This window comes from Triticum aestivum, chromosome 5B (genome assembly GCF_018294505.1).
Source record: "Triticum aestivum cultivar Chinese Spring chromosome 5B, IWGSC CS RefSeq v2.1, whole genome shotgun sequence".
NCBI lineage: Eukaryota > Viridiplantae > Streptophyta > Magnoliopsida > Poales > Poaceae > Triticum > Triticum aestivum.
The window spans coordinates 387564357-387636445 of record NC_057807.1 but is presented as its reverse complement, the minus strand read 5'-3'; the positions used below and the strand labels follow the sequence as shown (position 1 = coordinate 387636445).

General features: G+C 45.2%; 1 protein-coding gene and 1 long non-coding RNA gene across 14 annotated transcripts; both read left to right on the top strand.

Moving 5' to 3' along the window:
• Positions 1 to 38290: 38290 nt before the first annotated feature.
• Positions 38291 to 51565, top strand: LOC123111997 (uncharacterized). 7 transcript variants are annotated; one of them, XR_006454986.1, is made up of 8 exons: positions 38291 to 38551; positions 38678 to 38746; positions 39766 to 39859; positions 40515 to 40924; positions 41109 to 41331; positions 41414 to 41505; positions 50703 to 50824; positions 50961 to 51565. XR_006454986.1 is itself a non-coding variant. In XM_044532892.1 (8 exons), exons 3-7 carry the CDS (start codon positions 39851 to 39853, stop codon positions 50822 to 50824), a joined length of 759 nt encoding a protein of 252 aa, XP_044388827.1. In that variant the 5' UTR covers positions 38292 to 38551; positions 38678 to 38746; positions 39766 to 39850; the 3' UTR covers positions 50961 to 51565. The 7 variants fall into 7 exon arrangements, 3 of the variants coding, with proteins under 3 accessions (XP_044388827.1, XP_044388826.1, XP_044388825.1); XR_006454985.1 differs by having other exon boundaries at positions 50703 to 50842; XR_006454987.1 differs by having other exon boundaries at positions 38292 to 38551; positions 50715 to 50824.
• Positions 51566 to 63911: 12346 nt separating this feature from the next.
• LOC123111996 (uncharacterized) lies at positions 63912 to 69862 on the top strand. Of its 7 annotated transcripts, none has more exons than XR_006454982.1 (7): positions 63912 to 64409; positions 64532 to 64698; positions 65608 to 65806; positions 65880 to 65922; positions 66575 to 67491; positions 68063 to 68412; positions 69020 to 69862. It is a non-coding gene; the product is annotated as an uncharacterized lncRNA (long non-coding RNA). The 7 variants fall into 7 exon arrangements; XR_006454981.1 differs by having other exon boundaries at positions 63912 to 64435; XR_006454983.1 differs by lacking the exon at positions 64532 to 64698.
• The last annotated feature ends 2227 nt before the right edge of the window (positions 69863 to 72089 follow it).

Sequence of the window (72089 nt, the reverse complement as noted above, 5' to 3'; positions counted from 1 at the left end):
TGTTCCACGGGCGGCGGGGAGACTCGCCTTTCTCTGCGAGGAGGGGAAGGCAGATAGTCGTCCCGCCATTCCACCGCCTTGGGGCGGCCGTCTTGGTCGCGCTCGATGGTGATGCGAGTCCGACTATGGCTGACAGCCGGCTCCTTGTCCTTCTTTCCGTGGGCCCCGCCAGTCGGCGTCCGAGACGTCGCGCCTTGGTCTCGGCGGGGTGGCGGGTCGTCGTTTTGTCGCTGCGGCGCCTCCGTGCGGCAGCCGGCTTCGTTCTGCGCGGCAGCCGCGTCAAGGAGCTGCTGAACTTGCTCCGTCATCACGCTGCGCTCTTCGCCCTCGAAGTTGTCGAGCTCGTCTGCCGCCACCTGGGCGGCGCGGATGTTCTCCGCGAGCGTGGCATACACAGGGCGATCAGCCCCGAAAAGATTGGCGATTGCCACGCCGCGTTGTCGGACCGCGCCTAGGCGGCTAGGCCCAGTCGGAGCCGGCGAGCCGCCCACGGTGTGATCCATCTCGCGCTGGTAGGCTTCTGACAAGCGCCTCATGCTTGCCAACTTCTTTGCACCCTCGATAAGCTGAAGGCGGCGTACCTCCAGCGTCTCGGCGTCAGCGTCTCCCGGAATCGGTGCGGTGAGGTCTCGCAGAGCCGCGTCGAGCGGGTCGTGTGCTCCCTCACCGGAGCGGTCGCCGTGATCGAGGACGAGAACCTCCATGACGGTGCTTCCGCCGCTCCCCGCACAAGGGAGCGGCTCGTCGTAGACCACCACGTTGGTGGGGAACGCGTCAAGCGACGCGGTGTCAAAAGTCGACCAGCATCGGGTCAGTGGACCCTATGGACTCCAGGTCCACGGCAGGCTCGCGGGCAACGTGGAGTTGGTCGAGAAGACCCGCGAGGAGGCTCTCGGGGCCGCTCATGCCTGCGTCGGACATAGGCTCGTCGGAGAGGCGGACCTCACCGATAAGCTCGGCGAGGCCGCTGGCCGCGCAGGCGATCTCAGCGCCGTGCAGCGCATCAGCGCAGGCTCCATTTGGCGTGCCGGGCTGGCTGCGCTCGCCAGGGAGGAAAAGGGTTCCCGTCCAGAGCAGGTCTCCGGACAACGGTGCACCACGCCCCACGGTGGGCGCCAAATGTCGGGGGTTGGGTACGACATATGCCACAGGATGGCTTATCATGGTGGGAGCGAGTAGAACGTCGCCGGTGCCCGGAAGCGGGATGAGGCGAAGACATGCACACCGGCGGAACTTACCCAGCTTCAGGGCTCTCCGAGGAGATAACACCCCTACTGCTGCTCTGCAGGGTCTCCGCATGGTCACTATGGCAAAGTGGTTACAATGGTGCTCCTGGAGCTGTTTCTGGAGGTAGGAGAGGGCAAGGCTAGCTCTCTCCTTCCTATGCTCTAAGGTCTATCTCTATCTGGGTCCGAACCCTTTGCATGGGCTTCCCGGGGGGTTTATATAGGACTACCCCCCAGGGGTACAATGGTAATCTGGTTGGGCGCGGGTCCCAGCCGTCTGTCTCTCAGGTCGTCGTCCTCTCTACCGACTACTGGGGCCCGCCGACTGGCGAGCCCCGCGAACAGGCCTGATACTGTAGCGGTACTCCTGATGACGCTGGCTTGGTCATGTGGTTATGGCAACAGCGCCGCCGTCCGGCGTGCGTTCACTGTCGCCATTCCCCATCTTGTCTGGTTAATGGCATGCGGGGCCCGTGGGTGGGGTCGGCTGACTCCACGGGGCCGACTCCCACGGGTCCGTCTTCAGGGCGCTCGTGCCGTCTTCTGTCTACCTACTGACAGGCGGCCCCGCCGTCCTTGGGTCGTACAGGCAGGCGTCGTGGGCACAGTGCGCCGCCCACTGTGGTTGAGGTCAGGGCAGGCATGGCAACAGTGCCGCGCCTCGCCGGAGATCTTCAGCGATATGGCTTACTGTAGCCATGCCGGCCCCTTGTAAACAGGGGGGACGGCCACGCCTTGGCCGTACCCCGCCTCGCCCTTCGAGACGAGGGTGGAGTCGCGGGCCGACTCTCCATAGCCGGCCTCTCCGGAAGTCGCTGGCCATGAGTCGGCTTATCTTGGAGTCGCCGTCTGGGACTCGGCTTATCTTGGAGTCGCCGTCTGGGACTCTGCGTATCTTGGAGTCGTCCATGGGACTCGGCATAACTTGGAGTCGTCACTGGGACTCGGCATAACTTGGAGTCGTCCCTGGGACTCGGCATAACTTGGAGTCGTCCCTGGGACTCGGCATAAGCGGCGCTACTTATCCCAATGTCTTGAAAGGTTCTGGGGCTCGAGTTAGCCTACCCGTGGCCCATTACTCTGACACTCATACACGTGTCCGGCTCGGTTTCTACCTTTCCCTAACTTACAACACAAGTTACACATCTCATGACGGTTTATGACTATGGGCCCTAATCTGCCCTTGGGCCCTAGGCCTCTAAGCTTCAATAGTACAGCGCCATATTCCTTGTCTTCATGGGCTTTAATACGGATGAGCATAACACGGCCCCTCCTGGGCAGTTTATACTCAATAGTTATATCCCCAACCAAAATTCATCTTGTCGGAACCAAGAACAAGAAAATCAGCATGATATTTAACTTTCCCACACAAGACTTCAACATCTCTAACAACCCCAACTAGTGAAATAGTATCTCTATTGGCAAGCTTAATTATAACATCTATTTCTTCTATCTCAGTCGGTGCAATATCATGCATAATTTCTTTGTATAAGGAATGAGGTATTGCACTAGCACTAGCACCCATATCACATAAGCCATGATAACAATGATCTCCTATTTTAACAGAAATAACAGGCATGCCTACAACAGGTCTATGTTTATTCTTAGTATCAGTTCTAGCAATTCTAGCAACTTCATCACATAAGTAAATAACATGCCCATCAATATTATCAGCCAAGAGATCTTTAACCATAGCAATACTAGGTTCAACTTTAATTTGCTTAGGTGGTGCAGGTGTTCTAGTATTACTCTTACGAACCACAGTTGAAGCTTTAGCATGATCCTTTATCCTAACAGGGAAAGGTGGTTTCTCAATATAGGTAGTAGGAACAACAGGATCATTATAAGTGATAGTCTTTTCTTCAACTTTAATAGGTGTGACTACTTTTACTTCAGTGGGAGGATTATATTTAAACCACTTCTCCTTAGGGAGGTCAACATGAGTAGCAAATGATTCATAGAAAGAAGCTACTATCTCAGAGTCAAGTCCATATTTAGTGCTAATTTCACGGAAAACATCGGTATCCATAAAAGATTTAACATAATCAAACTTAGGTGTCATACCTGACTCCTTACCTTCATCGAGATCCCAATCTTCAGATTTGCGTTTAATTCTTTCCAATAAATCCCATCTGAATTCAATAGTCTTCATCATAAAGGAACCAGTACAAGAAGTATCAAGCATGGAGCGATTGTTGAGAGAAAGCCGAGCATAAAAATTTTGAATAATCATTTCTCTTGAGAGCTCATGATTGGGGCATGAATATAACATTGACTTAAGCCTCCCCCAAGCTTGAGCGATGCTTTCTCCTTCGCGAGGCCAAAAATTATATATATAATTACGATCACGATGAACAAGATGCATAGGATAAAACTTCTGGTGAAATTCCAATTTCAATCAGTTGTAGTTCCATGATCCCATATCATCACATAGCCTATACCATGTAAATGCCTCTCCCTTCAAATATAAAGGGAAGACCTTCTTCTTTACAACATCATCGGGCATACCTGCAAGCTTAAATAATCCACAAACTTCATCCACATAGATTAGGTGTAAATCAGGATGCAATGTTCCATCTCCTGTAAAAGGATTAGCTAGTAGTTTCTCTATCATACCCGAAGGAATTTCAAAGTAAACATTTTCAGTAGGTAAGTAGGTTGAGGAGCAACTCTTTGCTCTACTGGTCGGGGTGAAGATACCCCGAACAAGCCCCTCAAAGGATTATGTTCCATAGTAACACGTGACAGTAAATTTCAGCACACTATATAAATTTTTCCTTACCAAGTTCCACTCACCAAAGGTGCTTCACTCCCCGACAACGGTGCCAAAAAAGAGTCTTGATGACCCACAAGTGTAGGGGATCTATCATAGTCCTTTTGATAAGTAAGAGTGTCGAACCCAACGAGGAGCAGAAGGAAATGACAAGCGGTTTTCAGTAAGGTATTCTCTGCAAGCACTGAAATTATCGGTAACAGATAATTTTGTGATAAAGTAATTTGTAACGGGTAACAAGCAATGAAAGTAAATAAGGTGCAGCAAGGTGGCCCAATCCTTTTTGTAGCAAAGGACAAGCCTGGAAAATTGCTTATATAGATAAAAGCGCTCCCGAGGACACATGGGAATTATCATCAAGCTAGTTTTCATCACGCTCATATGATTTGCGTTCGTTACTTTGATACTTTGATATGTGGGTGGACCGGTGCTTGGGTACTGCCTTTTCTTGGACAAGCATCCCACTTATGATTAACCCCTATTGCAAGCATCCGCAACTACAAAAGAAGTATTAAAGTAAACCTAACCATAGCATGAAACATATGGATCCAAATTAGCCCCTTACGAAGCAACGGATAAACTAGGGTTTAAGCTTCTGTCACTCTAGCAACCCATCATCTACTTATTACTTCCCAATGCCTTCCTCTAGGCCCAAACAATGGTGAAGTGTCATGTAGTCGACATTCACATAACATCACTAGAGGAGAGACAACATACATCTCATCAAAATATCGAACGAATACCAAATTCACATGACTACTTATAGCAAGACTTCTCCCATGTCCTCAGGAACAAACGTAACTACTCACAAATCATATTCATGTTCATAATCAGAGGGGTATTAATATGCATAAAGGATCTGAACATATGATCTTCCACCGAATAAACCAACTAGCATCAACTACAAGGAGTAATCAACACTACTAGGAACCCACAGGTACCAATCTGAGGTTTTGGGACAGAGATTGGATACAAGAGATGAAATAGGGTTTGAGAGGATATGGTGCTGGTGAAGATGTTGATGGAGATTGACCCCCTCCCAATGAGAGGATCGATGGTGATGACGATGGTGATGATTTCCCCCTCCCAGGGGGAAGTTTCCCCGGCAGAATAGCTCCGTCGGAGCCCTAGATTGGTTCCGCCAAGGTTCCGCCTCGTGGCGGCAGAGTTTCGTCCCGAAAGCTTGCTTATGATTTTTTTTTCAGGGTAAAAGACTTCATATAGCAGAAGATGGTCACCAGAGGGCTGTCAGGGGGCCCACGATGCAGGGGGGGCGCGCCCAGGGGGGTAGGGCGCGCCCCCCACCCTCGTGGACGGTGGGTGGCCCCCCTCTGGTATTTCTTCTGCTCAATATTTTTATTAATTCCAAAAATGACTTTTGTGGAGTTTCAGGACTTTTGGAGTTGTGCAGAATAGGTCTCTAATATTTTCTCCTTTTCCAGCCCAGAATCCCAGCTGCCGAAATTCTCCCTCTTCATGTAAACCTTGTAAAATAAGAGAGAATAGGCATAAGTATTGTGACATAACGTGTAATAACAGCCCATAATGCAATAAATATCGATATAACAGCATGATGCAAAATGGACATATCATGGACTTGATTGCTGTTACCACGCCCTAATTAATTGAGCATTAAACCAAACGCGTCTAAAGTCTCTCTGGTGGTGGAAATGCATTGAGAGAAATGCATCATAATGAAGCGCACCCTGTAAACTGTGACGGAGGGAGGAGTAGTATGAAGGTGCAAAACCAAGTACACGTATGGCTAGTCGGTCAATGCACCTCCTCTTGGCATATCACTGACATGTGGGACCGGAATGTGAGCAAACCAATCTCAATTGACGGCAAAATGTCCAACCCGCCGTTCCTTGAGAGAGACGAGGAGCGAGAACACATAGACGGGCTCACACGGAGGCCAAGATATATTCGAGCATGGTTGATCGATATCATCATTACATGTTGGGCTGCCGTTTTCCGCCCTTCTCCCGAATAAATGTGTACTTTATCAGAGATTAAAAAAATAAGAGTACAGACGCTCCACCATGTGGTTCTAGTAGTAGTACTACTCGTACTACTAAACCTTGCGCTTGGCTCTTTGCCTCTTCGTGAAGTTGAACAATGATGGTACTCCGCTTGTTCGATACTGCAGTGTATGCCTCTGGCAATCTGACACGGAATGAACTGATGCATGTCCACCGCTTGGGCGAGGGTAGGTTGCATTAGTCAAAAGGCGTAAGCGAGCTTCACCTTGTCCTGCAAGCTTCTCCTTGTTCTGCGAGTTGATGGACACACCAAAAATTAGTGCTAGTCCATACTCCCTCCTTCCCAGTTAATATGGCTTAATCTGTTTTGCGGGTAAATGAGAGAGCTTTATTCATATATAAGCATTCTTAGGACGATCAGCCAAGACACTGGTCACTAGGAAGCGAGGTACCCCGCAAAAAAAGAAGTAGGAAGCGAGGTGTTTCATCAAGCCAGCTCTCGACCACATTCAAAGTGCAGCAAGCACGGTTTGCACAAAGATGCGCTGCAAGGTTTGCTGACCTGTTTACATGTTAAATAACAAAAAAAGAGGAAATGTTACTGAGCGCTCCTATTTGTAACAGGATATGAGCCAGAATTAAGCGAGAATTGTGGCGAGTGTTCCATGCAATCAACTTCCATTATCACATGCGAGAACCCTCGAAGAGAACCAAATGTGTTGAAGATTGCTTTATCACATTTTAAAAATATAATAAGAGTGCAAATGCTCCTCCATCCGGTTCCTAGTAGTATAGTACATACCCCTATATACTATAGTAGTAGTACTAGTACTAGTAAACTTTGCGCTTGGCTGTTCGCCTCTTCGGGAAGTCGAACAATAATAGTACTAGTATAGTGTATGCTTCTAGCAATCTGACATCGAATTAACTGTTGCACGTCTACCGCCTGAGCGAGGGAGAGCTTGCATTAGTCAAAAGTTTCTCCTTGTCCTGTGAGCCACCGCGCGTAAGCTTCTCCCGTCCTGCAAGCTTCTCCTTGTTCGGCAAGTTGACGGGACACGGCAAAGTAATGCTAGTCCATACTGCCTCCACTCCGGTTAATATGGCTTAATTTCAAACGAGATAACTACAATGTCTGTCATTGTATATTTGTAAAAATATGGTCAGTGGACTTCATAATACGCTCATTGCACTCAATATATACATTTTCTGGTGTTTATACGGTCACTAGCTCACCCTGGTTGAGTATGTGTGTGCATGCACGTGTAGGTTGAGCACTTGAGCGTGACCGTGTGTGTTCCGTCGTGTGCTCGGACATGCATGCATTAGGGCACCGCGCGCGTTTTTGCGTCCATGTGTACGTGTGACTGTTGCATACACGTAGGGGGAGTACGTGTAGGGGCCACTAAGGAGCATTCAAATCACACAGTAAGTTAGTCGGAAGAAGCAACCATCATTTCTCTCTTCAATGACACGTACGCAATAGAAAATGGTTGATGTGGAGAGAAAAAGAAAACCACTATATATATACACTAGCAGGAGCCTAAGCTACAAGCCTGCTTGCTTGGGTTGCTCTCTTCACAAGCATAGAATGACGGTGGCCACACCACTGGTCACATATCCGCACCGATCCCGCGGCTGGGGGAAGGGAACGATGTTCTGCGTAGACGCAGTCGACATCGGCGAGGGAGAAAACCCACAGTCGGTGCGTCCCAATCGGGGGTCACCGCAGTATGGGCCGATGCCGCGTCCCAACTGCCCTTCTAGCTACAGCCCGACGTCCCAGGTAGTACATCTTCCTTTTGGAGCCGGCTTGCTCCACTGCCGCATCTCCCCACGTAGCTCCATCACCATGTCGATCTTTCTCTACTTCTACCGGCTTGTACTTGTGATGAGTTTATGTCTCATGAACTAGTGCCAGTACTATTATTCTAGTCACACTTCTTCAATATCTTTGACATCAGGGATGCTCAGCTCAATTTTAGTGGAACTGCACAAAAGCCGTCTTTCCTTCGACGGGTTCTACCTAGCCAGGAAATTAAATCATGTTTAGGGTTTAGGGTTTAAGTCGTAGTGACCCCATCAGTAGTTTTTGTTTCGTACATGCTCTCACAACTTTTGTCTTTAGTACTAAAGTCAATATTGGCTATTATCTGTGAATCATTGAGATGCTCAGCATGCGTGTTAGTTTTCCTTTGTATTTGATGGAATGTTGTAACGGGGCAACCTTGGAGTAGGAATGAAAATGGAGTGGAAAGTTTCCCTTTTTCAGGACAAAAAATGGAAATGAAGAGAAACCAATGTTTCATTTCGTTGGATCGCGCCATCGAGCAAAACCAACGTTTAAATCACGTCTGTCGCGTTCGTGTCTCACCCTCCTCCACGGCTCGACCCCACATGGTCGCCCGGCATGCCACTCACCGCAAACCAAGTATACGATAACTTTCCCGTCTACTTGTCGATGGATCGCGCCATGGAGTACTAGCACTACTGGAAGAGATTGACGAGCTGGGGGAGGACAGCTAGATGTAGCACGGACTCCCAAGAACTTTTTACATGCATGTTGTGGCCGGCTATTGCGACATTTGAACGCGGAGCAGTCGCGTGCACCAGGAAGCGGCGCGGGTGATGCTTTCTCGGCCTGCGCGCCGCTTCAATGCCGGCTCCAGTGAGAGGTCGCGTCCGCTCTGGCCGGGCATGAATTCAGCACTGACTGTTTTGGGCGGGAAGCATGCACGGGTGATGAAGAGGGTTCGGGTTGGTCAGGAGCGGTCGTGGCAGCGGTCCGGACGCCCACAAACAAGAGATGATGTATGTTAATATTGCTGCATATATAATTAACAACGTAAATAATGTGCCAGTTGGACAAATATGAATGGAGATGGAGATGGAAATGGAATTTTACGTAAACACGGATATGCATGTCTATGTCTATGTGTGTGTGCGTGACGACTCTCGCGACCTGGAAGCAGGGGCGTGTTTTTGATCGAGTTTTCTTTCTTGGTACGTTAAAAAATTGTCCGCCAGTTTTCGTTTCTTTTTTCCGAGAACGCGCATATTCTATTTAAAACCACTGCTATGAAGAGATTTTTTTACTCCATTGTAGCCTCTTGCTTGATAGAGTTTCTCGCGTCTCGCTCTCTTACCCTCTCCATATCAAAACAAGGTGACAGTGTCCACTCTATCTCTCTCCTCACCGGTGGTCACAGATCCGGTCGAATCCCGTCCGCTGCTGGAGGTGAGGAGGTGAAGCGTTGATGTTGTCGCCATCGGCGATGGAGTAAGCCGATGCACACCGTCCTCTCGGAGCCGGTGCTGGCGCGGACGAAGGTCCTCCGCACCCTTGTTGGCTGCCGTCGTGTGGGTAGATCTCGCCCGCCCACCTAAGCGACATCTCGCCCACCCGAGGTATAACTTCTTGTACTGGTCTAGCTCCCCAGGTCACTGCATGCAGGTTTTCTTCTATGCGACTACTCCCCAGCTCCCCATGTATAGTAGCTAGGGTTCGTCGGCTGGTCCAACATCACCTACTATTATAGAGGAAATGCCACTCAAAAATTTGTCCTGATTTATGCCTCGGTGGAGGTATACATGTTGTTTCGACAAAAAAATACATGGTGGTTGTGCGGCATTGTCCATATGCTCCTATTGCTGCTGCTAATCTAGTACTATCACTGGTTAAATGAAGAAATGCTTTTTTTCTCGGGTATCCTGGTTTAGTTCCCATCAAGATAATCATGATGCTTCTGTTTGTTGGTGTACTTTTCATTAATTCTTATTGACAATTGAGATGTCGTTGTTAATCTTGTAAAACAAAGTAACAACACTATTTACCTTTTTTATATTTTTGGAAACAACGACGCATATCTCCATACCCGGGTATGTCTTCCTCAATTTTAGTGGAACTGCACAAAATTGGATGGCCATTGTTGTTCTGCCACACTGTCCTCTGCCACGTGGTTCTTCCTTCCTCGAGCTTGATTACTGAGAAGACACAGACCACAGTGAGGATTTGTCGAACTTCATAGGTTCCTCACCCAAACTTGATGCCAAATGGATGATGCATCACCACGATGACCTATCGATGCTCATGGTTGCGCCTCATGGTTGCGTCGGCTGGTGAAGCTGATCGATTTTCAATGAAAAACAAGTTGTCTTCCATCAGTGCTCTTTGCTTGTTATCCACAAAGATGATATCCTTTGTCAGTTCACCTTGGTTGCGTTGAAGACGCAGTCGTCTTGGTGCACTTTTATCACACAACTAGCTATGAACCAAATGTTTCCTTGAAGAAGGATCAACGTTGGTACTAAGAGCATAAGTTTTTTATTGATTTCTAAGCCTTCTCACAACTTTGTCTCCAGCTCCCCTGTAATTTTATTTGTCCAGCTATTAACTTTGATTAAAAAAATGGTGTGGACAGCTACCTCTAGAGCATTGCGTTGGATTTCCCCGAAGAGGAGAGGATGATGCAGTAAAGTAGCGTAAGTATTTCCCCCAGTTTTTGAGAACCAAGGTATCAATCCAGTAGGAGACCACACACAAGTCCCTCGTACATACACAAAACAATAGCAACTTGCAACCAACGCTTAGGGGTTGTAAATCTGTTCATGATCACTTACGAGAGTGAGATCTGATAGAGATAATATTTTTGGTATTTTTGATAGATAGATGCAAAGTAAAAAAGTAAAGGCAAAGTAAAAACAAAGTAAGTAAATAAAGTGATATAGATTGATATGATGAGAATAGACCCGGGGGCCATAGGTTTCACTAGTGGCTTCTCTCGAGAGCATAAGTATTCTACGGTGGATGAACAAATTACTGTTGAGCAATTGACAGAATTGAGCATAGTTATGAGCATATCTAGGCAATGATCATGTATATAGGCATCACATCCGAGACAAGTAGATCGAAACGATTCTGCATCTACTACTATTACTCCACTCATCGATCGCTATCCATCATGCATCTAGAGTATTAAGTTAAAAACAGAGTAACGCTTTAAGCAAGATGACATGATGTAGAGGGATAAATTCATGCAATATGATAAAAAACCGATCTTGTTATCCTCGATGGCAACAATACAATACGTGCCTTGCAACCCTTTCTGCCACTGGGTAAGGACACCGCAAGATCGAACCCAAAGCTAAGCACTTCTCCCATTGCAAGAACTACCAATCTAGTTGGCCAAACTAAACGGATAATTCGAAGAGACTTGCAAAGATAACTCAGTCATACATAAAAGAATTCAGAGAAGAATCAAACATTTTCCATAGATAATCTGAATCATAAACCCACAATTCATCGTTCTCAACAAACACACCACAAAAAGAAGATTACATCGAATAGTTCTCCACAAGAGAGGGGGAGAACATTGTATTGAGATCCAAAAAGAGAGAAGAAGCCATCTAGCTACTAGCTATGGACCCGAAGGTCTGAAGTAAACTACTCACACTTCATCGGAGGGGCTATGGTGATGATGTAGAAGCCCTCCGTGGTAGATGCCCCCTCCGGCGGAGCTCCAGAACAGGCCCCAAGATGGGATCTCGTGGATACAGAAAGTTGCGGCGGTGGAATTAGGTTTTTGGCTCCTCTTCTGATCGTTCGGGGATACGTAGGTATATATAGGAGGAAGGAGTACGTCGGTGGAGCTCCGAGGGGCCCATGAGGTAGGGGGCGCGCCCAGGGGGGCGCACCCTCCACCCTCGTGACCTCCTCGGGCACTGCTTGGAGTAGGGTCCAAGTCTCGTGGATCACGTTTGGTTGGAAAATCACGATCCCGAAGGTTTCATTCCGTTTGGACTCTGTTTGATATTTTGTTTCTTCGAAATACTGAAAAAGGCAAAAAACAACAATTCTGGGTTGGGCCTCCGGTTAATAGGTTAGTCCCAAAAGTAATATAAAAGTGGAAAATAAAGCCCAATATAGTCCAAAACAGTAGATAAAGTAGCATGGAGCAATCAAAAATTATAGATACATTGGAGACGTATCAAGCATCCCCAAGCTTAATTCCTGCTCGTCCTCGAGTAGGCAAATGATAAAAAAGAATTTTTGATGCGGAGTGATACTTTGGCATAATCTCAATGTAAATTTTCTCAATTGTGATATGAATATTCAGATCCAAAAGATTCAAGACAAAAGTTCATATTGACACAAAAGTAATAATACTTCAAGCATACTAATCAAAGCAATCATGTCTTCTCAAAATAACATGGCAAAAGAAAGTTCATCCCTACAAAATCATATAGTTAGGCTATCCTTCATTTTCGTCACACAAAGATGTTCCCAACTTCTATACCCCCGATGACAAGCCAAGCAATTGTTTCATACTTAAATAATCTCAAACTTTTTCAACCTTCACGCAATACATGAGCGTGAGCCATGGATATAGCACTATGGGTGGAATAGAATATGATGATGGGGATTGTGTGGAGAAGACAAAAAAGGAGAAAGTCTCACATTGACGAGGCTAATCAACGGGCTATGGAGATGCCCATCAATTGATGTCAACATGAGGAGTAGGGATTGCCATGCAACGGATGCACTAGAGCTATGAATGCTCAACAAAAGAAAACTAGTGGGTGTGCATCCAACTTGCTTGCTCATGAAGACCTAGGGCATTTGAGGAAGCCCATCGTAGGAATATACAAGCCAAGTTCTATAATGAAAAATTCCCACTAGTATAAAAAGACAACTTATGAGACTCTCTACATGAAAAGCATCGTACTACTTTGAAGCACAATATATGAGACTCGCTACATGAAGAACAAGGTGCTACTTTGAAGCACAAGTGTGGAAAAAGAGATAGTAGCATTGCCCTTTTCTTTTCTTTTTTTGGGCCTTTTTTTGGCCTTTCTCTATTTTTTGGGCAATGCTCTAATAATGATGATCATCACACTTCTATTGATTACAACATAAGGATTACAACTCGAAACTTAGAACAAGATATGACTCTATATGAATGCCTCCGGCGGTATACCGGGATGGTGCAATGAATCAAGAGTGACATGTATGAAAAATAATGCATGGTGGCTTTTCCACAAATACGATGTCAACTACATGATCATGCAATGGCAATATGACAAAAGTAATGTATGTCATGATGATGATGATGGAAGTTCCATGGCAATATATCTCAGAATGGCTATGGAAATGCCATAATAAGTAGGTATGGTGGCTGTTTTGAGGAAGATATAAGGAGGTTTATGTCTGATAGAGTGTATCGTATCACGGGGTTTGGATGCACCGGTGAAGTTTGCACCAACTCTCAAGGTGAGAAAGGGCAATGCACGGTACCGAAGAGGCTAGCAATGACGGAAAGGTGAGAGTGCGTATAATCCATGGACTCAACATTAGTCAAAAAAACTCATATACTTATTGCAAAAATTTAGAAGTCATCAAAAATTCAAGTATTACGCGCATGCTCCTAGGGGGATAGATTGGTAGGAAAAGACCATCGCTCGTCCCCGACCGCCACTCATAAGGATGCACAAGCCAGGTACACTTCATGTTCCAAATTTGTTGCATAACTTTAACCATACGTGCATGCTACGGGATTTGCAAACTTCAACACAAGTATTTCTCAAATTCATAATCACCCAACAAGCATGACTTTGATATTATCACATCCATATCTCAAAACAATTATCAAGCATCAAACTTATCTTAGTATTCAATTCACTCAAAAGAAAGTTTCACATATCTTGAACACCAAGTATATTAACATTAAGCAAATTACCATGCTATTAAAGACTCTCAAATAATCTAAGTGAAGCATGAGAGATCAATAGTTTCTTTAAAACAAATCCACCACCGTGCTCTAAAAGATCTAAGTGAAGCACTAGAGCAAAAATTATCACGCTCAAAAGATATAAGTGAAGCACTACGAGCAAAACTATCAAACTCAAAAGATATAAGTGAAGCACATAGAGTATTCTAACAAATTCCAATTCATGTATGGCTCTCTCAAAAGATGTGTACAGCAAGGATGGTTGTGGTAGACTAACAAGCAAAGACACAAATAATACAAGACGATCCAAGCAAAACACATATCATGTTGGTGAATAAAAATATAGCTCCAAGTAAATTACCGATGGAAGTGGACTAAAGAGGGGATGCCTTCCAGGGCATCCCCAAGCTTTGACTTTTTGGTGTCCTTGTATTATCGTGGGGGTGCCATGGGCATCCCCAAGCTTAGGCTCTTGCCACTCCTTGTTCCATAATCCATCAAAAGAATTCACCCAAAACTTGAAAACTTCACAACATAAAACTCAACATAAATCTCGTGAGCTCCGTTAGAGAAAGAAAACAAAAGACTACTTCAAGGTACTATAATGAACTCATTCTTTATTTATAATGGTGTTAAACCTACTGTATTCCAACTTCTCTATGGTTTATAAACTATTTTACTAGTCATAGATTCATCAAAATAAGCAAACAACACACGAAAAACAGAATCTGTCAAAAACAGAACAGTCTGTAGCAATCTGTAACTAACGCAAACTTCTGGAACTCTAAAAATTCTACCAAAATAGGAAGTCCTGGACAATTTGTTTATTGATCAGCATCAAATAGAATCAACGCAAAATCACGTTCCTGTGATTTAACAAAATTATATTCGTGCGTGCAAAGTTTTTGTTTTTTTCAGCAAAATCAAATCAACTATCATCATAGGTTATCCTATAGGTCCTACTTGGCACAAACACTAATTAAAATACAAAACCACATCTAAACAGAGGCTAGATAGATTATTTATTCCTAAACAGAAGCAAAAACAAAAAACACAAAATAAAATTGGGTTGCCTCCCAACAAGCGCTATCGTTTAACGCCCCTAGCTAGGCATAAAAGCGAGGATAGATCTAATGAGTGCCATAATAATAAGATAGATCTTGAAAACTCATCTCATATTATCTATGTTCGGCGGCAAGTTTTCTTTGAGGAAAGCAAAAGTAATCAAAATGGCTAAATTTAGTGGGACAGATGTCCCCAAGATCAATCATAGGAGGAACGGGTTCCTCCCTTGGCCCTTCATAGTGCACAACTATTTCGTCACTAAAAGCATTCTTCTGGCAAAATTTTGTGAGCCTATACTCAAGAGAGTAGCCTAGCTCATTGTTTCGAAGAGCAAAATCATTATTAAGTTCATTGATGCAGTCAATCAAGACATTGATAGGAACCCTTTTTCTAAGGTTTTCATTAAAAGCAACATAGTCCGAAGATTGAAAACGCCTAAATTCCTCTTGATCATAGAGGATTGCCTCTATGGGAGGACGACTGCGTCCACCCTATAGTGTGCAAAGATTTCTTTGGCTTCTCTTATAAATCTAAACTCGTGGGCCAAGAAGATAGTAACAGCACGCTTAACGGAAGAATGCTCAATATTAGAGAATTCTAGAAAAATTCTTTGGATGCAGGGATGCATATGCATAAATTGTCTTTCAAGTTCAACCACAAGCATAGCGATAGCATCCGCAAGACTTGAAGAATAGAGCAACCCATGGAAGGTAAAGCACCGGCACAAGTAAAAAAATCTTAAATAACACCTTTGCCAATGATGTTACCACTACCAATTCGAAACTTTTTAGTATGCAAGATAGGGGGTTCATCGACCGGAGCCTCAAGATTTTCTGTGTTATCATTATTGTCCATATCGACGATAATCTCCCCAATTTCAGACATAGCGGCAACAGGAGCAAGGCGGAAGAAAGCAAACGAGAAAGAAAGGAGGAGATTGGGAAAGAGAGGGCAAATAAAACGGCAAGGGTGAAGTGGGGGAGAGGAAAACGAGAGGCAAATGGCAAATAATGTAATGCGAGAGATAGGGATTGCGATGGGTACTTGGTATTGTTGACTTGCTTGCGTGAGCCTCCCCGGCAACGGCGCCAGAAATTCTTCTTGCTACCTCTTGAGCATTGTATTGGATTTCCCCGAAGAGGAGAGGATGATGCAGTAAAGTAGCGTAAGTATTTCCCTCCGTTTTTGAGAACCAAGGTATCAATCTAGTAGGAGACCACGCACAAGTCCCTCGTACCTACACAAAACGATAGCAACTCGCAACCAACGCTTAGGGGTTGTCAATCCCTTCACGATCACTTACGAGAGTGAGATCTGATAGAGATAATATTTTTGGTATTTTTGATAGATAGATGCAAAGTAAAAAGTAAAGGCAAAGTAAAAAACAAAGTAAGTAAATAAAGTGATATAGATTGATATGATGAGAATAGACCCGGGGGCCATAGGTTTCACTAGTGGCTTCTCTCAAGAGCATAAGTATTCTACGATGGGTGAACAAATTACTGTTGAGCAATTGACATAATTGAGCATAGTTATGAGCATATCTAGGCAATGATCATGTATATAGGCATCACGTCCGAGACAAGTAGATCGAAACGATTCTGCATCTACTACTATTACTCCACTCATCGACCGCTATACAGCATGCATCTAGAGTATTAAGTTAAAAACAGAGTAACACTTTAAGCAAGATGACATGATGTAGAGGGATAAATTCATGCAATATGATAAAAAACCCATCTTGTTATCCTCGATGGCAACAATACAATACGTGCCTTGCAACCCTTTCTGTCACTGGGTAAGGACACCGCAAGATCGAACCCAAAGCTAAGCACTTCTCCCATTGCAAGAACTACCAATCTAGTTGGCCAAACCAAACGGATAATTCGAAGAGACTTGCAAAGATAACTCAATCATACATAAAAGAATTCAGAGAAGAATCAAATATTTTCCATAGATAATCTGAATCATAAACCCACAATTCATCGATCTCAACAAACACACCGCAAAAAGAAGATTACATCGAATAGTTCTCCACAAGAGAGGGGGAGAACATTGTATTGAGATCCAAAAAGAGAGAAGAAGCCATCTAGCTACTAGCTATGGACCCGAAGGTCTGAAGTAAACTACTCACACTTCATCAGAGGGGCTATGGTGATGATGTAGAAGCCCTTTGTGGTAGATGCCCCCTCCAGCGGAGCTCCAGAACAGGCCCCAAGATGGGATCTCGTGGATACAAAAAGTTGCGGTGGTGGAATTAGGTTTTTGGCTCCTGTTCTAATCGTTCGGGGATATGTAGGTATATATAGGAGGAAGGAGTACGTCGGTGGAGCTCCGAGGGGCCCACGAGGTAGGGGGGCGCGCCCAGGGGGTGCGCCCTCCACCCTCGTGACCTCCTCGGACATTGCTTGGAGTAGGGTCCAAGTCTCGTGGATCACGTTCGGTTGGAAAATCACGATCCCGAAGGTTTCATTCCGTTTGGACTCCGTTTCATATTCTGTTTCTTCGAAATACTGAAAAAGGCAAAAAACAGCAATTCTGGGCTAGGCCTCCGGTTAATAGGTTAGTCCCAAAAGTAATATAAAAGTGGAAAATAAAGCCCAATATAGTCCAAAACAATAGATAAAGTAGCATGGAGCAATCAAAAATTATAGATACGTTGGAGACGTATCATGGACTAAAAACCCGGATGGACGTAGTAGCCCTTCATTTTTATTTACTCTGCATATTAGATTTGACTGAAGTCAAACTTTGTAAAGTTTGACCAAGTTTAGGACAAACACAACAAACCATAATTATTAGAGAGGGAAAACTGTACATACTCTCAAACCTTTCCGATAATTGAAATTAAAATTCTTTATTTGTACACACTCTCACACGTTTCTGATAAGTTGGCGCATGTGTGGTTGTTCACTTAAGGGGGGTAGTGTCCCACACATGAAGGACAGGAAGTGCGACCAGGACGCGTGGATAGTTAGTTCATCGGAAGTACTCCCTCCATTCCTAAATATTTGTCTTTCAAGAGGTTTGAAATGGACTATCACATACAGATGTATATAGACATATTTTACAGTGTAGAGTCACTCATTTTGCTCCGTATGTAGTCATTTGTTGAAATCTCTAGAAAGACAAATATTTAGGAACAGAGGGAGTAGTAGTTTTCTTCACTGGTATGTTAAATAAAGAGTTTCGTTTCGTACTTACACAATTTAAAATGATTATTATGGAGAGAATAAGAAAACCACTCCAGTATATATTAGTCGTATACACGAGTACTATATGGACGCAACTTCATTGACTTAGTGCACCTGCCTTTGGGTTTATGACAGGTGGGGCCAAAATGTGGGTGGCCCACCTGTCATACAGCCAAAAGCAGGTGCAGTTAAGGCACCCGAGCTCAATCCCTACAGTATATATATAAGCTGGAGCCTAAGCGCTTGTTCGCTAGGGTTTGCACTCTCCACACTCTCACCGCACTATATATATATATACACGCTGGAGGCTCGGCGTTCCTTTGCTAGGGTTTGCTGTATTCACAGTCTCTCACCCTCTTCACCAGATCTAAACAAGACTGCATTGGCCTCTCGTCTCTCTCTCCCCCCTCATAGCTGGTGAAGGAGGTGTCCGGATCCCGTCGCACCGGGAAGGGGAGGAGGTGCAGCGTTCACTCTATCGCCTTCGGCGAGGGAGGCTGCTGGCTACGCTGTTCTCTTTCACCCAGCGCCGGTGCGGGAGGGCCAACGACCCCTTCTTCCTTGCTGTCGTACATAGTGTGGGAAGATCCGGCCTCCCACCACACGCCTTGCCACACCTGACGACCCTAAGGTATAAGTTTCTTTGAAACCGTCATTGCTCTAGCTGCATGCCGATCTTTTTCGATTCTATAGTCGAATCTAGGTCTTGGTTCAAAGAGGAAAGAAGGGTGCTGTGGGGTGGAGCATGAATCTAGGACGTGGTTCAATGAGGAAAGGAGGGAGGGAAAGTAGTATAGACTGGCTATCCAGCCGCTTTGTTGGTCGAAAAGGGAAAAAGGGGGTAACCCGAAACTGGGGGTCGGGTAGTTTGTCAAGGACTAGATTTGCTGCCCTCACATAGGAAAAAGGTTCAAAGAGAACAAATATGGGACCAACGCAGATATGCTGCTTGGCTACATATTCTGCATCACCCATTTATACGTGTGGATGCACATGGTGCTGGCATGTCCCATGTCCCATACAACTATTTTGCTATTGTTAATCTAAGAATGCCGCAGGAAAATTGAAGCAATGACACTGTTAAAAGTAAATTACATTTTTTAATGAATCACTACTGGAATCAGCTACTTTGCCATCTGCCAGCTCTTTGTCGTCAGCTAGCAGACGGCAAAGAAGCTCTTTGCCATCAGCTACCCGAAATCAAACAACAAAGAACTGGCTGATGGCAAAGAAAGCCTTTCCATCAGCTACCCGAAAGCAGACGACAAAGAACTGGCTGATGGCAAAGAAAGCCTTTGCCATCAGCCTGTTCTTTGCCATCCGCTAGCTGACGACAAATAATCTTTGTCGTTCGCTAGCAGACGGCAAAGAGGGAGGGGGCCCCACTGAGGAGCTGGTTAAAAAATACTTAACGTCCCCCCGCTTTGCCGTCTGCTGCAGACGGCAAATATGAACAAAAGCGGACGGCAAAGGAGGGCGGACGACAAAGGCTACCCTAACTAACCTAACTAACGGCCGAGTCCCCTCCCCCTCCCGTTACTCATCTCTCTCCCTCGACCTCCTCCGCCCCCGCCCCCGCCCCCGCCGCCCGGCGCCGCCCCCGCCCTCGCCGCCCCCGCCATTGCCCCCGCCGCCCGGCGCCGCCGCCGCCCCCACCCCTCCCCCACCCGTCACCGCCCCACCGTCCGCCGCCCGGCGCTGCCCCCGCCCCTCCCGCCCCCTCCCTCGCCCCGCCCCTCCCACCTGGCGCCGCCCCCGCCCCCGCTGCCCAGCCATCCCACTGCCTCGAAGCCCCGCCGCCCCCCCCCCACCCACCCACCACCCCGGCGCCAGCGTCGCCCCCTGCTCCGGTGAGTTTTTTTTTCTGTTTTTCTTTTTTTGCTGTTTAATTCTTGTTTAATTGTTAGTGTTAGATTTAGTGTTAGAAAAGAAGAAAATTTAGTGTTAGTGTTAGAAAAAAGAATATGTAGAAGAAAAGAAGAAGAAGTGGAAAAAAGATGAAAAAGAAGAAAAGAAAAGAAGTAGAAAAAAGATGAAAAAGAAGAAGAAGAAAAGAAGTAGAAGAAATAGAAGAAGAAGAATAGAAGAAAAGAAAAGAAGTAAAAGAAGTAGAAAAAAGATGAAAAAAGAAGAAGAAGAAGAAAGGAAAGAAGAAGAAGAAGAAGAAAGGAAAGAAGAAGAAGGATAGAAGAAGCAGAAGAAGAAAGGAAAGAAGAAGAAAAAAGAAGAAGAAGAAGAGAAGGAAAGAAGAAGAAGGATAGAAGGAAACACCCCAACCACTGACCCTGACACCCCGACCCCGACACCACACCGCGACACCTGACCCCGACACCCTGACCCCGACACCCCGACCCCGACACCACACCCCGACACACAGACCACGACACCACACCCCGACACCCCGACCCCGACATGACACCCTGACCCTGAAACAGAACCCCGACACCGACATGACACCCCGACCCCCTAAACCTCCCGAAAAGGTGCTCTTTGGCCTTCCAGAGGCCGACGAGGTTATATATTTGTGAATTATTAGTTAGGTCATATATTTTTCGATTTTTTTATGAAAAACATCATATATAATTGTGTTGATCGGGTAGATTTAAATGTGCAGTTGTTTCATCGCTGCGAGGTTTGGTGTTCGACGACCTCGCTGTGCGTTTGACGAGCTTTGCCCCTTTGTTCGTGGGTGAGCACAAATGACATGTCCTTCTCCCCCATTAATTATTTGCACAAATGACATGAAATTTGGTAGCTAGCTATATATGTGTCTTGAATCATTAGTATGCGTAACCAATATGTGTCGCCTGTTCGAAAGCGTCATAGTTATAAATATGCATGCATTTGCATATTTATAACCTTGATTCTTTCGAATTGTCCAACGCTATCCATGGACAGCCCGAGTATGTGTAGATTGGGTTCGTTTTCCCATATGCTTTGCTCCGAATCCGACGCATAAATTTCGTTAGTGCCTCCCTTGTTGTTCTCCGGGTACACATCCTCTCTGTTTATTGCAGAGACGTGTATGAGGAGAACAGCTTGGGAAAATGAACCCAATCTACACATACTCGGGTGGGATTAGGACCTATCATTACCTATTAGAGTGTAGGTTGCATGGACGTAATAAAATTGACAAAGTAGATCAACTGATGAATATATACATGGTGAATTATATATATAATTGTTGTGTGTCCAGTAGCTCTGAAAGTCAAGATGAGTGATCGTGCGTGGATGTATACCGGTCACACTGGTCAGAACAAATGGAGCACTGAATGGTTCACAAAAACCAAGGGGTTTGTGCAAGCCGCATTTGCAAATGGCCAGAGGAAAACTTGGTGCCCCTGTTTCTGATGCGGCAATTGGGAAAAGAGGACAGAGGCTGAAATGGGTAAACACCTGCAGAAGAATGGTTTTACGCCCGATTATACGGTGTGGACATTTCATGGTGAGTCTGCCCAACGTGACCGAGCTGAGGTGGATCATCGTTGCACCGACGAGCATGGTACCGGGATGGAAAACATGGTGCAAGACTATGATGATGCTCGGGATTCGGACGAGGAGATGGAGGATCTGTAAAGGCCTTCAATGAAATGTTGGAGTCTTCAAAACGTCCGCTCCACGAGCACACTGAGCTTTGTCAGTTGGATGCCATCTCACAAGTAATGGCTTTGAAGGCTCAGTTCAACTTGGGCAGAGAATGCTATGACGCAATTATGACAGTATTTGGACGCTTTCTACCCAAAGGCCATGTAATGCCTGCAAACCTGTACCAGTCGGACAAAATCCTCCGTGCATTGAAGATGCCCTATGAGAAGATACATGCCTGTGAGAAAGGATGTGCCTTATTTAGGCTTGACTATGCGAACTTGAACTATTGTCCCATTTGCAAGTGTTCCAGGTATATTGTGGTAGACAACGGTATGGGTGAGAAGACACAAACCAAAATCCCTGTTAGTGTTCTTCGGTATATGCCAATCGTACCAAGACTTCAACGTCTTTTCATGGTCGAAGAGACGGCCAGACAGATGACATGGCACAAAACAGGCAAAAGAAGCGAACTAGATGCAGATGGTAATCTGATGATGGTACACACATCGGATGGTGTTGCGTGGAAAAAGTTTGATGAATTACATGCTGACAAAGCGGCAGATCCGAGGCATCCTCGAGTCGGCATCAACACCGATGGGTTCAGTGTGTTTGGTATGACGGCAGCCCAATACAGTTGTTGGCCCGTATTTGTCTTTCCACTCAATCTCCCTCCGGACATATTATGCAAAGAAAGAACATTTTCCTGACGTTGATAATTCCAGGGCCCAACTATCTGGGGAAAAATATGAATGTGTACATGCAGCCGCTTAAGGACGAATTGCAAGAAGCCTGTGATAATGGGTTCAAGACATACGACGCCTATAGCAAACGAAACTTCATAACGCGTGTCTGGTACATGTACTCGATGCATGACTTGCCGACGTATGCGCTATTCGTTGGCTGGTGTGTGCATGGAAGGTTCCCGTGCCCCACATGCAAGGGAGCTCTTGAGTTTCGTTGGCTTCAGGCCGGTCGCAAGTTTTCTTGCTTCGACATGCATAGACAGTTCCTGGATCCTCGCCATAAGTTCAGGAAAGACAAGAAGAACTTCATTAGAGGTAGAGTTGTAAAAAACTCTGCACCACCTGCATTGATAGGCCAACAGACCCTGGATCAGTTAAACGCTCTCGAGCCAGATCCAGAGCGTCCAGGGTACTTCAAGGGGTATAATTCTGAGCACGCCTGGACTCACAAAACATGCTTATGGGATCTGCCTTACTTCAAAGACCTCCTTTGCCCACACAACATCGACGTGATGCACACTGAGAAGAATATCACTGAGGCACTTTTTGGTACATTGTTCGGCATAGATGGGAAGTCAAAGGATAATACTAAGGCTAGAGTCGATCTGGAGGCGCTATGTGATAGGCCGTTACAAAACATGAAAGAACCGAAAGGAAAGCAGAACTGGACGAAGCCAAAGGCATGGTTCAATCTTGGAAGGCCAGCTATGAGGGAAATTATCTTGTGGGTGAAAATGCAGTTGATGTTCCCCGATGGGTATGTAGCGAATCTAAAGAGGGGAGCGAGTCTTGATAAATTGAAGATATTTGGTCTCAAGAGTCATGATTGGCACATATGGATTGAGCGGGTAATGCCGGTGATGTTGCGTGGCTTCATCCCTGAGGATGAATGGCTAATACTGGCAGAACTCAGCTATTTCTTCCGTGTTCTTTGTGCGAAAGAACTATTGCCTGGTGTGCTAGAAGAAATGGAAGAGTTGGCGCCAGAGTTGATCTGCAAGTTAGAGAAGATCTTTCCACCGGGCTTCTTTAATCCAATGTAGCATTTGATTTTGCATCTCCCGATTGAGGCAAGATTGGGGGGGGCGTGCAAAATCGTTGGTGCTACCCAACTAAGAGGATGCAGAAGACGCTTCGAGAAAAATGTAAAAATAAACGTAGAATTGAAGCATCTATGGCTGAGGCATACATCACTGAGGAGGCGGCAAACTTCATGACAGCACACTACGAAACCAAAAATCGTCATTTGCATAATCCGAAGCCTCGGTACAATGCTGACGAACCTAAAAAGGGTGGATCCAACCTCAGCCTATTCAAAGGCAATCTCGCACCAGCCAGTGTTTCAAATCTAGTATCTTTGGATAGCGAAGAATGGCGGACCATTTCGTTGTATATCTTCAACAACCTGATAGAAGTGTGGCCGTACATCGAGTAAGTTCTCGATACATTGTTTCGCAACTTCCATTTCCTTTGAACTGCTCTTATTCCTGGATATTTCATACAGTCGATACGTCGCCCTATTCTCGTATGGAGCGGTGATCCAAAAGGATTCCGTCGAAGAGTATGAGCTTCTCGCAAAGCAAGGAGGCGGCTATCCCGGTTTCATCTGTTGGTTCAAACAAACGGTAAATTCTATTAGACGATTTCATTTAATTCGCTAATTTGTGCGTAATGCAACAATCATTTCATATTAAACTTGTAGGCTAATTCAGAGTCTATGGATGCCAAATTGAGACAAGTCGCTAATGGTTTTCACTATAAGGTCCGTTCATTTGACAAATACGACATCAACGGGTATCATTTTCGTGCCTATGGCAAAGAGCTATCTATGGCCGACCGAAATTCTACAAATTGTTGTGTATCTGCTATCGGCGAAGGAGGTACTGAGTATTATGGGAGAGTTGAAGCAATTTATGAACTTCTATTCTATGGTGAAAACCCACCGAATGTCGTAGTCTTCAAATGTTATTGGTTTCAGCCGAAGGAGACTAGAAGGACTCATGAACATATAGGGCTAGTTGAAATCAACCAAAGCACCCATTTTTATGTTCCTGATGTCTATATTATGGCTCAACAGGCGACCCAAGTATTCTATCTACCCTGGGCCTGCCAAACTAATCCAAATCTGAAAGGTTGGGATGTCGTTTATGAAGTGCCGCCACGTGCTAGACTATCTCCCCCAAAGGAAGAGGATTATGAACCTCACATTAACCCAGACACATATGAAGGAGAATTCTTCCAAGAGACACGTCTTTCCAAAAAGCGTTTCAAGAACCGGTATACTTCACCCCAAAACATTGAAGTAGACAGCGACAGTGAATCCCACATCACCCCAGAGGAGGAACAAGAAGAGCCGGAACAAGAAGAGGTTACTGCTGCGGACGACCTCTCAATGCTTGACCGATTACGTAAAGGTGGCCTTCCACATGTTGATGCCACTGAACCCTATGAGCCCGTCATTGATTATAGTGATGATGATGATTATGCATTTATTGATGATACTGATCGAGATTATTAGTAGTGTCAGGTATTCAATTTTTTTATGTTGTACTAATTTCGTTTACTCTTTGTCATGGCAGGTGTTGAAAGATGGAAGGGGAGCCAACTGAGGCCAAGGACAAACGTGCCCAAATTAAAGGTGTGCCACACCATCAAGGTAGCTCCAGCTTATATCAGTTCGAGCGGAATTGGGTAATGTGGTTTGCTTCATTATTAATGCAATTCATTCATCATGCTAGCCTGAGCCCTTTAATTACTAATTTACTTTGTTTCTCTCTTTCAGGAATGCTACAATAAGACGGATAAGGTGCCAGAGGGGTACGACCTGTATGCCATGGCCCACACTGCCTCTTACAAGCAAGTCAAGGGGAAGGCGAGGAAAGGGGAGGAGTTTAACCCGAGCCAGATCCCCTACAATCCAGAGCAGGTGATGATATCTAGTGGCGGGAGGTCCCATGGCTCCATAGCCATTGATCCAGAGATTGCTCCTGAGACCACGGTGAGTTTAATTTGAATGGACGTTACTTGCTAGTCTTAACATTTGAGTGTCATCATGCTAACGAAACATTGGAAATGATCTTTGGTGCAGCGTTACTCCACACAAGCATCACACGATCCTTCTCCAGCTACTGGCCTGAGCCAACCCGCTCCCACACCTCCATGATCAAGGTAAGTTTCTCTAGTTTTTTGCTTAACAAATGCATAAAGACCTAGACTTAGCTTTATTTCATCCAATATGCTTACCTTAATGACCTAGACGTAGCTTCTTTTCCTGCAAAATGACTTAATAAGCTTACTGACCTCCAAAACCAGCCATTTTACCTAAGTTAGCTCTAAAACGATCTATACTTAGCTTTGTTTCCTCCAAAATGACCTAAGTTAGTTATAATATGCTTAGTTAACTAGGTTTGCTCAATAATGACATATACTTACCTTACTTATGTAAAAAACGGCATAATTAGCTTAGTTAGCTCATAAACGATCCATTTTACCTACATTAGCTCTAAAATGATGCATTTTACCTAAGTTAGCTCATAAACGATCCATTTTTTTCACCTAAGTTACCTCACAAACGATGGCGTGCTTCTTCTTCTAGGCTTCTTCTTCTAGTCACCTTTTCCTAACTTTCTTATTTGCCATTTTGCAGATTTCATTCACTTCTCGGAAGCTAGCTTGCTATGATGGAGTGCTTGTTTTTAATTTCATTCTCTTCTAGTATTCTTCTAGCTTGCTATGATGGAACTTGCTATCTTGATGAAACTTTGCATTGTAATATGTATGTGCAACTTTGCTATCTTGATGGAACTTGCTATGTATGAGTGGATGGAACTATATATGTATGTACGATGAAACTTATGTGCTGTTAAATAGCTCTATGAAATATATCTATATATGTCATATATATTTGCTGTGAAAATTGTTGGATTAAAAAAACAGAAAAAGAGCCAATATGCAGGCTCTTTGCTGTCAGCCACCGACGGCAAAGGTCTCTTTGCCACCAGCAGCGGACGGCAAAGAGGCCACGTGGTAGGCAACTGTGCTTCTTGGGAGGCTGGCCTATTTGGTCAGTTTTCCAACAGTGGTTGACGGCAAAGAGAAAAAAAACTTTGCCTACAGCGGCGGACGGCAAAGGCCTTCCGATGTTTGCCGTCAGCGGCCGACGGCAAAGGCTTGTCGTTAACCACCTAACGGAGTAACAGCGCAATTATTGCCGTTAGTATTCTTTGCCGTTGGCAGCTGATGGCAAAGGACCCTTTGCCGTCAGCCGCCCGAAGCGGACGGCAATGTAGCTCTTTGCCGTCCCGTACGTTGCCGTCCACTTTTTCCGTCCGCGGCGGACGGCAAAGACCTTTGTCGTCCGCCATCCATGCCTTTGCCGTCCGCCGTGGCTGATGGCAAAGTAGCTGATTCCTGTAGTGAATGTTGTTTTAAGAGAATGTCTCTATTAATATGAATCAATGCAACCGTTTTAGAAATGCTACTATCCTACTTTGTTTTCCATCAAGATAAGTTAGATGCTTCTTTCTGTCACCGTTTGTTTCATCCTCCTTTATCGGCAAGTAGTTGTTTCCTTTTTTGCCTCTGTTAAAACATTGGTATCTATTCAACTTGTTGCTATTGCAACATTTTGCTTCGCTACGCGAAACTCTTTGCTTGATTTCAGTGCAACTGCACAAAACGAGATTGGATTTCCTATTTCGTGTTGGTAGATTCATATATTATCTTGGTCGTCCCATGAAAGGTCAGTACATGCCTTCATCCACATAATTGTGTAGTGTGCTTTGAGATGTTGTGCTACTTGTATTGGTACTAATTTAAATAAATGTTGAATTGAAGCTATTGTATTGCTGTCTTTTCCCATTGAGTAGTGAACAAAAATGGGACCAACCAAGACATGATGCTTGTTGCTTTGTTACAACAAACTCTGCGTCATCCCCTTTATAAGTAGATGGAAGCACATATTTCTTTTTGCGCCCACTCTCCCCTGGAACTGATTATGCTTTTCGCTAATATAATGTCGTTGGTAAAATTAAGCAATGCCACTCTCAGAATTAACTACTGAATCTTATTTCAAAACTGCAACACTTGTTGGGGATTGGCAGGATTACCATTTTTGTGGCTGCATGTTTCATCCTCCTTTATTTGCCAGTAATTGATTCCTTTTTTGCCTTTGTCAAAATAGGGATATCTATTCAACTTGTTGCTATTGTGACATTTTGCTTCGCTATGCGAAACACTTATGTTTTAAGAGTGTTTTGTGTAGTTCAACTTGAATGTCACACCGGTGACTTTGCTTAATTTTGGTGGAACTGCACAAAAGGAGATCGAGATTTGTTTCCAGTCTTTGTGGAGAGTTGTTTCAATTCTTGGTCGCATCCACATGATGCTGCAGTGTGCTTTGAGATGTTGTGCTACTTGTATTGGTACTGTGTTGGATAAATGTTGAATTGAAGCTATTGAACTGTTGTCTTTTACCATTAAGTGAGCAAAAATTGTTCCAACCCAGACATGATGCTTGTTTCTTTGTTACAACAAAACTCTGCATCACCCCCTTTATAAGTAGATGGAAGCACATGCTGTTGTTGCGCCCACTCTCCCCTAGAACTGTTTATGCTTTTTGTTAATCTAATGCCGCTGGTAAAATTAAGCAATGCCACTCTCAGAATTAATTAACTACTGAATCTTAGTTCAAACTGCAACACTTGTTAGGGATTGGCGGGATTACCATTTTTGTGTCCGCATGTTTCCTCCTCCTTTATTGGCCAGTAATTGATTCCTTTTTTGCCTCTGTTAAAACGAATCAGTCGCATTGTTTTAGGAATGGTACTATCCTGCTTTGTAGTTCTTTCTACATGTTTAACCAAGGTATTGTTAAGATAATGTCTCTGTTAAAATGAATCGGTCGCATTGTTTTAGGAATGGTACTTTTCCGCTTTGTCGTTCTTTATACATGTTGAAACAAGGCATTGTTAAGATAATGTCTCAGTCAATATGAATGAATCACACTGATGGAGAATTGCTACTCTCCTGCTTTGTTTCCCATTAAGATAAGGTAGATCAGTAGATGCTTTTCTTCTGGGAGTACAAGTCATCAACCATTATTTCTCAGTAATTTTTTCCCTTATACCTATTGTTGATTACATGGATATCAAAATTATAGCTCGGTTTTATTCCGACTTTGATTTTAGTTGAACTGCACAAAAGGAGCCAATGTCTCCAAGGCAAACTGCTGCATTACTTGGTCCAGTTGGTCGTTCCACTTTGCAGAAAGAAGCAGTAATTGTTTGCACTACATTACAGAAGGAATGACCGAGAAGATTTACAGAGTATTAGTAGACGCTGGTGACATGACTAGTTTGCAGAGAGCATAGGCAACTCTACAACATGTGGAGTGCACTGGGCACAAAGTGCCCATACAAGTACAAGAAGCCATGACATGACTCCACGATCATAAGCATTACATATTTTGAATGGGAAAAGCTTGTCAAAGTTTAATCATTAATGTTAGTAAGAAGACATTAGTTTAATATATTGGAATTGGAAAACCTTGTCAAAATTTGCACATTGATGTTAGCCAGAAGACATGCATTTGATATTTTTGAGTGGGATGCCCTTTGCTGTGAGCAGCGTCGATCATTTTTTCCTATTCCTGTGTTCAGTTTAGAAGTAAATATTTACTGTGCTGAGATATTCCTGTGTTAAGAGTTTGTTCTGAATATTGTCTATGTAATGCCAGGCCTTGTGTTTGATTGCAAAGTTGAGCTTGGGATGTTGTGGCATGCGGCATCACGAGCTGTTCACTGTGCCTCCTGAGAATAATGCTTTGTATTGTTTTGCATGTCGATCTAATGCCAGTGATTTGCTTGTTAAGAAGATCATCCTCTTCTGTTGTTTCCGTGCTTAAGAAGTTCATCGTCTTATGTTTCATTCATAGCCTATACGACAAGTCGGGTAGGTTAGACATGAAACCATATGATCTTCCGACCAACTCATCATCCTAGGCCGTGATTGGATCATCGTTTTCCAACCAAAACCACTTGTAAAACTGACGCTTGTAAATAAAAGCAGATGGTCTCGGGCGAAGCGCTTGGTTGGTCGATTTTGACTAGTAAAATATACACCGGTCTCTCAAATTACACGCGTAACCCGCCGGTTTTACTTACAGACCTTGGGCCCTCGGTTTCATTATGCCTGTATTTTACGTGTTGTTTTTATGACGAGTAAATTACACTTGTATCTTAATACAGGTGTGAAATAAACCAGAGTTCCCAAGCGCAGCCTTACCGTTTCATGCCGTCTCAGTCTCTCGAAGGTGCTCATAGGTGTCTGATGATCCTGGCTTCCTGAATGAGCAGCGGGCGCTGTAACAGACCATCTGTAGGGCCCGCGAGGCCTTCTTCATCGTCCATCGAGTTGTTGCTCTCGCCGTGGCGCCGAGCATTGTTAAAATGGTCAACAAACATGAGGATTGAGGAGATGACTTTATTTTGACTGGATGACAGTAGGGATCCACTAGGGCCATAGCCATACGTACGCAAGTGCCTCCTTATTATGTACAACTATATTTTTTTGCTTCCTCCTGGTTTCCTAACATCACGGTCGCACACCATTGTCAACCTATGTAGTCAATATAAACGAGAGAATTGCACAAGGTGCGGCCGACAGTTGGGACCGAGCAGCTCGAGCAGTATTTGTCTTTTTGAGGTGTGATCACTGCAAAGTTTTTCTTGAGCGATATTTTTGTAGTTGTTCAGAGGAGAGCAGGGTATTTACTGAGCAGGTTGTGGCCCGTCTAGCCCAGACCAGATATCCAGCCCAGATATTAATTTTTTTCAAGATGAAAATGGCTAGCCCAGCTATACGTTTTTTTGAGGAATACCCAGGCAAGGTCAACTTGTTATTCTCCGCCCCGCTAGGCTGCAAATCTTTTCTAGGAGGGATGCATTAGGCTTAACAAGAAAATGGGCTTTAGAAAATAAAAAAATAAGATGTAATTATAAAAACTGAGCAGTAACTATAAAAAATACACCAAACACGAAATTAGTTTATAAAATATTATTTATGGATTTTGAAAATCTTAATTTTTAATTGTTGCGCGCGCAATGTTTCGTTGAATTTTTACGTAATGCAAATTTATATTTAATCTGAGTAGAAATTTCGGGATAAAAATATTTCAGATCCCATCAAAATGTGGGAAATTTTATTGAATTCTGTCTTGAACGGTTGGTTGAAATTATTAATCGTTGTCCTAGCTAGAAAATGAGCTGTACTTTTAACAAACTGTAAATGGGCTGTAGTAAATTACATTAGAATTCAAAAATGGGTTGTATATTCTTACAGATCGTAAATGGGCTATAAGTTCTCTGTCACACACTTGTGGGCCTACTAAGTTGATGCGTACCCTAAAAAAAAGTTGACGCGCATGCAAGGCTTTGTTAACTTATAGTCAACACACGGTTCTAGCAGCAGTGGCCGTTGGATGTCTATCCAACGGATGTCGTGCTTCTTCCTTAATCTCAGATATTCTAGCTTCGGCCGCCCAAAAAATGATTCCTCCTCCTGACATCTGGGGTGCACCGTTTCGGAGGCTGACCTGTGGGCCTACTAAGTTGATGCGTACCAAGGGCTTTGTCAACTTAGTCAATGTAAACGATTCTAGCTGCAGTGACCGTACGATGTCCATCCAACAGCCGTCGTGCTTCTTCAACCTCTGGTCTTCTTGCTCCAGCCGCCCAAAGCAGCTTCGGTCGTGCCATCGTGCTTCTTCAACCTCTGGTCTTCTTGCTCCAGCCGCCTAAAGCAGCTTCGGTCGTGCCATCGTGCTTCTTCAACCTCTGGTCTTCTTGCTCCAGCCACCCAAAGCAGCTCCAGTCGTGCCGTCTGCTCCTGCCTCCCGTGGCCGGCTATGCTGCCGCGGAGGCCTCACCGCCCCTACTACTCCTACCACCGGTCAGGCCATCCCTCCACTCACCCACACCCCATGTTATTCTGCGGTGATGGCAGCCTCACACCAAAGCCGAACCAATGAACCCTCGTACTCCTCTCCGCGTGGGCATCCACTTTTGCGTCTTCCCCGGCTCCGCGTCCCCTTCCTAGGCCTCGCCGTCGTCCACCACCCTGGTGCTCTAGGCGCGGCGTGGTGAATGTGGTCAAGGAACGACTTCCATCGGACGTGGACTGTATGTGGAGAGGCTGACAGCTGGGTCCACGACCGCACACAAGGAAATGCCTCCTTATTACGCGCAATATAATGATTCCTCCAGCAGACATCTGGGACCCACTGGAAGGGCCTCTGTATTTTTCGCGAAAAAATGTCCCCCCCCCCCCGCTGACAGGTCGGACCCACCAGCTATATCTCCGCACGCAAGGAAGTGCCTCCTTATTACGCACAAAAAATGAATACTCCCCGTGCTAGCTGGGACCCAGCATAGTGGGAGGATGACCTGTGGGCCTACTAAGTTGACGCGTACCAAGGGCTTTGTCAACTTAGTCAATATAAACGATTCTAGCTGCAGTGACCGTACGATGTCCATCCAACGGCCGTAGTGCTTCTTCAACCTCTGGTCTTCTTGCACCAGCCGCCCAAAGCAGCGCCAGTCGTCCCGACTGCTCCTGCCTCCTATGGCCGGTTGTGCTGCCGCGGAGGCCTCACCACCCCCTACTGCTCCCACCGCTGGCCAGGCCATCCCTCCACTCACCCACACCCCCTGTTATTCTGCGATGACAACAGACTCACACCGCAGCCGAACCAGTGAACCCTCGTACTCCTCTCCGCGTGGGCATCCGCTGTCGCGTCTTCCCCGACTACGCGTCCTCCCCTTCCTAGGCCTCACCGTCGTCCGCCGCCGTGGTGCTCTCGGCGCGGCGTGGTCAATGTGGTCAATGACCGACTTCCATCGAAAGAGTACTGTACGTGGAGAGGCTGACAACTGGGTCCACGGCAGCCGCAAGGAAGTGCCTCCTTATTATGCGTAAAATAATGATTCCTCCACCTGACAACAGGGACCCACCAGACGGGCCATCGCATTTCGTGAAAAAAACGTTTGCCCCCTGACTGCTGGGACCCACCGGATGGGCCACCGTATTCCGTGAAAAAATGTTCCCCCCGTTGTCAGCTCGGACCCACCGGAAGTGCCTCCTTATTACGCACAAAAAAATGAATACCCCCTGCTAGCTAGGACCCTCCTTGGTGGGAGGCTGACTTGTGGGCCTACTAAGTTGACGGGGACGGAGGACTTTGTCAACTTAGTCAATATGAACCATTATAGCTCCAGTGACCGTACAATGTCCATCCAACGACCGTAGTGCTTCTTCAACCTCTGGTCTTCTTGCTCCAGCCGCCCAAAGCAGCGCCGGTTGTGCCGCATGCTCCTGCCTCCCGTGGCCGGCTGTGCTGCCGCGGAGGCTTCATCGCCCCCTACTATTCCCACCGCTGGCCAGGCCCTGCGGCGACAGCAGACTCACACCGCAGCTGAACCAGTGAACCCTCATACTCCTCTCCGCGCGGGCTTCCGCTGCCGCATCTTCTCCGGCTCCGTGTCGTCCCCTTCCTAGGCCTCGCCGTCGTCCACCGCCCTGGTGATCTCGGCACGGCGTGGTCAACGTGGTCAAGGAACAACTTCCATCGGAAGAGTACTTTACGTGGAGAGGCTGACAGCTGGGTCCATGGCGGCCGCAAGGAAGTGCCTCCTTATTACGCGCAAAATAATTATTCCTCCACCTGATAGCAAGGACCCACCGGACGGGCCACCGTATTTCGCGAAAAAAACGTTTTCCCCCTGACTGCTGGGACCCACCAGCTACATCTTCGCACGCAAGGAAGTGCATTCGAGCATAAAAAATAATTCACCCCTCTGACTGCTGGGACCCACCAGCTACATCTTCGCACGCAAGGAAGTGCCTGACAGTCGGAACCCACCTGGTCGAAGCATACATAGTGTTGTCATTCTGGTCGCGAACGTGTACGTACATACTGGTCGATGTAAACGCGCACGTGTCGTAGTACAGACGCGCACGTAGCATGTACACGTACGTACAGCAGCCAGGGTGCAAGAAAGAAAATACGACCACGTACATACATACGGGCGGGGTCTCGAATGCCTACTCGCACATACGTACAGCCAGGGCTCATGTACACAGCTGGGTCGGAATGGAGAAACTGCGTCGTTGTCGTGTTCATGGGGAGCCAACCGGCTGGGTCGGAACGGAATGCGTCGTATTGTTCATCGGGAGGGACTGGACGGAACAGCCGATGGAAACGAGGCCTGGCGTAACGCAAAACAGAGGAAATGACCTTGTGTTCGACCGGCCACAGTCGAAACGGGGTCATGTTCATCGGGAGGGGTCTGGCGTACCGCAAAACGGAGGAAACAGACTTCTGTTGGACCTCCTACGGTCGAAACGGGGTCCTGTTGATCGGGAGGGGTGTGGCGTACTGCAAAACAGAGGAAACAGACTTGTGTTGGAGCGCTACGGTTGAAACGGGGGTCCTGTTCATCGGGAGGAGTGTGGCGTACCGCAAAACGGGACTCCACGGGATACAGTTCATCTCCACCGTCGACCTCCTCCAGCCTCCACGGGCTACTGTTCATCCACCGTCGACCTCCTCCAGCCTCCACCCGTGACTGTTCATCCACGGGCTCCTGTTCATCTAGCCTCCACCGCGCGCTACTCCACCGGCTATTGTTCAACCAACCCTCTCCACGGGCTCCTGTTCAACCACCCCTCCACAGGCTACTGTTCATCCAGCCCTCCACCGACTACTGTTCAACCAGCCCTCCACGGGGTTGTCCTGTTCATCCAGCCCTCCATGGGGTCCTGTTCATCCAGCCCCAACCGGCTCGATCGATTGGGGTCCTATTCATCCAGAGGCAACCACGGGGTCCTGTTCATCCACCCCCACCGGGAACTGTTCATCCCCCCCCCCCCCCCCCAGCAATGCTCACTGTTCATCCAAACCCCCTAGCAACACTCACTGTTCATCCAGAGGCAGCAACGATCGGCTTCAGTTAGTAGCAGTAGCGAAGGAATCGCTTGATCGCTCGGGTTCAGTAATGCGTAGCCTGCAGTGCAATCGCTCAGGTTCAGTTAGGAGACGCTTCGCTCGGGTTCAGTTAGAGCCCAACACCTCGCACCCACGCGCGTACGGTACGAGAGAAATGTGCATCGCTCGGCCCCCGACCACCCACCATAATCGGGAACTCCCCGGTATTTTCCTCGCCCTCGCTTCTACCATGGTTTTTTCCGTCATGGACGGCCCAAAGAATGTCATGCAGCTGCGTCTCCGGCCCGCCCAGGACGAAAAGCCCATTTTTTGTCATAGAAGTAGGAGCCCACCACATCTATGATGATACCAGGTTTTGTCACAATTATCGTCATAGAAGTGACATAAGTATGACATAATTTTTTTCGTTCGGCCCAAAATGTCACGGATGTGTCTTTTTTTTTGTAGTGAATCGCACCTACGCGATGGATGTTATAGGTCAATCGAGAGGATACGAGATCGGCAACCGTGTGTGTGGGGGGAGGGGTTTTTTTGGCTCTGATTACCAACTGTAATGCCCAGGCGACACTAGGGTTCAAGAGGGCAATTGGGGGCGAGATCAGAGAAGAGAGTAGGTGAGGGAAGAGACCTCAGAGAGAGGGGATTGATCTAATTCACATTCATCGTGCCGGGATAGAGAGTACAACACCCACTTAAGTAAACCTGGCCCTCGAACCACACTTGCTCACACACACACACTTGCTTACATGGGCCATGGCCCAAAACCATGGGAATATAGGTTGGAGCACGCGCGTGGGGGGGGGGACTCTAATTTAGCATCAGAGAAGAAATCATGGTCGCTGCTATGGAAGGTCAAAGTTCCTTCGAAAGTACGAGTTTTTGTTTGGAGACTGTCCCATATGTCTCTACCAACAAGCGCAACGAGGCATGAACAGAAGATGGCAACTAATCCGACATGCTCCATATGTAATGTGGAAAACGACTCTTGGCGACACTCCCTTTTCGATTGTCGGATGGCGCGTTGTGTTTGGGCCTTGGGTGTGAGGAGATCGTCGAAGTTTTACTCTCTAACAAAACGGAAGATGCGAGGTTGTGGCTGTTCTGGCTCTTTGAAACGATGAACCAGCAGGATCTAGCAAGGGTACTCATCTCAGTGTGGGCAATTTGGTGGGCAAGGAGAAGAGCCATACATGATGATGAATTCCAAAGTCCTCTGTCTACTGCGTGCTTCATAAATCGTTACTTGGAGGACCTCGACATAGCTACTGTTCGGAAACCACTCACCAATCCAATACCACCCCAGCAGCGAGTTCATAGGTGGATTGCGCCCGGGTGAAGATGCAGTAAAGATAAATGTTGATGAGGCTATATCCCGCAATGGCAAGGTGGGGGTGGCTGCAGCGATATGCAGGGCCAAGGACGACAATTATTTGGGATCTGCAACAGTAACCTTCGAGGGCCTGGTGGATGTTGCAAGCCTTGAAGCGCACACATGTAATAAGGCTCTTGCTTTGGCGAGGGACCTCAACGTCACACATGCGATCATAGCCTCAGACTGCATGCAAGTAGTGGCGGACATCAATGGGAGAACATTATCTTCATACGCTTTGGTTATAGACGAGATAAAGTAGTCCATGAATGACTTTGTAAAAAATAGTTTTCTTATGAGGGTAGGGAAGCAAATTTGGAAGCACACGCCATTGCAAAGGGGCGGCTTCAGCGTTTTCCTCTGGTCGCCGTATGTGATTAGGGATTTTGCCAGACATTGCTTGTATTGCTCCGACTTTGAACTTTGAATAAATTCCCTAGTTCACCTAAAAAAAGTGCACTCCCTGTTTGTCTAAAAAAAGATGCAGGAGTCACGGAGTCTTGCTGATTTCCCAGCAAGGGAGCCGCCGCGCACGCCACGCATGGACGGGTTCGGGGATCCCCATTGGAGAGCTCCTGTTCAGCGCCTTAGGCACCCGAACAGGTGGCTGACGCCCACTGCAGCTCCTTTTTGGGCCAGCCCGCGATGCACAGCGAACAAATAACTACAGAAAACGCAAAAAAATGGGGCTGCAACCATGATTCGAACTCACAGTGCCACACACTTGGTCATGCTACGCTAACCACTAGAACCATTGCACAACTGTAATTGAAAATAGCACTAAAAATATAGGAACAAACCGTGGCCGCACTATTTAGATTTCTGATCTATTTTAAAAAGAATCGTGAATTAGAAAAAGTTCACCATTTTTGAAGAAAACTACACAAACTTCAAATGAAGAAAAAGTTCATTGATTTTTTCAAAAAACTAATCAATATTGTAAAAAGTTCATCAATTTTGACAAAAAGTTCATCAAGTTTGAAAATTAGTTCATCGATTTTATAAAAAGTTCACAAGTTTGAAGAAATAATTCATCCATTTTAAAAAAAGTTCATCGGGTTAGAGAAATAGTTCATCGATTTTGAAAAAAAGTTCACAAATTTGAAGAAATAATTCATCAATTTTGAAAACATTCATCGAGTTGGGGAAATAGTTCCTAGATTTTTAAAAAGTCCACTCAAAGAAAAAGTTCATCAATTTTGAATAAGTTCATTGAATTTGGAAAGATAATTCATCGATTTTAAAATAAGTTCATACATTTTGAAAAAAAGTTCATCCATTTGGAAAAAGTTCACATATTTATAAAAAAGGAAACGGTAAAAAAAGAAAAAATTGAAGAAACCATTCCAAAAAGAAAAAAAGAGAAAAAGGACAGAAGAAAGAATAATAAAAGAGCGTAAAAGATATAACTAATCACATCAGCTTTGGTTTGGTCGAGTGGTTAGTGCGTCCTACAATGATTCAGAAATCGGCAGTTGAAATCGTAGCGCGGTGGCGTGGGTGCAAGAATCAACAAAATCACTAATTGAGGAATACTCCTTGCAGAGATCACTCCAACTTTCCCAGGTTGCGACAAGTGGCGCGCTGCATGTGCGCCATTTGTCGCAACCTGGGTGTTTTTCCCTTTTTTTCGTAGATCCGTTTATTCAAAACATTTTATCTCTTAAACCATGCGTCCAAATCTCGAACCGCTTTCGTTGTTGGATTCCCCGCGTCGAGATCTTCAAAACTAGATCCCATGTTGATAGGTTTTGTCGAACTTTTTTTTCATGAAAAAAAACCAAACGAAAAAAACCGAACTGGGAACACGAGTTTTTTTCCTTTCCGAAAGAGGCACACCCATGCCTTTGACGAAATCACAACCGTGCCTCTCGCGAAAGAAAAAAAACAGAAAACGTGTTTTTTTTCTTTTTTGAAAGATGCACGCCCGTGCCTCTCGCGGAAGCAAAACCGTACCTCTCGCGAAAGAAAAAAAAGCAGAAAACGCGTTTTTTTCCCTTTCCGAAAGAGGCACGCTGTGCCTCTCGCGGAAGCAAAACCGTGCCTCTCACGAAAGAATTTCGTTTCCGAGGAGGCACAGCCGTGACTCTCGCGAAAAGCACAACTGTGCCTCACGCGGAAGCAAAACCGTGCCTCTGGCGAAAGAAAAAAAAATAGAAAACACGTTTTTTTTCGTTTCCAAAAGGCACGGCCGTGCCTATCGCGAAAACAAAACCGTGACTCTCGCGAAAAATGCGTTTTTTTGCGCAAAAAATTATTTTTTTCGAAAATTATTTTTTGGTCGAAAAGTTAGGGAAGACCGGTGGAAAACCAAAACATAAAAAAAAACCGTTTAAAAAACCAAAAACGCGTGCGGAAAAATAAAAAAAATAAAATCCGGAAGAAGCGCCCAAAGCACGACACGTGACGAATAGCTGAGAGCGAACTAAGTGACGCTGATCGTTGCGAGGCTCCCAAAAGAACGCTCGTTAATTAGTTGCTACCGAGAATCGAAGGAAGGAGCGCCGAATAGCACACCAACAAATTCTCGCAATTGACCTATTAGCGGGCCGCGTAAAATGTAGCCCAACAAAAAGTGCTTCCGGCGTTCTTCTTATATTAAACCTAACAGGCAAAGCCCACGCGGTCCATTCCTTAAGCAAGAGCCTCCAAGCCCCCCGTCGAACCCTAGCTAAGCCGCCGTCGGGACTCCCGACGACGTCGGGCGGCGCTTACCGCAACTCCGCAAGCCAGATCGGGAGCCGCTCGTTGGTCGTGAACGGCCGAGAGAGGCGACCACCTGGCAGGCTCCAGCGAGTAAGGCTGCACGTGAGGAGGCGCTCCGAACCGACGACGAAGAGAAGGCGGCAGGCGGGGAGTGCGTACCCGCATCTTTTACTCGTGAGTTTTCTACTGGCTCCGCCCTCTCGTCCCCATCGTTCGCAATGCTCGTCTCAGTTACTTCTCCTGCCTCTGCGTGCTACCCTGTCTCATATAATGCGGGTTTTTGCTTGGTATTTATGCCAGAGGCTGCTACTCCTCTGGGTCTCCTATAGTTCGGTCTGCAAGATTTCTCTTTGTTTGACTGCGTTCCAGGTACCCTTTATTTGTTCCTATCAATTGTGAGATTATTGTATTTTTCTTGTAATTCTTTGATTGTTTATCATGTGCTTTTATTATTAATGTTTATGTGCTTAATTTGTCCCATTAAGCTACACAAGACTAGTTTCAGGCATATGCTCACTTTAATCAACACTGACTTTAATGCTTTTAATAATGATACAGCTAGCATGGCATTTCTCAAAAATGGTAAGGAATGCTATCTACTTCCTCTGTAAACAAATGTAGGACGTTTTTGTAGTTGAAATTAAACTGCAAAAACGTCTTATATTTGTGTTCAGAGGTAGTACTCCCTCCGTCCGAAAAAGCTTGTCCTCACAAGTTTGGGACAAGATTTTTACTTTTTAATGATACAGAGGGAGTACTTTCTAATGATACAGTTAGCATGCCATTTCTCATGGACAATAAGGAAAGTTCTGGCTGAACCCAGGCACATTGCACCCCCTTATCTAGGCACCATGTTCTAAATCATTATCCATGCATGAACTTTTACTTTTTTTTTGTTTCTCTCAAATAAAACAACCTATGAACTTCAAACTTTACAGGACAATAAAACATGATAATTAAAATATGTTTATTTTTTCGGAATTATTTGTGCATCATAAATATTTAGAATAAATATCTTTTGCTCAAAAAAAATTCTCAGTTTGTATATATATTTTATGCTAGACCAAAAAATCTGAAAGTATCTTCACACATTGTAGTTCTAAATTTCTATTGAACGGGAAAGTTTAAAGTCCATATGTTGTTTTATCTGGGAGAAACAAAAAAGAGAAACTTTCATGTAGTAAATTAGTTGACTAGCACACATCTCAAAGCAATGTTGAAGGGTAAGGATAAGGGGTACAGTGCACTTGGGCTTAGAAAAACTACATACCAATAGCTTGACTTCCACTGCACAACAATCAATAGTTCACTCACTATATTCATCTTTTGAGAAACTATTGTGTTTTCATATATCTAAAGTAAATTATACTTTCTTATTTTGTTTCTAGGGGCTGCTCCACACAACTCATTCACCGAGCTTTGAGTATTATTATTGGAGAGTGCCATTTGAGTTGTAGTTTTGTATTCTGAAATATGCCAGCGGTAAGTTGCATTTTATTATTGTATGTCGACAACTATTTGAGTGAATGCTGTAAGCTCATTAAGAAAGTGTTTCGTCTTCTATATTGTTTATGTAATTAGTACCCCCCCAGTGTCGAAAATGCTCTTATATTATGGGACGGAGGGAGTAGCACTTAATGAATTCAATAGGTTGCACTAATCTTAACTTACTTTTGCCATTCGAATCATATAATTGTGTTTCATTTTGTATGTTAACCAATTGCTTGATGTTTTGATAAGTTAATCTCTTTTCATGTCAAGAGAATAGCATGGTTGAATATGTGATTGGTTCCATAAATTCTTGACATATTCTTATGTTATATTGTTGTTTTGTTAGAATTTATTCGTGGACAACTATAGGAAGTTGTTTATGTAGTCAGTAGTAGTTAATGAAATCAGCAGATCGAACTAATCTTAACTTACTCTTGGCATTCAAATCATTTTTTCTATGTTGACCAATTGCTTGATCTTTTGGTAAGATAATCTCCTTTTATGTGAAGAGAATAGTTTGGTTGAATATGCGATTGGTTCCATAAGTTCTTAAGATATTCTTAGTTATATTGTTTGTTCTGTTAGAATTTATTCGTGGACAACAATATAAAGAAGTTTAAAAGTTCAATATATTTTAAATTTGCAGGTTAGAAGTTTCAGTGCTGAGGTTTTTAAAGGCGTACACGATATTATATCACCCTCGCTTGTTCAGTTAGCAGTTTTTGGCAAGGAAGATGATGAACCAGTGCAACTTGGTACAGGTCTTGTCTTAGCTTGCACACGCGAGTATATTGGAGTAATTACAACTATTGGCTGTGATCCGGCGGAAGGATATACTGTCGCTGCAAGATTTGGTGACCAAAATGATTTGGACGCCAAAGTTGTAATGAGAAGTGGACCACTGTATGGTTTGATCATATTGGGTTCTGATCTTAAGGCTAAACCATGCCTCGCTCCACGTTTCTATGATGGAGAAACTTTGAGTTCTGGGCCGGTGTTTGCTGTTGGGTGTCAGGGTTTCTACAAGGATATTATTATAGTTTCTGGATTGATTGGGTATTACTTCTATTTGTGTTCTCTTGTTGATTAGAGTGCTGTTGGAACTTTTATTAATTTGGGTTAAAGTCATAAAGACTGTTCAAATATGAATCCATCAACAAAAATTTCATCAAAAGATTCTAATGAACGACAATTTTATCTATATTTGATTTTATTCTTCTAAAATCCATCAACATTGCAGTGTTAATGTCTGTAAAAAGTGGGTGGAAGGAAGAAAACTATCGACACTTGTCCACACATGTCAGATTGGAGATGGGTTAATTGGAGCCCCAGTTCTTAATCGAGGTGGCGAGGTTGTTGGGATCAATGTTGCTCGCACACGTCAGACATCGCAAATTAATTATGCAGTGAAGATGGAAGAGTTCAGAAACATGCTGGCAGAGTTAGTTGGCACCGAATACAAGGTACTAATAGGTGTTTCTTCTCTTTTTTGGACAATATACTTTTATGGCCATTTTTTAATCAATTTATTGTATATTTTGGCAGCCGGAGACTGGACTTGCAAGACTTCTGACATTATTCAATGAGAAAATATCTGAATTTGGATCAACAACGGGAAAGCATGGTGTGAAAAGAAAGTATGTCCTTTATCTCCTATATTGCATTGTTGGCTTTTTATTGGGTGTCACTCGGATATTCTCTAATTTAATAGCACAAAGAGTTTCTAGTCTGTATAGTCATAAAATTAGCGCCGACAAAAGCGTGGTGGCACACGCCGCGCCTGAAGTAGAAATACCTCTGCAATACATGATGAGGAAACAATATCCTATCAATATTCTATGTGTGAAAGTGAAACGAAATCTTATATATAGATGCATAGACATAGATTTATCTTCCATCGTACACCGTCGTGTGCTTGATTCTCTCACTAAGATTTTTGAACAGTGGCAAGCCACCCAGAAGACCAAGTTGAAGATTGTAAGGGATGGTCCATATGGCATAAAACAACATTCCAAGCTTTGCATGTGGCGCCACTTAGCAATTGTAAAAAACTCGCCTGCTGGTTAGAAAAAATGCTCCTCCACACAAAACAGTCCAAGTCCACAGAAGATCATATCAGAGGGAAAAAATTATCAGTTTTCCTAATATTTTGCTTGAGTTCAAGTCTGAACGATTGTGTATAGATGTAGCTCCCCACAGTAGCTTATCAGATTGATCTATCAACCTAATTTAGGAATAAGTTCCTGCATATAGAACTGCAGAAATAAAGAACATAATAATACAAACAAAGAAATCATGATTCCTGTTCGTCTAGTTCATTTCCAATTTCCCTGACATAAGTTGAGCTTAAATACCTATGGCCTAAGCATGTTCAACAGAACTGCTCTCTTTTCCTTCACTTGACCTAGATCAGGTTGATCGGCATGGTGAGGCCATCAACAGCAGTCTGGTATAGGTCTCGTGCTAGTGTTGTCCCAGGAGGTTGTGCTGCAACCATCAATGGATATATCATCATTAATAAATCAACCTATCACAATGTAATATCGGTGATTAGAAGTCAAACAATCCGACATTCAGATGGCAGACGTTAGTGTTAGATAATTGCATCTTGTACTTTAATGACCGTATGCTTCTTAGTTGACATCATGGTGGGATTGTGTCGCTGTCATATTTATGGCCTCGGCGAACTCATTAGCACCAGAAGAGTCGGCTGAAGCATATTTGTTCAGTCAGCACTTCAAAATTGCTGAAGCTATTAATTACTCTAATTAGCATCTCGACTTAGGCATTTAATATGATCAGCCAGGGAGAGATGCAAATACCGATTATCTTCATGGGTCCCATGATCTTGAAATCAGATCAAGTAAGTATTTTGATGTAAGATTAGCATCCTTTCAATGAATATTTTCTAACTTCATCAACCTGGAAGTGTAGATGTATATTCATGTCAGCACGAGTGCACGACAATCATTAACCATTGAATGGAGCAGCACTTGCATACTATTTATTTCTTCAGCGGACAATATAGTTTTATACTGAATTTGGTAACTTGTTGAAGGTTCAGAGAAATAGTTCACAACTACTAACATTGATAACTCTTTTGTGCTTTGATGGAAAGCTGGGTTAGAGCTTTAGAGGATATATCAAGTCTGAAAAAACTTACGTTAATTTTAATGAGCATAGTAATAATTCATACATGCACCACACCTTAAATCATAGTGTCACCAGCTCACGAAACTACATAGAGAGTCGTCTGCTGAATGGCATCATACTTCCAGCTAGTAAACATGAGAATGCCAGCTACCAGCTCAGGGCAATCTGTTTCCATCCTACCTATCAGCATGTACAATTCTCCGCACAGGCGACCAACCTTGAAAAATAAACAAACCCATCAGACAGAGAACAAATCACAACTTGGCGCCCTGTCCCTTGCCTACAGCAGCCATGACCCATGAGGCAATATGGGTGCTTTGCTGTCTGACTGCAACAGTGCAAGATTGATATTGCTTGTCTGGCCAAAAAAGTCAATTTCTTGGAAAATTAAAGGAATCTGGAAGAGAGGATAGGATGGAAGCTTGTTCATCAGTTGCTGGATGGAATAGAACATATAGATGCTTAATCATTAGTAATTACTGCCTCTGTAAACTAATATAAGACATTTTAGATCACTAAACTAGTGCCCTAAAACGCCATATTTATTTACAGAGGAAGTACCTTGCTCTTCTGAGCGGCGATGTAGGCGCTAACACCCGGCACTACACATGGAAGTACTACACAACCTTAAGAAGTACACTAGTAGAGCCACTGAATTCATCAATCATATCTTCGAGACTGCCAAAGTTCTTCGAGCCTAAACATGGAAGTACTACACAACCTTAAGAAGCACACTAATAGGTTCGTGTTCCTGGAACTCCATTCTTTTCATATAACTTGAATGCAACTGGGACATAGATACTGCTCAAACTTTTGGCTATGAGCTTGTCCAAACCTGATTTTAGAATTAGGACGGTTCAGTTTAGCTCTGACCTATATAACCTAGATCAGAGGAACATCCAAGCATTGCAGTTACAGAAAGGGGTATCAGCACAGCAGTTGTAATTAATCCCAGGAATTAGTCTCAGTTGTGTTTTCAGAGATATGCATGCAAAATTTCAGTTATCAATTGAATATAGAATGTCAACAGCCAATGTTCTTAGGTAAAATGATTCCTTAGAGACATGTGCTTGTGAGGCTAATCTTGCATATGTGATAAAATCTTTATACACCGCATGATGGTTGTGTGTGTGGAGATTTATCATTATAAAAAGAAGGTCATGGTTGTTGCCTTAGAATGTTTTCCTAGAAATGTATTACACGTAGCTTCTCGGATGGAGGTGCCTATCTGAATGCAACCATCTACCTTCCATCTGTATCTTCTGACAAACACAATTCATATTGTACCTTTGAATAATCAAAGTAGTCCTAATTAAATGTTTTCAAGGCGGTAAGGCGAGGAGGCAAGGCCCTGGGGGGCGCCTAAGCGCTAAGGCATAAGGCAAGGGGGCGCCTTACAGAGTTCTAAGCAGCAGAATATAGTAGAATTTGGTAGGCAGAGTGGGCTCTTTGCTGTTGCAGGTTACTGGTTGCTGCTGTACTGGAGACGAGGAGAATGAGGAGTTGCTGGAGAGGATTTGCTGCAGAGGAGGGAGCAGATCTGCTGGAGAGATGGAGGTGTGTGTGTGGATTGGGGTGGGGTCTCTCTCTCTCTCTCTCTCTCTCTCTCTCTCTCTCTCCTCTTACCTGTTGGTACCAACAGCATCTCTGTTTTCTCGCCTAAAACTGCTCCCCTGCCTGCCTGGTAAGCTCAAGGCATCCAATATGGACCAGGGCGTCAACCTGGACGCCTAAGCAGACGCTTCAGATGCCTTAAAGCTTAAGTGGTTGTTTGGATACCAAGAATTAGATTTGAGCTTTTAGAAAACCAGGTTTAGTTAGTTTTTCTCTTAAAGTAAGTCTATGGAATTCCATATTTGGATGGGGAAAATAACCAAGGATAGATACGTCATTCAATGACAAAGCGGCTTCGTCAAGTTCCCTCCAATCAATCTGGATGTGTAGGGTTCATGCCCCGACCATGAGGGTTGAGCCAATGCAACATGCACTGGTTGCTCCTTCCTCCATGTGGCCATGCCACCAATGTTTTCGAGTCGATGAGTCGACGAGTCGCTCAGGGGGGGGGGGGGGGGGCGACTCTAGACTAGTCTAGACTCATGGTCGATGAGTCGACATGGCGACGAGTCGACCTGAGTTAAGCAGCAGCCAGGGGAGGAGCACAAGTGCTCAACAGCAGCAGCAGCAACAAGGGGAGGGGCACACCAGCAGCCACATCAACCAGGGGAGGAGGGGAGGAGCACAACAGCAAGAACAACAACCAGGGGAGGGGAGGAGCACAGTAGCAGGGGAGGAGGAGAGGAGCACACCATAGGAGGGGAGGAGCAGAACAGCAGCAGGGGCAACCAGGGGTGGCGGCTGGAGAGGGTTCGATCGGGGGAGGGGGTGGGGGATGATCGATCTAGGTTTCCAGGGGAGATGGGCCGGCCCATATAACAGTTGGGCTCAATTTAAGTGAGTCGCTCGACCCAGAAAGAGCGACTAGTCGTGACTAGTCGAGACTAGTCGCTCGAGTCGCTCGACTCATGCCAGGAGTCGAGTCGAGAGTTTGAGTCGAACCTGGAGCAGCGACTCATCGACTAGTCGTCGACTAGTCGCGATTAGTCGAACGACTCGAAAACAGAGCATGCCACACGGCGACCGTCATGTCCAAGCGGCTGCGGAGTTACAACATCGCCTCTTCTCATGCATGCAGATGATGCGTCTCTGTGCCAGACGACGACAGGCACGTTCGGGCGCCGAGCAGCGAGGTCGCCCAACCATGCCGACTTCTGGGGTCGCCTTGCTCGTGCCTAGAGAGGACGCCGTGGTGCTCGTGACGGGTCTTCATGCCACACGTGATGGCCACTTTCAGAGCGGCGAGCTCGCCCAACCGTGCGGACTTCTGATGTCACCTCGCTCGTGCCTACGGAGGATGCGCTGCTCGTGATGTGATGCGTCGCCATGCCACACGACGACGACCACATCCTGTCCCCTAGTGGCGAGCTCGTCTCCGACTTCCGCCGCGTCGTCATGCTCGTGCGTGGACGTCCCGGTGCTCGTGATGTGTCGTCGTGCCACATGACGATGGCCACGTTCAGGTCATCTCTCCTGTTCAATGAATGTCGCCGTCGTGTTCTTAGAAAACTGGTTTATACAAAAATGTCAATTAGTCGTTTTTCTATAAGCTGGGTTTTTGGGCTTTTGGAGAACTCGGTTTTCTATATCTATGATTCGGTTAGACAATCCAAACAGGATTTTAGTTTACACCAGAAATCAAGTTTATCGAAAACCAGTTCTCTATAAACTTTGCTATCCAAACAACCCCTAAGGCGGACGCCTTACGCAGGTACCTAAGGCAAGCTGGATGCCTTGAGCTTGCAGGGCGCCTTGACGCCTAAGCGTCGCCTGCCTTACGGACGCCTTAAAAACAATGCTAATTATAAGAAATTTGTTAACCAGTAACCATAAAAAGAGAGCGGAAGATCTATCTATATATTAAGGGACTAACAAACTGCAACGCTTGCAAGATAAATGTATCATGCAAATGAAAACAAAAGCGTAAAAAATTGCATAGCAAATTCAGAAATATGTTTGCTTACACATTGGTTAACCGTCCAGCCTAATAAATACTTAGTGGAAAATTTGTCATGAAAATAGAGAATATTATCTTCATCAATTCATGTATTACCCCACAGTATGCCACAAAAGATGCAAAAAGAATGGCTCACCTCCATCAAAGTATAAATTAACACCTATAATTCTAGTATAAACCTCAGGATATACCAATTTTCTGTCATCTTTTTAGTAACAATATAAAAACCGAAATAAGATGGAAGGACCTCTACCAACGGTTAGGCATGAAGGAAGGTGAAAGGGACATCTATAAGATGGCTAAGGTCCGGGAGAGGAAGACGAGGGATATTGGCCAAGTCAAATGCATCAAGGACGGAGCAGGCCAACTCTTGGTGAAGGACGAGGAGATTAAGCATAGATGGCGGGAGTACTTCGGCCAGCTGTTCAATGGGGAGAATGACAGTTCTACCATTGAACTGGGCGACTCCTTTGATGAGACCAGCATGCGTTTTGTGCGGCGCATCCAGGAGTCTGAGGTGAAGGAGGCTTTAAAAAGGATGAAAGGAGGCAAGGCGATGGGCCCTGATTGTATCCCCATTGAGGTGTGGAAAGGTCTCGGGGACATAGCGATAGTATGGCTAACCAAGCTTTTCAACCTCATTTTTCGGGCAAACAAGATGCCAGAAGAATGGAGACGGAGTATGTTAGTACCAATCTTCAAGAACAAGGGGGATGTTCAGAGTTGTACTAATTACCGTGGAATTAAGCTGATGAGCCATACAATGAAGCTATGGGAGAGAGTCATTGAGCACCGCTTAAGAAGAATGACAAGCGTGACCAAAAATCAGTTTGGTTTCATGCCTGGGAGGTCGACCATGGAAGCCATTTTCTTGGTACGATAACTTATGGAGAGATATAGGGAGCAAAAGAAGGACTTGCATATGGTGTTCATTGACTTGGAGAAGGCCTATGATAAGATACCGCAGAATGTCATGTGGTGGGCCTTGGAGAAACACAAAGTTCTAGCAAAGTACATTACCCTCATCAAGGACATGTACGATAATGTTGTGACAAGTGTTCGAACAAGTGATGTCGACACCGATGACTTCCCGATTAAGATAGGACTGCATCAGGGGTTAGCTTTGAGCCCTTATCTTTTTGCATTGGTGATGGATGAGGTCACAAGGGATATACAAGGAGATATCCCATGGTGTATGCTCTTTGCGGATGATGTGGTGCTAGTTGATGATAGTCGGACGGGGGTAAATAGGAAGTTAGAGTTATGGAGACAAACCTTGGAATCGAAAGGGTTTAGGCTTAGTAGAACTAAAACCGAGTACATGATGTGCGGTTTCAGTACTACTAGGTGTGAGGAGGAGGAGGAGGTTAGCCTTGATGGCCAGGTGGTACCTCGGAAGGACACCTTTCGGTATTTGGGGTCAATGTTGCAGGAGGATGGGGGTATTGATGAAGATGTGAACCATCGAATCAAAGCCGGATGGATGAAGTGGCGCCAAGCTTCTGGCATTCTCTGTGACAAGAGAGTGCCACAAAAGCTAAAAGGCAAGTTCTACAGGACGGCGGTTCGACCCGCAATGTTGTATGGCGCGGAGTGTTGGCCGACTAAAAGGCGACATGTTCAACAGTTAGGTGTGGCGGAGATGCGTATGTTGAGATGGATGTGTGGCCACACGAGGAAGGATCGAGTCCGGAATGATGATATACGAGATAGAGTTGGGGTAGCACCAATTGAGGAGAAGCTTGTCCAACATCGTCTGAGATGGTTTGGGCATATTCAGCGCAGGCCTCCAGAAGCTCCAGTGCATACCGGACGGCTAAAGCGTGCGGAGAATGTCAAGAGAGGGCGGGGTCGACCGAATTTGACATGGGAGGAGTCCGTTAAGAGAGACCTGAAGGATTGGAGTATCGCCAAAGAGCTAGCTATGGACAGGGGTGCGTGGAAGCTTGCTATCCATGTGCCAGAGCCATGAGTTGGTTGCGAGATCTTATGGGTTTCACCTCTAGCCTACCCCAACTTGTTTGGGACTAAAGGCTTTGTTGTTGTATAAAAACCGAAATAAAATAGTGTATGTGTTCGGTAGTATTTTGAGCCAAGTACATAATTTCAGCATAAGGTCTCTTTCTTCTAGAACTTACACGGATTGCCAGTACCATCCACTTAACTGATTTCATCTTCCATATCTCATAAATTTTTAGGCACTTGGTTCAGTTATGTAGACATGGCATTTTCATTGCCAGTTTCTAGCAGAGACAGGGGACGCTTGAGTCATTGTAATAATCAGGCTGAAAACATCTGGGAATCCACATAGCAACTACTATTCAGTTTATGCAAGCAAGTACATATTTGGATTGGCACATGGCCTAACCTTATAGCATGGTATTTTTGTCGATGTGATTGCTTTCTTAGAGAATTTTTAACAGATGATTCTCCAAGCAGTTTGATTATCCTACAACCTGCACATATGAGCATCATCTCATATATAACACAATAGAGATTTGAACAGTAATCAACATGAAAGTGTCTGATAGTTAACCACACGATAAAATGTAGAAACATACCTGATTTGTTAGTTAGCATAGTCTTTGCTTCAGTTACCTATCTCACAACAGCGGACAGTTGAAAAACTGCAAGAACAGAACACACAAGTGATTGTGGTACAGATAATTCAGAGAAAGAAGCAGCACAAATAGGAATTTCCCTCTGCTAGCTATACATGTTTACTGCTAAAAAAAAACCTTTGCAAGCTTAGATGACTGAATTCTGTCAGGCTAGTCCGATCTATCCCTCAGCTATGTCCACATAGGAGTTCACTTTGGTATCAAGTTTGGCGGTGTGGAGGTGTCCTGCCCTCATAATCTGGCACGTAGAGGCCCGCCGACTGCAGCATGGGCGAAAGTACGGGTGGAGGGAGCTATGGCACGTACATAACATGCGCACCAGGTGACCTCCGTTGGCTTCATTCTCCGCTCTATGCCCCCCGACATCGTCCTGTAGGCAAGAGATGAAGTCGAAGAGATCGTCCTATGGGCAAGGGATGGACTCCCAAGAAACCAGAGATGAGACAGTGAGACACAAGAGAAAAATTACCTGCAGTTCATCTCTCGCCGGCAAGCATCACCACCGTCGTAGTGCATAGCTAACATGACATATCACCATTCATCGATGCATCCTCCCAAATTGCATCTTACTTCCTTGAAAGGGAGGAAGAGAGGGGTCAGGGAGGTGAGGAGACCTATGGATCCAATGCGATGCGAGATCAGGACGACATTGGCGAATACCGCGTTGGTGGTGTTTATCACTGCTACACCGAGATCGTCGAGCAGCGGTTGAGAGGCAAAAAACTGCGGTGATTTGGTTGAGATAGAGGCGGGAGAGGCAGCACTGATTGACGACGGCAGAGCTTAACGGTGGAGGTGACGTCGCGGTCTGCGCCCAGGACTGGATCGGGGCAAATGGAGTTGTGGATTGTTTTTTTTTCTTTGATGTGGAAGATGGGGATTGCTTGTTATAGGTACAGAAAAAAGCGGTGGGGCGGTCGCACCTCTAGATATTTTCATTTGATTCCAGAACATGCCACACATAGGAACAGGAAGCAGTAAAATGATTAGAGTCCAAAAGACGTTGCAATGATGAAAACACACTCCACCCTCCCTCCCCCCCTCCCCCCTCTCTCTCATTGGAACCTTTGTTATGAACCTTCCTTAGCAGCTTAGCACTTCAATTACTATAGGTGGGTTAGGAAGGGGTTACCATCTCATCTATGTCAAACTGTCAATTATATCAGTATCACCCTGTAACCTGTATCATATCTGCTTGTTGATGGAAGACATTCTGCCAAAATAATCACCACCATATTTTGTACTCCCTCCATTCCTAAATACAAGTCTTTTTAGAGATTCCACTATAGACTACATACGGAGCAAAATGAGTGAACCTATACTCTAAAAGGCGTCTATATACATCCGAATGTAGTCTATAGTAGAATCTCTAAAAGGACTTGTATTTAGGAACGGAGGGAGTAGATGACAGGGATCTTGCTTCCCTTGCCTTCTCCTTGAGTAGGGGCAGCTGCTTATGTACATTGCCTGACCGCTTATTTACTGGAAGTTTTTTATGCAGCCAAAACTCTACGCTTCTCCCTGAGTATGGGCATCTGCTTATGTACATTGCCTGACCGCTTATTTACTGGAAGTTTTTTATGCAGCCAAAACTCTACCGCTTCTCCCTGAGTATGGGCATCTGCTTATGTACATCGCCTGACCGCTTATTTACTGGAAGTTTTTTAAGATGCATCCAGAACTCTACCGCTTCTGATAGATCATTAAACTCATCGTACTTCTAACCCAGATATCTTTTTGGTTCCAGGTTGGAACACACTTCGAGACAATAATCTGAAGACAGTGAAATGTGGTACTTTTGGTTCCTATAAAGCTTCTTATAATCATCTGGAATAATCTGAAGACAGTGATACCTATTATTGCGGAAGTGATGGTAGGAACATATATGCTCTTGCAATGTCACAATCAAATGGCCTCAGTGAACTACAAACATAAGCTGGCTCACCTAATTTCCTTCTCATGCCAATTGTTAACGTCTATTATAATATCAACCCAGAAAATTTGGCGATTGGCACATTCTCTGGAGTGATATCAGGATATGCATTAAAAATAGGGGCTGTGATTGTCCTGAATACTGATATCAAGGCGGTGAATAGGTTGCTGTAGTGAGCTCCTATTTTGTAAGCAACGCTGTGATAGATGGATATGCATTAAAAACGCAAGCTGTTGCCGTGGCGGTATTGGGTAGTCTTTTGGTTTTTGCCTTTGTTCTTCTGGCTTCTGCAAAAAAAAAAGAACTTTGTTCTTCTGGCAGCGTGTATGCCTTGTTGCTTAGTGTTGAACCAGCCTACTGTGTACCTTGCCTGTAAAACACGATTGTTTGCCTTGTATAAGCAGACATACCTTCCAGCTTGCATTTTCTCAAAAAAAAGAAAACGTTTCTGGAGGTGTCTCAGACCGGCCGAAATCACTATTCTGACCTTTTCAGCAACCTTTGCCACAAAGTGAACTCGACATGAAAGTATTTCACAATTTGATCCTTTTAGCAACGTCACAGCCCGTGGCGTTTCTTTTCCATATAAAAACGCCGAAGTAGCTCGCGTTTCAGACCCACATACGAACGCCAAGCTAGCTAGCGCTTCCGACCCACATAGAAACGCCAAGCACGTTGGCGTTGCCTCCCAGGCCGAAACGCCATGATTCTTGCGTTTGTAGAATGTCTTGGCGCTGCTCGCGCCAGGCCCAGGAGGAGCGAGGCACAGCCGCGCAGCTCTCGCTCTGCGACGGCCACGACCGTATCGCCTTTTGAATCACGAAGAGATGGTTAGATGACAATACTCCTTAGTACGTAGGTTCCATGGAACAGATTAAGCTGAAAGAGAATAAGGGCCGATGCACGAGCCTGCCGAGGTTGATCCGGCCGACCTCTTACCACGAGGAGAAAATGCATGCGCGAATCTGTATGTGTTGGCCACATCAGCCTTCAGCTTTCGGCCCCGGCCGCGAGCATTTGCATCTGGGATATCTCTCTCGCTCCTGAGTGCACGTTCGCCCGCCAGCTCGCGTGGCATCGGCCGCCGCCACACGTACATCAGGAGGAATGAATAACCGTTCGATCCACCGGAATGCGGAAGCAGTGCCTACAAACGCCAATGGTCATGGCGTTTCGGCCTGAGCGGCAACGCCAATGTGCTTGGCGTTTTCATGTGGGTCGGAACCGCTAGCTAGCTTGGCGTTCGTATGTGGGTCTAAAACGCGAGTTACTTCGGCGTTTTTATATGGAGAAGAAACGTCACGGGTTGTGTCGTTGCTAAAAGGGTCAGATTGTGAAATACTTTCATGTCAAGTTCATTTTGTGATAAAAATTGTTGAAAAGGTCAAAATAGTGATTTCGTCCTTTCAGACGTCTCTCGCGTGTCATATAATCAATCTTCAGTGGGGACGGGACCTGCTGCCCCCCTACTCTTTGTTATTGACATTGACCCGCTCTAGAGAGGAAAGGCCTCTTCCACAAGATTCAGGGTTGTGGTGCTGTTTTGCCCACCTCCTTTTATGTGGATGACGTGGGTGTCTTCATGGCGCCCATGAAAAATGAAATTTGCAACCCCTTCAACATTTTGCGTCCTTTTGGTTATGTCATGGGCCTCTCGACCAATTTCAACAGAACCTTGGTTGCCCCATCTCGTGGTCATCGATGAGGTTGCACCACCGTCAGGAGAGGACGGTTGTCTGCACGCAAGATTTGATGGGGTGGAGGAAGATGATGACAACTAACATCTTGTCGCAAGATTTGATGGGGAGGAGGGAGATGATGACTACTAACATCTTGTCGGGAAGGCTGCTGATAAAGTCCAGACTCGTCGGGTGCTCTTGTGGTTTTGGCTCGACATGCCTCTGCTTATTGGCCGCCTCGTCCTCCATCGCAGCAGGCAGCGACATAGCCAACTCCATAGTCTCCTCGGCGGTGGTGCTTTCTGGGGAGTGGGGGAGTAGGAGGAGCATCGGAAACTGTTATTCGTACCTTTCCGAGGCGCCCGAAGCTTATGTGATAAGCCAGAGGAGAAGGCAGGCGAATTAGGAGCCGTCCATCCTCCATCCGGCGGTTCCTAGTGCTTCAAAGAAGGCAGGTAGACAACGACACAGAGGCCATACATCGTGCATCCAATGGCTTTGAATCTTACAACGTTGTTTATTTAGTGTACATTTTGAAAGACAAAATGTTTCGTGTATATTCTTTGCGAGACTTTTTCACCTCACTAATACGGCCACGGTATGGCGCGTCGGTTACAATAATAACTTCATATCAGTTAACCTAAAACTTGATGAAAATTAATTAAACATTGAAATTTAACATGTATCAGGTGACTGAGATCGCTGAGATGGCGAAGGAACGACCTGTACATTCCGGAAAATTTGTAGATCACAAAATAATGCTGCTCATGCTATGGCAGCTCTAGGTCGTAGTCACCAACGCACTGCTTGTTGGTTAGCAAACTCCCCAAAGGAGGTTAGTATCATTATTTCAAACGATTGTAAGGCCCTGGTTGATTAAATGATATGCTTTCCCCCGCAAAAAAAAACATTGAAATTTAACTTTTTTTTAGGGGTGAAAAACAATTTATTTATCACCAAAAACCACATGGTGTGGTATACATAAAAGGTCATGGGGGTTTCCAAGCCACAAGTGGCGTCCCGGACCCTGCGAAAGAGCAAATTTAGCTAATCTATGTGCCTCATAGTTTACGGCACGACCCTCCCAAACAAAATTACAATTAAACGTAGACGCACTTAGTTTTATTTCGCTAATAATAGTACCATATCGTCCTCTGGTCCCCTTTTGAATGTCCGAGACAACTCCTTTGCAATCTGAGGAAATGATGAACTGTTGCAAGTTGAGGTCCTCTGCCAAAGCTAATGCCTCCCGGCAAGCAATTGCCTCCAAAGCGGTTGGATCGTGTACACCATAAATGACGAGTGCTGAGCTTCCAAGATAAAAACCTTGGTCATCCCTACAGATAGCAGCTGCAGATCCTCCCTGCTCAAACCTTACTCCTGCGTCCACATGAATTTTTGCATATCCCATAGGAGGAGCCTTGAGTCTAGCAGCAGGCGCCACATGCGATACTGTACCCAGGCCGACGCGCGAATTGCCCGTACCAACAATTTCCAACTCTGATATCTACCTGTTTACAAACACATGTGTGGATTGAGGGCTCTGGAAAATACCTTCATGTATCGCTTTTCGCCGTGCCGACCAGATAGCCCACATAGTTACCGCAAGCAACGTGAATTTCTGCTGCGACAGAGTTTCTATAAGGGTAAACAACCATTGCTTGGCAGAGGGTTCAGTGATTTCCATCATTTGTTGCACAAGATCACTGTCGCTGAGAGCCCAAATGCACCTGGATGCGGTGCATTCGATGAGGGAGTGTCGCCATGAGTCAAGCGCGCCACAAAGCCCACAGTTGGCTGAATCTGTCATGTGGCGATGCAGTCGTACATCATTCATTGGCAGCGAGTGTCTGGACAGGCGCCATGAGAACATCCTCACCTTACCCGGAACACTCGTCCTCCACAGACTTTTCCAACTACTCTTCTCTACATTTGAACTCGAGGGGACCGCAGTTCCCTCCAACCATGCCTCTCTTCGCTATTTCGTTGCTACGAGCATGTTATAAGCGGATTTCACAGTGAACAGGCCATGCTTATCGTAGTGCCAACTCCAAAAATCAAGAATATTTCGGGTGCAGAGGGGGATCCCAAGAATGACAGTTGCGTCCATTGGCATGAAAGTTGCTTCCACCACCGTTCTGTTCCAAGTTGCAGATGTATGATCAATTAGCTCCGAGACCAACGACGGTGGGTTCTGTACTCGACTGCCATAAGGGCGAAGCATCTCATCCCTCGGTAGCCAATTGTCACTCCAGATGTGTGTCGTGTCGCCATTACCCACCCTCCTTATTAAACCCTGTTTTAAGGTATCTCTTCATTCGATAATTGCCCTCCATATCTGACTAGGGTGGCTCCCAAGGCTAGCCTGCAAGATATCTGAGTTTGGAAAGTAAATGCTTTTCAACAGCCTTGCACTCAGCGTCTCGGGATTCTATAACAATCTCCATGCCTGCCTTGCCAACATAGCCAGGTTGAACAGCTCGAAGTCTTTAAAACCCAGACCACCCATGCCTTTCGGTTGCGTCATAGTTTCCTACGATACCCAATGAGGTTTGCGCTTGCCCTCTTTGCTCCCCCACCAGAATTTCCTTATAAGCATATTAAGGTGTTCGCACAGTCCTCTAGGGAGCTTGAAGCAAGACATAGAGAAGACTGGCACTGCTTGGGCTACAGATTTAACAAGGACTTCCTTACCCGTTGCTGACATTGTGTTTGCAATCCATCCTTGGACTTTGCTCCACAATCGATCCTTTAGATATTTGAAGGCACCGTTCTTAGAGTTACCAATATCAGACGACATTCCCAAGTACTTCTCGTTTAATGTCTCATTTGGAATATTGAGCAACTCCTTGATCTCATCCCTCACTGACTCAGGCACTCCTTTACTGAAGAAAACTGATGATTTTGCAAAATTTATACGCTGACCAGTTGCCTGACAGTATGTGTCCAGAACCTGGTTGACCTCATTAGCACACACACTGTTAGCCTTGAAGAACAGCAGGCTGTCATCAGCAAATAACAGGTGATTCACTGGTGGAGCCGAGGGGGCTACCTGCAAACCACTTAGGTTGGATGACTCATTTTTGGATTTAAGGAGGCATGAAAGGCCCTCTGCTGCCAACAAGAACAAGTATGGAGAAATAGGATCCCCCTGTCTGATTCCGCAGGTTGGTGTGAACTCCTGTAATTTGTTTCCATTGAACATTACTGAGAACTTAACTGTGGTGACAAGATTCATCACTATGTCCACCCACCGACTTGTGAAGCCCAGCTTTAGCATGATAGCTCTCAAATATTCCCACTCAACCCTGTCATATGCCTTCATCATGTCAAGCTTCAGTGCACACGATTGATGCTTCTTCGCCTTATTACACTTCATAAAATGCAAGCATTCATAAGCAATTATAATGTTGCCAGTGATAAGTCTGCCTGGGACAAACGCTGACTGCTCCTCAGAAATAATGTCAGGTAAGACTAACTTTAGGCGGTTGGATATTACCTTTGATGCAATCTTGTACAGCACATTGCATAGGCTGATCGGTCGAAACTGTGTTAAAAGTGTGGGATTTTTTACCTTCGGTATTAGGACTAACACAGTCTCATTAATGCTCGCCGCTGTCTCAGTACCCTCGACAATTTTCAGGACCACATTGGTGACTTCTTCTCCACATATCTCCCAGTGGTATTGAAAAAAATGCGCAGGATATCCATCCGGACCAGGTGCTTTTAATGGGAACATTTGGAATAAAGCCACCTTGACCTCCTGTTGGGTATACGGCGCATTAAGCGATTCATTCATTGCCTGGGTCACCTTCCGAGGCACAGTGTCCAGAACTTGATTCATATTGTGGACCCCTTCCGAAGTATACAACTCCTCATAGAAAGCTGTAGCCAGAGACTCCATCTCGCTTTTGTCACTAGTCAATTGTCCATCCGGTCTCTGTAGGGACTTGATCTGATTTTTCCTTCTTCTACTAGCTCTAAGATGGAAAAATATGTGTTTTTGTCTCCATGTGCCAGCCATTCCAACCTTGCCCTTTGTCTCCATAGCATTTCTTCTCTGTGGTACAACTCTGTGAGGCGATCAACAATTTTAATCTCCAAATGATTGGGACCAGATCTACCTTGGGAATCGTGTAACTCCTATAGCTGTCTCCTTAACCGAGAGATCTCCTGTCGGATGTTGCCAAAATGAGTGCGATCCCACCTCGATAGATCCCCTGCCAGTCCATGCAGTTTGTCCTTTAGCTCTTGGACCGAGGCAACTCCCGTCGCTATCCATGCAGACTCAACCACCGCCGGCAACTCTAGGTCCCTCTCCCAGCATGTTTCGTATTTAAAAGGCCTGGGCCCATAGCTGCATGCATGCACCTCGATGTAGCGTACGTATATTGGTACGTGATCAGAGGTAGCTGCTATTTTGTGCTCCAACACAGCTCCCGGATAAGCAATTGACCAGGCAGGGTTTGCAACGCCTCTGTCTAGCCGGACTCTAGTGAAAGTTCCTCCGGTGACCTTCTTCTCAAAAGTCCAGTTGCTCCCAATGTATCCTATGTCTGAGAGGCCACACGTATCCAACATGTCTCGGAACAGATCCATCTGTGCCTGACTCCTCCCGCCAATGCCGTCGTGCTTGTGCGCATGCAGGACCTCATTAAAGTCCCCCACGATTAGCCAAGGCAAATCACTTGTTCCGACAATACCCCTCAACATATCCCAGGTTTTGTATCGTTCACTAACTTGTGCCTCCCCATACACAAAGGTAACTCTTGTCCTGTGATCAACCATTGCATCAACAATTGCATCAATGTGGTAATCAGAGTAACCGACAACTTCTAGCTTTATTTCATCATTCCAAAAAATACATAGTCTTCCACTTCTCCCACGACTACTAACAACAAAACTTTTATTGAAACCTAAAGTGCAAGCTAGATTCTCTACTCGAGAGCCCTCTAATTGAGTTTCGACGATGCATGCGATAGAGGGGGCAAGTTGCCTCGTGAGATCACGAAGCTCGCGAACTGTCAAGGGTTTGCCAGCCCCGCGACAGTTCCAACATAGAAGACTCATTGCGCTCGGCGCGACTCCTCAAGGGAGCCCGCCAAACGCGCATCAGAAGGGTTGTTGCTGCTTGTTGCATTCAAGGTTCCTTTTTCAAACATCATCACAATAGCTTTCGCCCTCTTTGATTCTTGCTTAGATGTTGGGCTAGGGGGTAGCAACGCAGGTGGTAAAGCCAGAGGGGCTTGACCCGGGCTGTTTTTTGCAACATGTTCTGGCACAACTGGCACCCCCAAACTGACTTGTGCTGCTCCATGCTTTCTATTGCCTTGAGCCCCCACCATATCTATATCATCGTCAAGAATGGGATCAACACGTCCCATGTATTCTGTGCTTTCATGCTGGTCTGCACCCCTTTGATTTGCACCCCTGCCTGCTCCACGGCCGGCTCTGCCTCTGCCTCTACCACCACCTGATGCACCATCGGCTCCAGGTCCTCGCCCCGGCCCCTTAAACCAATCAGCTCGAAGAAAACTAGTGCAGACGGAGGATGAATCCCGTTACCACATTCTTTATACAAGTGACCTAGCATACCACAAACGACACACCAATCGGGTAGTCGCTCATATTTAACCCCGAAGATCTCCCTCTTATTCTTTACCACCAGGGACACAACATTCCTCAGAGGTTTTGTGACATCCACCTTGACCCGCACCCTGAAAAAATTGCCCTCGAAATCTTGGGATTTGGGTTCAGCATAGATGAAGTCTCCGACCGTGCCAGCAAGGGATTTGATCAGACCAAAAAATAGTTCCGGGAGGTCATGGATCTGAATCCACATCTCAACTTTGTTCAAGCTAATCGATGACGGTCTGGTGATTCCATCATATGGCTCGATGACGACCGCTTTGCCTTTGAAGGTCCAAGGCCCGTCTTCCATTACTTGTTCCCAATCGCCGAGGCAAGAGAACTGCAAGGTGTAAAGGTTATCCTTCAAAGGACGAAATTTAACTTCCTGAGCAAGATCCCATGCAACTCGCATGTTGCAGAAAAACCAATACTGACTATATGATCTATCGGTGTGCACACGAGCAATTGCCATCCAACGAGCAGCTTCCTCCGGTATGTCACCGTCCTCTACAACTATGTCCACCAAGTCATCCTCCTTCAACCCAAGCTCTTTCATCATTGCTTCCATGTCGCTCATCGCCGCTCCAGAGGCAGATGTCGAGCCCTCCATCGTATCTCTTGCCCGAGAAACTGCGGATTCCGCGGGCGGGATGTTCCCAAGACCGACCTCCAATCTGCCACAGCGCCAGCCACCCGTGGGCGTCGGCGATCGGTGGTAGGGAAGCAGTGGGGATCGCCGCCGGGAGGAAGAGAAAACCCTAACTAGAGGGGAGCGTAAGTGGAACAATTGGTCGTCATTGAAATTTTAATTTGAAATTTAACTAGTTCGCATTGATAACACATGTCAGATTTGAACACAACGTTTAAATCACAAAATATATCTTTTTTTTGCAGGCTAATTGGAGAGCTTTATTCATGGAAAAGCATTCAAGGATGAGTCAGCCAAGAGGCTTGTCACCAGGAAGCTTGGAGTTTCAGCTATCCAGCTATCTGTTACATCAAGTGCACAAGCACATTTCGCACAAAGGTGCACATGCAGATTAGCTGATCTACTAACATGACAAATATGAAAAGAATCAAATAAGGAACTAAGCTCTCCTATCTCATCTAGTAAGAAGGCCACAATAGAACGAGAATTGTGGCGAGAATTCTATAGTGTCACCAACTCCAAGCAGTCTACTTCCATTACCACATGGGAGAAACCTCGGAGAGTAGCAAAACGAACACCATCACGTAAGGAGAGACCCTCCATAATCAGAGGATCCGTGATCCCGGAGTAAGGCTTGCACCATGCACCAAGCAGGGCCGAGGGAGACCGGGCAACACCCCCCGCCCCTCCCCGGTCGATCTCAAGATTGAGTCCCCCGTCAGTGTTTATTTTTACAAAGCCCTCATCAGGCGGGCGCCATCCAAATCCAGGAAGAACTTGCGCATCTTTGTGTGGAAGATGAAGGAGTGCAATGGCCTCCTTGGTAGCCCGCATAGTAGACAACGGATCCCTTCCCTCCTCTCCATGCTTGATGCTGTTCCTATAATGCCAAATGGACCACATGATAGTTGTGATCCTTGCTCGATCTTCAGAAGAAAACCATGAGGCGCACGTAATGTCACGTGCCCATGACTGTGTATTCAGATGCGGTAACCGCAGCCCAAACCACACACAAGCCTCTTCCCAGAACCTTTGAGCGTGCGGCAATACAATAGTGCATGCTGCAGATCCTCGTCTGCCCCAAGACAAACTTTGCACTGACGAGCATCTGCAATGTGTCGATGATTTAGTGTTGCTTCATCTGGAAGAATCCCTCGAAGAACTCTCCACCAAAACACTCTGACTTTTGGAATTACATTCAACTTCCACAGGGCTTTCCACAACTGTTGATCACTCGATGAGGTTCCGGTAGCCGTCCCTTCCTCTAGAGCCAAACGCTCGTTCTGAGTCACAAGAGACCGGTACGCTGTTTTGACAGTGTAGTTGCCTGATTTTTCAAATGCCCAAGCAAGGAAATCAGTGCCACCGCCCGACCTGATAGGGATGTTTAGAATGGCCGCAGCATCAGAAGCACTGAAATTTTCTCTGACCAAATCCTGCCTCCACGACCAGGTTTGAGAATCAATAAGCTCCGACACTAGCTGAATGTCAGTGTTCGGTGGTCGTGTTGCGGGTGTCATATTAATCGTTCCTGGAATCCACTTGTCATTCCAGACCGAGATAGTAGTGCCATCTCCAACACGGGTGATCAACCCGGTTCTCAAAGCTTCCCTCCCCGCGATAATCGCCTTCCAAGTAGCAGAAGCTGACTTGGGCGCTGACGCCTGCATAAATTCAGAATCTGGGAAGTAGCTCCCTTTCAATACTCTAGCGCAGAGGGAGTCCGGACTTGTCACAAACCTCCATCCGTGCTTGCCAAGCATTGCAAGGTTAAAAAGGTGTGGGTCTCGAAATCCCATGCCCCCCTTGCACTTGGGTGTTGCCAATTCTTTCCAAGACACCCAATGCATTGACTTCTTATCAAGTGAGCTGCTCCAAAAATATTTTGCCATAGGTGAAGTCAAACTCTTGCATACTTTCTTAGTAAGCAGAAAGGTGCTCATAGGAAAGGTGGGAATTGCTTGAGCTACCGATTTCAACAATGCATCACGCCCCGCACAAGCAAGTAACCTTTTCGACCAACCTTGGATCTTGGAACGCACCCTCTCGCTGACATGATCAAATGTACCACTCGTGATCCGTCCCACAGCGGTTGGTAATCCCAAATATTTTTCGCTAAAGGCCTCCACCTGGATATTCAAGGTAGCCTTCAGTAGATGTCGCAAGTCTGATGGTGAGTTGGAGCTGAAATATATTGAGCTTTTCTCTCTATTGACACATTGTCCCGAAGCTTCACCATAGACTTGAAGAATTTCATTCAGACGAATAGCACTCAAATTGTTTGCATTGATAAAGATAAGGCTGTCGTCCGCGAACAATAGGTGAGTGACCCATGGAGATCTGTAACTCACACGCAGTCCCCTATCAACAAATCCTCCATTGTAGAATTTTAACAATGAGGAAAAACCCTCTGCACACAGCAGAAATAAGTAAGGTGATACCGGATCTCCTTGACAAAAACCCCTCGTTGGTGTGAAAAAAGGTAGTAGCTCTCCGTTGACACGAACTGAAAACTGTACAGAGGAGACACACTTCATGATTAATCTAGTGAAACTCATGCTGAAACCCAGTCTCAAGAGTATTGCTTCCAGATAATGCCACTCAACGCGATCGTAAGCCTTCATCATATCGAGCTTGACCGCACACGAATAATTCTGTCCCTTCTTCCTCCTTTTCATGGTGTGTATACTCTCATACGCAACCAACACATTATCTGTAATGAGGCGTCCTGGGACAAACGAACTTTGTTCTTCACTAATGATAGAGTCCATCCAGCTTCTCAATCGATTAGTAATAGCTTTCGCCGCAATCTTATACAAGACCGGGCACAAGGCAATAGGACGATATTGTGTGATCGACTGTGGGTGGCGTACCTTGGGAATAAGTGTGATGGAAGTATCGTTCAACCCCGCTGGTAGCTCACCTCCATTGAGAAAATCCAACACTGCTAATGTTACATCAGCACCTAGCAAATCCCAGTGTCGCTGATAAAATCCTACAGTGAAACCATCTACACCCGGAGCTTTGGAAGGTGCCATCTGGAATAATGCCACCTTCACTTCTTCGGCCGTGTAGGGCTTATCGAGATCATCATTCATGGCCTGGGATACCTTGACAGGCACATGAGATAATAGGTCGCTCGCATCCGCAAAACCCTGTGTTTGATACAGGTTTTGGTAAAAGGCTTGCACCTCCACCTTGTCCTCCTCTTCAGACAAACAGATCGAGCCATCCTGTCGTCGACGGCAGGATATTTTGTTGATCCTTTTGCGCTGTGCCGCTTGAGCCTGATAGTAGGCTGTATTACGGTCCCCTTCACGAAGCCAGAGGACTCGGGATCGCTGTCGAAGCCACACCTCTTCTTGATGCAGCGCCTCCTTAAGTTTTGTCACGATCCGTTTCTCCTCCTCCGTTGGCCCGGAACCAATAGACCTGCACCTTATTCGATCAAGCATCTTCTGCAGTTGTCGAACAGTGCGAGTTAAACTGCCGAATTCCTTGGATCCCCATGGTTCAAGTGTCTGCTGTAAAGAACCCAAAGCCATCGAAATCCCCCGGAGCCCAGGTCCTCTTTGAATGCCCCGCCAGGTCTCCTGAACCAAACGGTCATAATCCACATGGGTCTGCCAAACATTCTCATAATGAAACTGTTTTTTTGCCCTTGATCTACCGGGTGTATGCAATTTTATCTCTGCCACAACGAAGCAATGATCAGACTCCACCGATGGAAGATGTCTAACTCTGATACGAGCAAAGTGTTGTCTGAACTCTTCATTGGCAAAAAACCTATCCAACCTGGCCTTGACATTCGCATCGCCTGCTTGACGATTATCCCAAGTGTAAGCTGACCCCGACCAGCCAAGGTCTTGCAAAGAAACGTCATCGATCACTTCCCTGAGCGTGCGCATCTGCCTCTCCGGCCGCGCTATTTTACTAAAGTGCTCGGAAGCGAACAGAGTTTCATTAAAATCACCCGCACACAGCCACGCCGCATGTGGTATTGCATGAAGGGAACGGAGAGTTTGCCAACTCTGAAGTCGACCATCAGCTCTTGGCGCCCCATATAATCCCGTGAACCGCCATATTGAGGAAACTTGATCATTACTTTTGACAACCGCGTCAATATGGCACTGACTAAGTTGATGACGTACTGACTTTGATCTAAACATACACGTACTAAGCAAACAGTAGACAAATCTACACATACTGCTAGTACTGCTAATATGAAATTAATCAGGAGCGGGATAAACGAGTTATACCCTCCAGTAGGCCATGCAGAGGCCGCGGCTTTGGTGGCAGCAGCGGCGTCCTCGGCGGCCTTCTTGTCGGCTTCAGCTTTCTCGGCGGCGGCACGGTCGGGGTCGGTGGACATGGTGATGATGAAGGCGACGCGGACATAGAGGAAGTAGACGATCGGAAGCGAGCAGTCGCGTAATCTTTACCTTTTTATCTTTACCTACTACTCCCTCTGTACCGAAATACATGTCGCTGGAGTAGCTAAACCGAAATACATGTCGCTGGAGTAGCTAAATCGAAATACATGTCGCTGGAGTAGCTAAACTTTAGCTACTCCAGCGACATGTATTTCGGTACAGAGGGAAAGTTTAGTCCAGCGACATGTATTTCGGCACAGAGGGAAAGTTTAGCTACTCCAGCGACATGTATTTCGGTACAGAGGGAGTATAATAAACCAGGTCATACGTCGTGTTTTTTTCCCAGAAAAGTCCCTCCGTTTCTAAGAATTCAACCCGCAGTCCTCAAAATAAGTCAGCCCCGAACCGGTACAGGGAGGAGAAAAGAGAAAAAAAATAGCCCAGCCCGCACGACCTTCCTCCTCGATCCATCTCGACCTCCATCCCGCCGCCACCTCCTGCCCCGCCCCGCCCAGCCAGCCTCACCGCGCGCCGCCCGCCGCCCACCGCAGCCGTGCCCTCTCCCATCGATGCTCCACCATCCCCTGTATCCATGCTTCGCCGTCTGAATCCCGCCGTCGAGTCCGTCCCGCTCGCCGTGGCCAATGATCGCGTCGACCGGGACCGCGTCCCTCCCCAAACGGCGGCGATGATGGAGGGTGCCTCCAAGCTCCTGACCGACGGAGTCTCCGGGTTCCCGCTCCTCGGGGCCAGCCCCTCCGCCTTGTCGGGTCGCGCATCGGCTTGGAGGCCCCTCGCGGCTGCCGCCAGTGCGGGAGTCCTGCGCGGCCGTGAGGGCTGAGGACCAAGCGGCGGGGCCCGTGGTGCGTTCCTGTTGAGGGCTTGCTGGGGTTGGCCGGGAGCTGAGCCGCCGCCGATGGATTTCTCGCAGGTTGGCTAAATGTTGCTTCGGATTTGGTACTATCCCCATCTCCCTCTATTCCTCTCCCTCGGTGTGGATGCACGCAGCTAAACCGAAAACCTGAACTGAATCAGTCGAGCGCTCGTTGCCAGATCGTTGTACCATCGTCCCGGTCGCCGCCGCGTCAGTTCCACACCGCTACAGTGCTGCCTACCACCGTCACTCCATTGGCTTGGATTTGTTTGTGGCATGGGCTGGGAACTGTACGGTGTTGTCTGATGCATGTTCCGCACTAGGAGGTTTGGTCGGCTGACGCTAGGTATGAGCAGCTCTTGAGCCTGATTGCTGGATGTGGGCAAGCATCCATGTATACTTCTCAACTTGCACTGCTTATACAACACATTGCCTGTACACCACGGCCGTGGACAGGCGGACGTGCTCCTACTCCTCACAAGGCACCCACAGTCTTTATTAGCAAGCCAATCCAAAACTTTAGCACGCATTTTTTTGAAAGGACAACTAAGTATCTTTGTTAGTAACATCTTTGTCAGAAATTAGAAAAAACGCCAGTGCATTAGTTGAGCTAATCAGCTAGCTTCATCTCTTGGATTATGCATTGATAGTATGGCACATGTTGTATCGTTATAAGCAATTTTTGTTAGGAGGTAAGATTTTAGTGTCGTCGTTCAGTTTTTGTTACATACAAAATGAATATGATTAGTTAATTCTGTTTTCTTTTAAGAGGCATTTCTCTCACCAGCCTTTGTGTTATCCATGTGAATTCCACTAGATTTATCATCCGTGTACCTAAATTGTGCATATTATCAAATTTCTGGAAAAAAAGTTGAGCGCTTATTGTGGCACCACACCTAGAGCTAAAATCAAGGAACCTTCATGGATTTTGTTGACAAAAAAGACAACAAACTTAATTTAACGGCTTGAAGTCAATTGCACATGTCTCATACTGCATTGCACCTTGGCCGACACACTCGACCACGACAAGCAGCAGCTCGGGAAGCCTTTGCAATTCATGTATTTACAACATTTACAGTTCATGTATTTACTGTCATGCATTGCACCTTCATGGGTTTTGTTGTACTTCTGCATTTGTAACATTTACAGCTTAATGCAATCAGGAATTGGTTATAGATTTCATGTGATTTAATTTCTGAATGTTAACAACAGTGACAACTTGTGACTTTCGTAAGTTTTATTTCCATTGAGACAGAGCGGGCAATGGATCGTGAGATGGAATGAAATTATAAGCAAATTGATCTGGCCATCTCTGGTTGTCAGGGAATCCGTGTGATCTGTTCTACTTTGACTTGGAGTGTACAGCTATGATATTGTACGCGATGAGTTTTTTTTTGATTCTGCTACTAGAGGCCAGTCAGAGGTGGTAATTATTAGTGGCAAAAAAAGAGGCGGTAATTATTACACTCTTTATTTGCAAAAAATGAGACTGAAACAATGCTAATTGCGTATGTTTTGTACTTGTAGGAAGGCTATGAAGGAAGTGTTCTTCCCTTATTTTTTTATGAAGGTAAGGTCTTGTTCTTGGATTCCTGCTGCTCTAGATTGCTTGGCTGCTCTAATTTATCACTCCATGGCCTTATGCTCCACCATTATCTTTGAACACTTGATACTTATTTACTTTTCTTCGTTGGCTTCTTTTTGATAGTCATCTGATTTAAAAATGCTAGCATGTGCCACTTTAGTATCTTTCAGTTTCAGCAAACATATTGGATTATCTTGACATATGTTGGCATTGACAAGATAATATAGATCGTCACTATTAATTTCAATGTTCACACTCCATCCTATTTAAATTCCTATTGGGATGGAAGTCAACACACTAAGAACTGTATGCTTGATGAATGATGTTCACAGCAATTACTCAAATTTCTTGGTTTCTGCGGTATAGTTATGCAGCTTAAGTTCTGTTTGCTCTTGCATTCACTTGTGCAGACTGATGGTTAATTGTGAACTATGTATATTCTGTAGGTTCTTCTTAGTGAGATCAAACTAAGAACAATCGTATTTTCTCGAATTATACACATGCTATGATTTTCATGCTCTCTGTAGTAATTATGTTGAATTCTCATAATTCCTTTTGCATTATTATGCCAAACAATTTGTATGCTAAAAACATACTTCATAATCCCATCTCCCCGCATCGCCCCGATTTGTTCCAGCTGGGCACTGCCTCGGCTGCAAAGCGTATGTTGTCCCACGAAGCAGGCCCTCGTTTGCAAGGCTGATGAGGATAGCTTCAACTTCACCGCCTATTCTGGTCGATGATGTCATTGATAATAACCAGGAAGTTTTCACCGCTCAGTTCATCCAGTTGAATCCTTCTATTGTTGTTATTCTATTCCCTACCCTTTCTTACTTGTAGGAAATTCAAGTGTGGTACACATGTGATTATCTTCTCCTTCCTTCTGTTGTATGCATGTGGTCATTTGTTATCCCGATTAAGAATCAAGATCCACTACATTCTTGAATATTGAAGACTGTTTTAGTTGGTCCAGATTAAACTTGATAATACAATTTCCTTGTTGGTTCCATCTGAGTTGTATTATTGATTTGGGCAGTTTTCAGTAATCTTAAGCCGTCTTCAGATTTTAGCTTCTTCAATCATTCTGAATTATTTAACCTCAGTATGAGGTACATGTGTTCCAAAGATTAATCCTGAGAAATTTGTAGTTGACCAGTTGGGTCTGTTTGATTTGTTCAGTAGACTGCAACGGCAGTCACCATTGTTCAGATCTATTCTAAAACTGCATTATTAGCACTGCAACATCTTTGTTACTTCAACCAAATAGTTCAGCCGCGTCTTATTGATTTGGACGGGTTCTTACTAATCTTTAAGCCAACTTCAAATTTTAGCCTGCTCGGTCAATTTGGATTATTTAGTGTCAATTTTGATGCATGTCTTTAATAAAATAAGAAACTGTTTTTGGGTGCTAAAATAAACACTAAACACTACTTGTTCATGGCGACTATGTGTAGAAAGACGATCACGGTGGAGATCCCGACGGTCGACGTGAAGCCGGGGTGGAAGAAGGGCACGAAGATCACCTTCCTAGAAGGAACAATCTGATTTTTTCCGGTACAGTTATGTGTTTCAAAAATTGTGATGTAATTTTTATATTAACACTATAATCTACTCCCTCCGTCCGAAAATACTTGTCATCAAAATGGACAAAAAGGGATGCATCTAGAACTAAAATACATCTAGATACATCCCCTTTTATTCATTTTGATGACAAGTATTTCCGGACGGAGGGAGTATGAAGTTATGTTTCCAGACATTTCACTTTTTGCATCAGCTGAGGCACATTTTATTTTCAAATAATTTCTGAAGTAAAAGTTGTGAATGAACTGCATGATGTTTCATGTGTCTGAATTACACTTGAAATAAAAAATTAGATAGCAAGGTGCAGAGGAAATGCGAGAAAAGTTGTCCTAAAACCGAAGAACCTTTTTTACTTTTCTTCCATTACAAGTTTGCTATTTATATTATGCTTTATTTTTACTATAACGTCAAATTTATCATGTTTTAAGATGAATGGTAAATCAAATAAGGAAAAAACTATGGTGGCCAGATTTGGTAGCCCTTAGCCCTTATCATGTTTTTATATCCAAAATACTGTTTGATCCTTGTTCAGTCTTATTTGCAGCGTAAACTATGTACACTAATCATTAGACCATCTTTGAAGATCTGATGAACAAAAGCAGAATGGTTCTTTCTATACTGTTCGACCCCCCCCCCCCCTTGCGTTTTCTCCCAGGGAGTGGGTAGCGTGCAACACTGCCATGCTCCTCTGCCGCGCAGTCATCACAGGATGGGGCGGCGACCTCACCTTCCTATTCAATGTTCTGCCGGTAGCGATGTTCTCTGTCCAGGAGCATCCGGACAGGGAGGTGCTCCACGCTATGCGTCTAGGCATGTACTGCAACGCCGACCACATGGCTAAGATGGTCGTTGCCGTCACCGAGTTCCGTGCTCTCTGTTCTTCATTAAATCCAGGTTTGTGGACACTACTTACCAGTTGGGAGAGAAACATAATTGATGTGTATGGAATTGTAGAATTGACACCCATGACCTATCAGTTCAACTAGAAGCAAAGAATGTTTGACATGCAAGGTTCTATCATGCCCGTATCTTTCTGTTCGTCTCTTTATTCTACAGAAACTGCCAATTGTTACTGTAGCTTTCATGCCTACCAGACAAAATCAAAGGAAGGTGCTTTGTTTCTCAAGTGTTGTAGTGAAAGGATTATCCTAACATAAGAGCTATATTTGCTTCATAAAAAATATGTACAGTTGGTTCACACAACGGTTAGTATCTTATTGTTAGTTCGATTTGAGTATCTATACCATGCCAAGAGCTTTAATGTTAAAAGGCACATTCTCATTTTATAAGGAGCACTCCAAGTGTCAGTATTATAAACAGATCATGCTATTTTCTGAAACGAGAACTGAGAAATCAATCCGCATGGTTCTCCAATTTCATGGTACTAAATTTAGATATATTAGAGGTACCGTTATGTTAGCTTCAATTAGGTGACAGGAGCATGCCAAGCTAGATGATCTATAAGCCTTATCATATCTTACAATTATCCACATCGTTGCAGAAAAACTCAACCTTTTTCCCCATGCCTAAAGTTATCTGGGAAGATTTCTCCAACTTCTTTCGGTGTACTCTTGGCAGTAACTCCTGAGAAGTACTCTGAAAACAACAATACATATTTTTCTTCACCAGATGCGGAAACTAAAAGGCGAGTACCATGGGATCATGAAGTATATAAAGCAAAGGAGGAGTTGTACCATCTCCTCTCCGGCAAGATCCTTTTTTTTGCTGGGGAATAAACGAATTGAATGCAAGATTGCATTGTTACAAGGACAGAGAGTGGACCACCACCTTCAGTTTCTCAGATTCCCTGTTTGCATTCGCCATTCTCAACAAGCACCAGGATGTGGCTTTGGTTCTACACAAACAATATCTTCAGTGGTTTCTAGATCAAGCCCTATGTTCTTTATCTGAACAATAGACATTGTAATTGTTCCATCCATTACCTCTGAAAGTCAAGAATCGAAAGAAAAGTCATTGGCATATCTCTGTCACCAAGGAAGGTTCGCTAGACAGAAAAATGACCTCTGGTTATGTATGAGATGATGCAATGCACATATCTCTGAATGAAGCACAACATGAATTTACATCCTCTAATGCTAACTGTTGATCATTCTTCTCTGAAGTATCAAGTCAGTATCTCATTTGCCCCCTATTCATCTGTCATGTCTGCATGAAAAATTATTGCAATTCTAATCCTATGTTTAAGGGTAGCTAAATTTCTACGACTTACCATATTATCTTTTTGGAATAGCAGATCAACTTTCAACATGTACTTCTGTTGTAACATCTCATTTATTTTGTGCTATTACCTGAAAGAGGTGTGGACTGGAGAAATTCATGATAAGTACTGATGTAGAGCTTGGCTGTTTGAGCCAAGAAACTTAATTGTAAAACTGGGATTAAACTTATTATTTCTACACTCCCAATGTTATAAATAGAGGAATTAAGATCTTTGTTATGAGAAAATTGGCTATTTGCCACTTCCAATGTTTGTGCCAAGCCCAATAGTGCAAAGGAAAATTGCAAATAAAATATATTTTTCAAAACACAAAACATTATGAAAAATATAGTTTTCAGAGAAATGTTCTTACCCCTCAAAAGACAAAATAGTCTTACCCGTAAAAGTTCTTTAAAAAAACATATGTTCAAAAATATTCCTTTTCAGAGAACTGTTCCAATTTTGTAAAAACGTTAACTATTCTTGCAAAAGTGTTCCAATTTTTGATGTAAGTGTTATCTTTTATTAAAAATTAGAAAATTTTCACATTCAACCTTATCATCGATATTTATTAAAATTGGATATAAAAAATGATGCACAATGACATATGAAGTAGGTTGTGTCCCTTTTTTCGCTCGGTTCAACGCATGTGCATTTGTACGAGCACGATGGCTACATCGTTCACGGAGCTAGACCTGGAGCCGTCCGCATCATGGCATGCAGGAGGCAAGGTCGTCGACAGCCACACATCTCCTTGAGGTCGTCGGGAGGGACAGACGCGAAGAGAGCATGCATCCCCATGCTCGAGTGCTCCAACGGATGCTCCACCCTCGCCTCCTCGTTATCCGCATCTTGGGATGCAGGATGCGGCGGCGGAGCCGGAGGCCGCGACATCTTCTTAGGGCAAGTACAATACTAGTTTAGACGGCTGCTGTCTACACAAATCTTACACGTCATTTATAGACGGATGTACAGATACCTTCTACAATGGGTCGTCTGTTATAGGAGAGCACGGAACCTATCATGGCTCATGACGGTTTTCTTTTGGCAGTAGGCCCACGACGTGGGTCAAACGGTGAAATAGCGACGAACTCTCTTACAACGGGAAAATGGCTGTCTATAAGCAACGATTTACTTGGGAACAGACCGACTCGTTCTTTTTCTCCCTTCTCTCTCTTCCACATCGTTTAAAATCCTACATGGCACTGTTTATAGACTGCTGACTGTATACTATTGTACATGCCCTTATCGTCATCGAAAGGAATGGACGCGAAGAAAGCGACGACCTGCGTCTGCTGCAACTGGCGCCGCTACTCTGTGTACGCCACCCTTGCCTCCTCGTCTGTCCGGAGGGACTCGAAAGAGTAGCCCATGGTGAGCCGCATCTCATCGAACTCGGGATCCGCTCGCTACAGGGCTAGGAGGTCGGCGTTCGCGAGTCGGTCCTCAATCTGCGCCTTCGCCGTGAGATGCTTCTGCATCGCCACCTCGTCTACCATGTCGATCTCCCACAACGGCGACGAAGGCGACGTCTGCATCGGGCATAGCGGCGGTGAACAGCCCACCGTAATAAGAGGTAGTGGATGGATCCAGCGAGGCGGACATCTGGTGGATGATGGCGGTGGCGGCCGGGGGGCAGGGAAAGGAACAAATGGGGGGCGGCGGCGCATTTGTATGAGGGGAGCCGATAAGACAATTCACTATTGGATGGAAGGGATATAATAGCGCCGGTCTCGCTTCTTTTGTTTTTACCAAATCTTTAAAATATATGTAAATATCATTTGTACAAATTGAAACGTGATAACCATCAACACGATCTACCCTTCGTAATTACATAGTACAAACAGTTCACATGGATGCGTAAAAGTACGCATGATTCCAAGATATGACATGACAATTGGCAACATGACTTCGGATATGAAATTAAACACCGATGACACCATCACACTTCATACCGTCATGTCCACTTTTAAAGTCACATGCGTAACTACAAATATATTGTGCATGCCGATCCGTTAAGATTCGTCTTGGACATCCAAGATTCACGCTTCTACATTAACACGTCATAAAACAAGGTAGGAGTACGAGGCTGATTGGTTTGCTACCAATATTTGGCGTTGTCAATATTTGGCAAGCCAACATTTGGCAAGCCAACATTTGGCAAAATCAAAAGTTGCCAACATTTGGCAACCTTTTGTGAGATTGGTAGCAAAAATTGGTATGCAACCAATCTCTAGCCAACATTTGGCAGTTGCCAAAATTTGGCATGCCAACTTTTGGCATCAAACCAATTAGGCTCTACATCCTAACAGCACATGCCCCTGTTCATAACTCCAACTATTTGTATAGGCTA

Excerpts from the sequence above, each read along its gene's own strand:
- LOC123111997 (XM_044532890.1), top strand. Across the intron at positions 40,925-41,108 it reads ATAGTTTCTGGATTGATTGG|TGTTAATGTCTGTAAAAAGT; the intron begins GTATTACTTCTA and ends TCAACATTGCAG. Across the intron at positions 41,332-41,413 it reads TAGTTGGCACCGAATACAAG|CCGGAGACTGGACTTGCAAG; the intron begins GTACTAATAGGT and ends ATATTTTGGCAG.